The sequence below is a fragment of the Anopheles marshallii genome, chromosome 3, assembly GCF_943734725.1.
Source record: "Anopheles marshallii chromosome 3, idAnoMarsDA_429_01, whole genome shotgun sequence".
Classification (NCBI taxonomy): domain Eukaryota; kingdom Metazoa; phylum Arthropoda; class Insecta; order Diptera; family Culicidae; genus Anopheles; species Anopheles marshallii.
Window position 1 is genome coordinate 40,952,695 of NC_071327.1, and position 70,705 is coordinate 41,023,399.

Sequence of the window (70,705 nt, forward strand, 5' to 3'; positions counted from 1 at the left end):
GTGCGGGCTCCGAGAAAGTCAACAGGCAACAGGCCGGCAGATACCACGAATCATTCAACCATCATCCAGGGTCTATCCATTGCTACCTAGAATTCAAATGCCTTTGGGAACATGCAGCATTGCTTAGATTTTTTTTTGTTCCTGCGTTTTTCGCAGCCCTAAACGTCGACACTCGCGCACGATGGTTAAGCACACATCAACGGCAGAACAGTTCTATGGTCGTAGAACACACCGTCGCACCATGTCGGGTGTGCTTCGTTATGTCATGGCGCTGTCACCGTCGTGCGGGATGACAGATGCTTGAAGCATCTTTCTCGCGCTTCGTTCATTCGTTAGTTCTTATCGTCCCGTTGTGTATTCCCAGAAAGCGCACAACCAACAAAAAAAAACAATGTACATTTACACACATGACACATGACGGTATAATAAATCAGCAGCGCTCGCTAGCATACAGGCGAGTGCTTCACTACTTTGCGCCCTCTATTTGCTGCGATCGTACATGTGTGGGGGTATGGTTTCGCTGATCCCTAAAGGGATTTGGACAGCGGTGTCTAATTTGAAGTGACTTGTTTTGAAATAGCTTTTTTGAGTAATTTTCTGTCTTGTTAGTCATATCTTAGAACTGTATGCTTCCCATTCTTGTCTACCATTCTCATTCGGTTTCCATTTCCTTCTGTTCCCGTTTTTCTCAACCATTTTCCGAAGCGGCGTCTGGTATCTGGCTTTTCTAGCGGTGTGTCCTTTTCCCATAAAGGGCGCCAAATATTCGGGGTTTACTATCCACATCCGAAGGGCCGACATGAGGGCGGATGCATGCTACAGTTTGGACCCATTAGCGCGACACTGACAGTAACGACAAATGTTTATGGCAAGGCACTCACCCTCAGCATCCTAGGCCAAACGAATGACAGAGTATTTCGTTAACATCAAATCCGGACCATTCAACCCCCGAGGTGTTGTGCCCTCGAGAAATATTCGTAAGCAATTAGAAATGAGACAAATACTGCAACATATTAGCTGGCACTATCGTTTTACAAGCTGCCTAACCTTTCATTCTTGGCTAGATCGTTTCCTTTCTCACTTTACTGTTGGCCTTTGACTCCACTTTAAACCATGAAACGCTTTTCCACCGAACTGTCCATAACTCATTCTTTAAAACAGTTGTTTTATCGCTCAATTTGTGTGCCGTGTTTGTAAGCTTCATCGACTGCCAGAATGCCAGAAACCCAACGTTGCACCGGGTGCATTCCGCATGGGCGAGTGCATTAAAGACGGCACACATGTTGTGCTGCTATCGCGTGCGTCTTCAGCCCAACCAGCCGTGACATTTTGTTTAACTTTCCATGGCGTTCACCGTTTACTAAATCGTCTGACAGAGTGACAATACTGGCGACTTTTAAAACAACCATTTATATGTCGAGCAATGCGCACTCTGCCTGCTGGCTTAAAAGATTTACATTCATCCGCTTTCCATTACTTGAACGCAACATACCATCATCACCGTGGACCGGTGTCGGACGTCCGCAAGACTTTCACTCGAGCCCTCTCTGGCCCGTTTTCTATGCCCGCCACTCACCGCAAAGAGTAAACATTTGTACGCGCTACCGGTACGTAAAGCCGGTGGTGAAATGACATAAAACGACAGGCATTTCTGTCCCGACGACCTCCTGTCATTTATGTTACCAGATCAGAGTGATTCGCCAGGGACGTTTTATTCGTCCCGTTGGTCTTCCTACTCGCGTTCTTCAACGCACACACGGTTACTCGCTCACGCAAACAATTTCCCAATGCCCTGCACAACAAGGGGATTAGTAATTAGCCTGAAGTGGCGCATTCAACTCCCTTATTTCACATTATTATTACGTCTATCTTTCGTGACATTTTCTGTCAGTTTATTGTTGTTGACACACAAAGGGATCGTGTCTACCTGAATTTGTGGGTTCGTTCAGCCGTGAAATGGCGACGAAAGAGCCGTCGACAGTGACAGGGCCCTGCGCGGAGGATATAACACGATAAGATGAGGGACAGCAACGAAAGAAAAAAACATACTCTGAAAACGAAAGAGACAGGGAAAGACCAACCTAAACATAGCATGGTTTGTGAAGAGTGAGAAAAAAAGGAGATAAACCGTGTGGCATGATGCCAGTGCAAGAATAATCACAGCATTGGCTCAACAAGTAGCTTTGCCGTGCATGCCTTTCTTATTTTCATGTCTGCCGTTCATTTGGCATTGGATGGTGCAGGTTTTTTTTTGCTTATTCAAATCTCCTATTACATTCAAAAGTGTCTGGCTTCCGTTGGTAAGATTATCCAAAAGAATTTTGTATTTTTTCCCCTATTGTTCCACACATTTCCTTCTCAAACCCACCGACGGCTGAACAGTTTTACTAACTGCACACAAAGCACCGAAACGAAATGATTATTGCTTCATACCGAAATGGCACTTAAAGGCGGCAAATGGAATGTAGGGTCTTTCAAATGCTATTTAAGAACACAAATCGCACCGCATAGCAATGCGCAAGCGAATCAACAATTCAGATTGGAAAAATACGTCTTAACACGTTTTTTTCGCATGTGCATGTTTATTCCCAGTGAACTAGTTGCTTTTGTTATAAAATAACATGATAATAATAAAATAGTTTACACATAAATGATTTATTACTAATTTTAAAGAACTCCTTTTTTATAAGGTTCGCTAATAAGCAACGCAAATAAGTAACAGTAAGTTTAAAGCTAACCATACGGTATCTTATGATTATCAACAAATTATCACTCGTACTCTATGTACTAAGGTGCTTATCTACATGAATCGAGATATCAGGAGTTGTTCTGTCCTTTTAAATACGACGAAATCAACGTTGAAGACAGCTTTCATGAAGAGAAAAAACTTTCGAAGAAGATGAACTGGTGGAACCATATCTAAATACACTATCATGAATTGATGACACCGGACGACACGAATTGTTATTATAATCAATTAATGAGATAACTTCGCATAACGATTAGTATAACCAAGGGATTCTGTAACAATAAAACGGTCGTTTAATTGATACCATTCTGGTAAAAACCTATATGAAAAAGCAAGATGATGGATTCTTCTCTTATTGCATTGCGCACTAAATGTTACACAATCAGTAAGTTAATTGTATTGTTCAATAGCATAAGGTCTGACTGACCAATAGTTTAAGTGATAAGAGAAGATCGAATTGGTTTGATTCTTAGATGGCTTCAAAAGTTAAAGACAATAATTAGGGAATACGGCCTATATGCCGATTTTAATGAAATAGATATAAAAACTGGAAACAAAAACAAATCAATACAGAAACTGGATAAGACAGACGCTAAAAACGGTTAAAAGGGATGAGCATTATTCTGAGTTAACCTATATTATAAAATAAAATCCTCAGATCGTTACGGATGTTACTTACATGCGCCGCCAATAATTGTTATTTTTATAAAATAACACGTTAATAATAATATATCTAATAGATTGATTTGACTCTAATTTTTCATTTATGAAGTACGGCTAAGGCTATCGTGCTGGAATAAGTTAAATAAAATTCATTTTAAATTTTCCTGTAAATATTCATTTATTTTTATATGAATTCTTCGAGTGTAGAAGATATTTCATTCTATTTGCTGTACCAACTAAGGACAAACCATGAATTGTCTCATTATGCTTGCCGCCATTCACTGCATTTGGCATAACAATATGCTTTTCAGTTAAAAATGTTAAAACATGATGAAATAAACAAAAAATCAAAACCACTTACACTCTGGTCCAGGAAGGGTGGGAATACGGTGGTGTACATGGCTCGGTTGACTACGGGGCCAATTTTATGTTCAACCTCTTGGCAGCGCAGCCATTCCGCAACACATCTAAGGCTGCAAGTGATCATATTCCAGCATTGGTTCAGCAACACAAAAAGTTAACAGCGCACGGTAATAATTTATACGCGATATTGAACCATAAATCATTTAATTCTTCACGCTCAAACTCGACCGAATATAATGACGGGCGGAAAAACATGCACAAATAAATCTTGATTATTGTGAAGCCCCGCGAGAGATTGGCCCGTGGTCGGGAGTGCGTTGCGACGGGCGTATAGAGCGCGTTGGTGTGCATGCTCTCCTGGGAAGTCGTAAAAGCTGTCGTAAAAGTGGCCAACAAGCGCACCAGAAGCAGCAGCAGCAACAGCAGTCAGTGCAAAGGGATGAAATGCCAGAGCATAAACGTAATCAAGTTTTTTAAATGTTCTGAATGTCGGACCGGATGGTTAGCAATATCGCGGAATGCACATTTCGCTGCGTCTGGCAGGTACGGTGGCGGTGTGAGGATCCGGCAACACAGGGACAGCTGAAAATCTCGAGAGCAGAGACGATAAATCAAAGTGAAGGACAAAATTAAAACCACGGTGTCAGGCTCTCGAGGCAAATTTCGCCACAACGGCATCGTTTCGTGTACGTGTAATGGTAGGCTTCGGTTGATGCATCGTTGCGCCCGTTTTGCGCGGATAACGGCGGTGGCAACCATAGCAACGGGCAACGAAATCGAAACGACTCGGAACAGTAAGGTAGCACGCTTGAAAGGAGAAGACAAATCGCACCGAAAGTTAATTGCTGACAACCTACACCGCGAACTGTATCTCATCATACCGCCCAACGTTTGGATCGCTTGCAGCCGCTTTTCGTCACGGCACATTTTATCGCTTCCCCACCCCTTTTATCCACCTCTTTCACCCACTTATCCCATTCCCTTCATACACACATACACACACCACAAAAGCCGGTTTGCGCTTGAATTCGTCTGAAAAACGATCTCATCATTTCCAACGATGCCTGCTGTTGCTTCGATCGCTCTACGCTCTCTTTGTGGGTTTCTCGTACGCGCGAGAGATGCTGTTCTCCCATCCCCTGTTCGTTCCAACACGTGATCTGCCGTCAGACACAACACAACACAACAACGCAGGGGCGGGAAAACGAGCACTAAGGGGAAACACTCCAATTGGTGTGATTAATAGGAAACGCTAGCGACAGGTGGCGACATTAAACTGACAACGAATTATATACACAACGATTCTGTGACAGGGGCAAACAAACAAATAAATCTTGATATCATCCATTAAAATAATTCACGGGATAGCTTCATTAATAACTGCGTCGTGGCCATGTCGGAGTTTTGTTTTGGCCGTGCACACCCGTTTGCCTACGCACGCCGCACATTGCACGCCGCACTTTGGTTCATCGGTGGTCATACGCATCGGAGGGTCAAGCCGCACGGATGCTTATCATCGCGGGTTATGAAGGAAATGTTAAATTTATGACCGTCGCGATAATGATTATTTTGAATTTCACTCAATCCGACCAACCAGTGCCACCTCCAGTTGATTACTGGAACAGACACAGCGAGCAAGATGAATGAGGTCGTGATGAATGTTTGGTGAATAGTGGTGCATTTTCCTTCCTGCGTTGTACCTATCATTCTCATTCACGTTGTTATGGTCATAGGACAATCAGAAAAAGAAATTAAATAAGTGACAGTGTGAAACTTAAAAATGTATTTTACGGCGATCTCGTTTTAAAACGAATGTAAGTAATGACAGAAACTATTTTATTATTTTCAATACTTGATTTTGGCAAACTTGAACTGGGCTAAATTATTATTTTAATGTGTCTTAGTGTTAACGACATTAACACGAAATTACTGATAATAAATTCTATCCATATAAATTTTTGTTAAGCAAATCTGACTATCTGAGTAAATACAGCGAAAGAAATGACTGTCCCAGACATCCTGAGAAAAATATTATCAACCAAAAAGAAGACTATTTATAAAACCACATTCACGAGTATACCGAATTTCGTTCGTTGGGCACGATCATCGCACGCCTTGTGATGAGCGTATCACAAAGATCTTAAATCATTTTCTTTTGTTTACTTATTCATTTATTGAATCATTAATATACATCAATTAATTTATTTATTTATTTTTTATTATTATTATAAAACGAATAAGCAAGTTCGCTTTTGTTCGATCGAGCTTGCCCGGGATGAAACAAGTAATTCTTAGATGCACTTCAAATTAACAAAATATAATTTTTGGGAATAAAAAAAAAATGTGTCAAATCAATCGGATGTATAGTATTGCCATTTTCATGTGTGCACGTTCAATATTAAGTAAGTACGGATGGCTTTACATGGTTGTCTACATAGCGCTGTAAAAACACATGTTTCTGGCACTACTTTTCCTCCAAAACCATCAGAATTAAAAACATTTAAGATATGTTGAAGGAATATCCTTAATATTAGACATTTAATTTGTCGTAGCGGATTCGATGTGGAGCGGTACGGTGGTGTATTCCGGTATGCCGGTATTCACACAAAAGGACCGAACCAAAATCCATTCTGGACCAATCCCCTACATAGAGTATTAATTATCCAGTTAAGGGTAAGTAATGTCACAGCAAGCCAGGCACGTTGGACCTCTGGACCACTTAAAGTTGTTGTCGATAAAGAGCAAGAAGAAAGATTCGGTAACTTTATATTTATGACAAAATGACAGACGTTAAAAAGTTACAAAAAAGATTTTTTCCATAAAACAAAAAGAAATCAGTTTAAAGTGTACTACATATTTTTGTCAATTGTGTAAAGAATATCTGGTAAAAACATCAATTTTAAGGGTTCATAGATCTCCATCAAATTGTGGGTGCCGTAAACGCGTTTGAACAGTAAGAATTTCAATTTTCGTATGTGTGTACTCTTTAAGTGTATTCGTGTGCGTACTCGTGTACGTACGAGCGTACTCTTTGAACTGTATTTTGTGAATACTGAAATCTGTACTGTATTTTGTGAATGAATTTATCGGTACACTGCTTTGACATTTTTACTTGCTATTCTTGAAATCCTGATAGTAGAAAATGCAATGTTTTTTCAAGTATTTGTTCACACTGACTATACGTCTGAATACAAATATGATTTAAAATTTAACTGTGAGATTATTGCTCAGAACTATAAAATTCCGAAACTAAATATTTTTCTAGAAACTGTTGCACACGGTATTTTATCAAAAATTTAACAACAGTGTGCAGTTTAAAAAAAAACCCTTGTATTGCAGTTCGCATAGGTATTCAAAAATGTTAGCCGAATATTATATTACACTTCTTATGGCATCTCATTTTTATTCACTAATCGCCCCGATCGTACTGCTGCTTTTGAACCAGCGCCATTGTCACTAATAGGGCAATAGCCATTAAATCCGGGATACTCTGGGCAATTGCTTCCACTCCTACTCACATCGCATGGGAGACCTGCTGCACAAGTTAATAAACAGGTTCATAAACGCGCCTTACCCTCAACCGTAGAACATAAATTATAAATTGTGAAACAAATCAACACGCCGGATCTGCACGAACAAACAACACACAATATCGTTGTTGTTTTCATTACCGGTCGCCTGTACGTGGTGGTGAAGGGAGGAAAAAGAAGCTTCCCGGGGTGGAACCAAGATGGACAGCCTTTGCACTGTAATCAAGTTTAATAAATTATTTAAAGTGTATTTATATGTAAATGATGCATTAATATTTAATGATGCGTGGCTCGACAACTGCCATTATTCATGCATCTACGGGTGAATAATCCAATGCCGCACACGCACCGCATGGTGATTCATTTACTAATGAATGCACAAAAGTTTTGTGAAAAAGATGATTAATAATTTGAATTTTTTGATGAATTTACTAATATTAATTTACCCTCTGTCTGACAGCTCAAAGCCTAATTCTAAGTGCATGACGTTTAAAATATACACTTTATCTGCACCGTTTAGTTAGGTAGCCTATACAACCGTGCGCTTGTAACGGCTTTTATAGATCGTGGGCACGTAGAAATCTTTCACCAAAGTCCCAAAAAACACAGTCCCAAACATATATCATGGCGATCACATATATCGTACCGGTGGCAACAGCTGTGTCAAACCCAACAACCCTCGCCAGCATTTGCAGCACGATCGAAAGAGAGTCATCATAAGCACCAGCTTTCATCTGTATTCTTTTTTTAAGAGACGATTTTTAAATCTCACTTTCAATGTGGTGATGGTGTGGTGATGTTTTAGAGATGTCGTCGGATGGTACGGGTAGATTTACGAGTAGACATGAAAATCCTCACATGGAACGGACGACGAAACGTGCGTCTTTTAACTCTCAACTTTACGATCCCATTTTCAACACTGTGGTGTTTCAAATGACCTCCCGGAGTCGCTTTCGAAGATGCATAAAAGACCTACCAATGGCATTAACTGGTGCTAGTCGATGGGTTAGATAATTAAGTATTTGAAGAAGCTGTTGATGATCGCATTCACACTACATGTAGATATTTCGGAGCGACATAATACTTTCGGAATGTTTCAAAAGTTGATCAAATGGCATTAATTTACCACAACACTGTGTGTATTTTATTACCAACCCTCTTAAGGGAGACATTTTTTAGTAGATTGTTTGCCTGATGAAGGTGCATAAGTATTCGTTTTATATTCTCTTTGCTTAATATACTTATATACTTATATAGTCAAAATTTAAGCCAAGATTGTATTGTTACTTCACCTTTTCACTTAAGCTATTTTAATTTTTCGTTAACGCTTTTGTTCTCGGTGACAGAGATTGATGTTTTTGATTAAGTTAAAATGATTCCAAGCTATCGTATTTAGCCCCTTTGTAAAGTATCCAAACAGTTAATGCCGGCTTGAGATGCCACCGTTTCAGACGTGTTTATGAGCCTTTTCCTATCGTCTTAACGCTCATTACGTGACTTCTCAATTTCTGCCTCCCCGCAATCTTGCAACCGCTCGTTAATCAAGCAAGCACACGCACACATTCGGTTCCACACATGTGGGGGCCCAGCTCGGTAATGGATTAAGGCTCATTCTACGGTTTGTTTGATGAATATTTATTACTACACCATTGTGGTAGCGGCACTCAGTTTCTACCTTGCATGGTTGAATGCCACACTTCCAAAAACGTTCAGTCGTATAATTTGTAAACCCATGAGCCATGCTGTCAGGGCAACACAGAAAACACAAACAGCACGCAGCCAAGCTGCATCCGAAGATGTTCTGCTGAAAACTGATCACGATCGTGTCGGTGGTACCACTCGCTATCATTAACTTTATAACTTACGTCGCCCATGTTGACCGTCATCGATCAAATAAGCATTAACAGCGGATGCCAATGCGACCGACCTACGCGTCGAGCTGTCAACGATCGGACTGAAATATAGTTATTTGAGTTAAAAATAATTATTTATGAGCGCTGTGCACTCAACCATTTGTGGACGAGAAAATCGTTTCTCGCCTCCATCTTTCACCATCCGTTCGAATGCTGCATATAAGCGAGGAATGGGAAAACACGAGATTGACTGGCACAAAAGGACGCGTTCGTCGCGTGTGGTGATGCGCCTACCACGATGTCTATCATTCTACCTGTAGCTAGAAGCTGCAAGTGACGTCAAACTGTCAGCTATTTTGCCCGGTTGATGCGGTTTTCATACCGATGCAGTTAATCTACTGCTCGTTATTTTAGCGCTTGAGTGACACGCGAGCGTAGACGATGGCACTATTCCTCTTGTATGTGACATCTTTGCTTCATCGTCCATTCAAGACGCTCCCTCTCCAGCTACACTACATACAACTACAACCCAAACAGTGGGTAATGAAAGGGAAATCTTTTCTTTCACACACAAACAAATTGTACTTGAAGTTTCGTTATACCTTGAAGTTTACGTTATATATACTATGCAGTACTACTCACTAATCTGTATAATCACTTAGTATACAGAAAGGAACCAAATATAACTTATCCGCCTTTTAATAATATATTAATATATTATATTATTATATATAATATATTTCCGCCTTTATTAATATAAAACACTGTCCAGAAAATTAATTAATTAATTAATTAATCGTTATAGATGAATGAGAGACGATCATCTAACACAATCAAGTTCTGCTCACCATATCCATTTGCAATTTAGTTTGCTTGTACGTACTGTTTAGTTGCCCTGCAATTGGATATATCCTTATGCGGTGACAAGTGATGCATTATGCGCAACATTATTGCACCGAGCACGTACTGTTTTCGATATAACCAAACACGACCAAACAAACCATATAGTTTGGCGCTTATTCGCAATGTTTAGCGTTCAGCTGGCAGCTATAGTAAACGATGCCGACAAAATGCACCTATCTTATTTGCCAATCTCCACCTTAGTGTTATCGATCGAACAGTGCCGTTATCTTTCATTCGCATTACTTATCCCAAACGATTCCTTTCGTGATGATGACCATAATGCATCGGGCATGACATGGTGCGCTATTTTTGTTATATGTGGTTGAAAAGAAAAGAAGTAAATGCGGATAATAATACAGCACTGTTGGCTCAAACAAAAGGCCTTGTGGCAAAATGCAGCTCCACCTCCTCAGGAAAAAGGCAAGAAAAGTGGCCAGCCAGCCATGATGAATTCCATTTATTCGCAGCACATGTTCGTGTTTGTTGATGGATCGTGATGAAAAGTCATAATTTATTTAACATCAATCATTCACTCCCGATTCCGTTCTTGTCGATCTTTTGCAGCCATTCTCCATTTTGCTTCCAGGATTGCACTGCGTGCTTACTCATTTCCCTTGCGATTATTACGAGTGATTTATTTCATTAATTATCTTTTTACAACTCTCATTTTTGGCTCACACATATTTGTGATGTTCTTAACAGTTGTAGCAAGAATGTTGTAAAAAAAGAACTTAATAATTTTGATTTTGTAAACCCTAATTTACTATAATCAACATATCTATCATAGGAACGTGTCTTCGTGCTACGTTGAGCTAGCTAATCCGTTTATACAGCATCATTTATAAAGTCAATTTACGTTTCAATTACAATTTGCGATTTGAAGATTTCTTCTATAAAAGGGCATTTTAACAATTTTGAACTTTGTGATTTTGAAAGGACCTTTAAAAAAATATGTGTGAATAATTTATTGAAAAAAAACTAAACGTGTTACCACGTAAAAAAACCTAAACAAGAATAAAATCATGGGTCATTTTAAGGATTTGAAATCCGGATTGATTTTTGATTTTGATTTCTTCGAACCTAACATGATAGTAATAATCTTAGAAATTCTAAAATGATCATTTTTCTTTTTGCAATTTTTCTACGAAAAAATAGTTTATAAAACAAAGTGATCACTTCTACTTGCACACCAAAAAATTAGTCTAATTTATAAAAAAATATCATGAATTCACCTTCGTTCGTACTGTAATTAATCGTTATTTGTCGTTTCTGTATGAACGATATTGCTATGTCACTGATTTAAGTACGTTACCAGTGCCGATCTAACGTGTGGACGCGCATTGTTATGTTGCAAAAATACTGTTCTATGGTGATAAGGCAAATGTTGGCAAATGGTAATGGTAAATGGCAAACGCAACAACTATCATGGTAGATCTCCCTTGTGATCTTGAAACCCAGCTAAGGGTTGTAGCTCATAATAGACAACACAATGCTAGTTCCGCCAGATACATTGCGTTATCTTCTGACTTATTCGTGGCCTAACGAACAAATTTTGAATTCTTCGAAGTATAAACATTTTTGGATATCTAGTGAACCGGGAGTATAGAGAAGCAGCCTTGCATCGAGTTTACTTGAAACGAATGTCAGCACAACTTTCCCAACTGTGTTCAGACCAAGAATTAGAAGAATTAAAAGGACGTCAATATTTTTGATTTAATTTCCAGTATGACGGCTTTTACCGTATTATCAACACCGGTTGTGTTGAGTATTACAAATACAAGGCACAAGGCATTTCCTCCTCCAAGAAAACCAAAATGATGAATTTGAAAACAAAAAATGCCTCTTTTACTCTATTCCGATCAATTTCGATGTGTTCATTCTACTGCAGAGTGATTTACTGTTGTATACTACGCCTGACAATCTGACATTTTAAGTCAATCTTATTCAAGAAGTATCGGAAATCTGTCAAACGTCCTAATCCTAATTCATGCAGTAGTTTCAAACAAGTGGTCGATACAAGAAATCGTAAGTGTTGTTATTCTCATCGAATATTTCCCAGCAAAGGATCACTTAAAAGTTTGGAATTTCAAATAATAATGTTTCTCTTGTGATATAAGCTATCATAATAATAACAATTTAGCATACAACATAACTCTTACACTTTCATACAATGTACAGTGTCGAAAGTAATGCACATGTGTGATACGAGTAGTATTGTACGGGTTGGCAAGTAATAATTGTAATCGTTAGTTGTAAGAATATTGTAACGTTAGGGAATAAAGAGATTGACACTGAGACTAACTGACTAAGGGACTGGTCACAGCTTTGCCGCACCCGCATCTGCCTCATACCTTTGTATGAAATTTGATGTTCATGACAGCAGCTCTCATTTTGCCGTCCAGCAATATCAAACAAGTTTAATAACAACCGCATCCGGCAGATGCAGATGCGGCAGTGCTGACCAGTCCCTCAGTGAGTCAGTCGGAGACAGTAAACAAAAAAACATAGTCAAAGCAACATCAACTTCACGTCGTTATATAATGCTTCAGTGAAATTTTACAATTTTAAATGGTTCTTCACGTATCCAGCATAACACCACTAAAGGCCACACGACAATAAATAGAGAAATCGAATATAAATCGCAACATGTAAGGATTTTCAATGAAATGAATGATAATGAATTGTTTAAATCGATTCTGCGTAACTATTATGTTCCTAATTATATTCTCTTTGCTACTGCCCACTATTCTGCTAGACCATTCAGCGCCACCTCGCGTTCGGTACACGAAGCTCATCCGATACACCTGAACCAAGTTGACGGCCGCTTTCAGCTGTCGATGTTTGCCGTCTTATCCGATCAAGGCGGCTGGATCGTCCTTCGTGGCGGCTCACACATTCTCCTGTTCTGGAAAACTTCTTCTACTCTGATTTTCTACGCTTCCGTGAACCGGACTTCTGCTTAATCATCGGGTTTTTTCCTTGAGATATTTTTTCATAAAAAAAACTGTAATCAATTCATCATCTAACTGCGCCGATACCATCATGCCACCGGGCTGCCCCTGTAAAAAGAATGCCTATCGCTATTGCACGTTGCTCAACGCAACATTGTAAAAAAACTTCTTTCGTATTTAACGAGTGTTAAACACTTCGTAGCGAGTCCGTATTGTTATCTACGAGTGTGTGTACGAAGCTACCGTTACTTTCAAATATGTCGCAACCGTTCGATGGTAAAAGTGCGAGTGAACCGTTGCTGGGCAGTGCTTCTGCCGGCGGGGAGCAACGTCTGGAGGGGAATAGTGCAGACGAATCCAATCCGCTTGCCAATTCTACCACCGCGTTGGATGATCCCACACTCCTCCGCCCGTCTCACTTTGCAGCAGCAGCCAGAGCAGCAGTCACTCGCCAAACCCACTAACAACCAGGTGTTGATCCTAGGTGTTGAAGTGAACCTCACTAGTGATCCTAGTAAATTTCACTACGATGTGGGTACAGACATTACATTCGAAGCGTGGCACGCTTGGTATGAGGGTCTGTTCCAGCACTTTGCTTCACGGCTGGAAGATGCCGCGAGAGTTCGGTTGTTGATTCGTAAGCTTGGCACTGTGGAGCATGCTTGTTATTGCAGTTTTATCTTGCCGCGTGTTACCCGTGATCTCACCTTTACAGAAACTGTGATCAAGCTAAGAGCATTATTTGGTAAGACTGAATCAGTCCTGAGTAAGCGATGCAAATGCACAACCATAACAAAACAACGCTCGCAAGTACTATTGGCTTTTGCGTGTCGTGTGAATAGAGCGTGTGCAGATGCAGAATACACTTAGATGACAGAAGATCAGTTTAAGTATCTTGTTATGGTATGCGATTTAAAGGATGAGAGTGATCGTGAGCTACGGTTAAAGCTGTTATCGCTGATGGAGGATAAAATCAACAAAACGTACGAACAGCTTGCAACCGAATGCCAACGATTAGCACGTGTTAAGGCAGATTGTGCGATGATTGCTACCGAAGCAAGTGAAAAGGTGCTGGCAGTTAAATCGTGTGAAGAGCGTTCACATTACCATAAAGCCAAAGAAGGCAAACCTGAAGATTTCAAATCTAATGATCAGAGAAAGTCCATGAACTCCAGTCCAGTGACGAAATGTTGGTTATGTGGTGAGCAAGAATCATAAGTGTACCCGATGCCATAAATTTGGACACATGTAAGGTTTCTGTGGCAGTGCTAGCCGATGGTACAGAAATCGAAAACGCTGGCATGTAAGACAGTCTAATGTGTGTGAACCGCAACAGTGGTAACGTCCTGATAAACGATATTTTCGTCCGGATGATGGTGGATACCGGTCCCGATATTTGTATGATATCGTATGAGGAGTGGATCCGTGTTGGAAGACCTGTGAATGAAGCCTACTCATGTAAGGGCTAAAACGGCATCTGGAGACTCCTTGAATCTCTTAGGCAGTTTTATATGTAAAGCCAAGATATTAGACCAGAGTAAACAGCGTGTTATTTGTGTCGCGGAAGCTAGTTTGTTACTGTTAGGAGCTGATTTGATGGACATTTTTGACCTCTGGGATGTGCCATTGTCATCGATCTGCCAGCGTATTGCGAATACAGTAACGGATGCTGTGAAGCTGAAAGATGGATATCCCGCGTTATTTGCTGAAGGTCTAGGAAAATTTGTAAAGACACAAGTGCAGCTGCTGTTAAAAGAATGAGCTATTCCGTTTTTCCGCCCAAAAAGGCCAGTGGCATATCCTATGTTGCAAACAGTTGACGATGAACTTAAGAGATTAGAGAGAGAGGGGATCGTCACGCAGGTCGAATATTCCGAATGGGCTGCGCTAATAGTAGTTGTCCACAAGGCAAATGGGAAAATCCCCTATTGTGGTGATTACTCCACCGGTTTAAACAATGTGTTGATGGCTCATCAGTACCTGTTCGCGCGCTAGTCGCGGAACGATTTAATGCGAGAAATTTGCAATAGTTTTTTTTATATTACGCGAATTACACTTTATTTGCTTTCCTACGTTGTGTTCCTACTGGGTTCTTCCTTGCGACTGTTGTAACAGCTCGACGGCGCTGCTGCCTACCGTTTTCGCCTCGCTCTTTAATCATTTTCGCCTCCATCACTTATCGTGCCTATTTGTAAATCCTTTGTTTACCAACAGTTTCGTTCGGCGCGAACAGTACCCTTTACCTCTTTCTGAGGATATTTCCGCTTGCCTGCGAGGTTGTTCATTTAGTCAGATGCTTTCCTGCAACCTAAGGTTGATGAGAAGTGCAGTGCATTGCTGACAGTGAACACACATAGAGGCCTATACAGGATTATGAGACTACCACCGGGTATTAAAGCTGCACCAGGAGCTTTACAGCAGCTCATGAATACTATGTTGTCCGGAAAAAAAAGTTAAAGAGTTGCTGCCTGTTTAGACGACATTGTGGTCGGAGTTAAAGCTAATGCTGATATTTCTAAGAACCTTCAAGCTGTTCTAGTGCGACTTCAGGATTTTGGGTTTACCATTCAAGCCGAGAAATGCAGTTTTCATATAAGCAAAATAAAGTATCTAGATGGTTTGCTCGATAGAAAAGGGTTACGGCCAGACCCTGATAAGATCCTGGCCATCACGAAGCTGAAACCACCGACTGATGTCCCTGGAGTAAGATCTTGTCTGAGAGCTATAAATTATTACGAAAAGTTTGTGCGGAACGTTAAGATGTTAGGGCAACCCTTGGATGAACTGCTAAACCAAGAAAATGTGTTTCGCTGGACTCAGTGTCAGCATGTTTTTGAACAGTCCAAGAAAATCCTTGCTACAGATTTGCGACTAATGCACTATGATCCGCGGTTGAAAATCATAATATAGGCAGATGCTTCGTCCATCGGGATTAGAGCTATAATATCCCACAAGCTGCCGAATGGGAGTTTTAAGGTAGTCCAATATGCGCCACGTGCCCTGACAGCAATCGAACAAAAGTACAGCTATCCGGATTGCAAATCTTCGCAATCATCGTGTAGCCAATAGATTATAAAGATTTGCACTCACTTTACTCTTGTACGATTTTGATATAGAGTACGTGGCAACTGATAGATTTGGAAATGCTGATGTTTTGTCGCGATTGTCAGCAAGCATGACAAACCAGAGGAAGATTACATAATAGCAAGTATGGATTTGGAAGATGATGCCACAGCTATTGTACAAAGTGCTGCAAATTCTTTACAGTGAGAGAAACTCAGAAGGATCCAGTGCTTCGATCGTTGTCAAACTTCATCCAGAATGGTTGGCCGAAAAATGGAATGAAAGATCCCGAGATCAAATGTTACTTTGCGAGGCGCGAAAGCCTTGCAACGATCGATAACTGTATTGTATTTAGCAAACGCGTTGTTATAGCTCCATATCAACGAAACCGGGGTTTAAAAATCATGCATCGTGGGCACCCCGGAATTGAACGAATGAAAACTATTGCTTGGAGTTATGACTATGGTTAAGTCATGCAATTGGTATGCTTTTGCCGTTGAAAGTCCGCATCATAGTCCTCCGATACCTTGGCCTAAGTGCAGTGTTCCATGGCAAAGAGTGCACATAGACTTTGCTGGACCGATTGATTTTTTGCTGGTTATTGATTCTTACTCGAAATAGCCAGAAATGATTTCTACGACACCGATTACAGCTAAAGTTTCTGTAGAAATGATTCATAGACTTTGTACGCAGTTTGGTATGCCGAACACCATGGTCAGTGATAATAGACAATTCACGAGTTGGGAGTTTGTAGATTTTTACAATAGCAATAGATTGGAAGCGTATTGTACGAGGTTAGAACCACATCCGGTATTACACTCAAAGCTCATATAAATCAGTTACGACCTCGTGACACCGGAGAGCGTTGACGGACCGGACGGATAAGAGCGTTGTATTTGTGGCGAAACGGCCACAAACCAAGTTATAATACAGTGACTGTAGCCTTGTAGGTTAGGGGTTTTGAAGGCTATCATTTATTTTATTGGTATGGTATTATAGCACTGCGTATTATGGAATTAGTGTAGCTTTGTATTCGCGGTATAAACATTGATCGCATACGGCAGAGCTGTCCTTACTCGTGGGCAGTTGATCGCAGACTGACTGATGTGTGTGCAGAACTGCTTTGCACAGGAACGTGTGTGTGCGCAATGTATTCCTGAATACAATCCCGTGCTTGCGCAACTGCTTGCGCTGAAGCCTTGCAGGACGGGGAACTGAATTCTGGGAATTGCTGCTCGAATGGCTGTTGATGCGCTGATGGATTTCCTTCGAAGACGCTATGTTGTTGTTGTTGGCTTTGATGCCGTGCGTAGTAGTTGTGTGGCAGTGTTTGTGGCCGGTTCGCCACATATTATAACTGTGTTTTATGTTAATAATAAAACCCTAAATCAAAGAACACAAAAATAACCTTTGCTACTGGCATCCTAGAACCTAATTTTTACAATCATGGAACAGCGGAAAAGCTTCGTATTCTAATTAGTTTCCCCGTAAGAAAACTCTGTGATTGATTCACTCATGCTGTAGGATATCGCTTTCGTGCTAAGAAGTCATCAGCTAACCAACGCGAAATATTCCTTTTTCTAAATTATATTATAGAAGCTTTCAGCCAATATGGCTACATTTGCCGCTCGGTCGGAAGAATTGTTTTCGTACATTGTAGTCAAAGATGACCGTACAATGGCATCTGCAATGCACTCGCATTTAGACCTTAGGTCGCCTAAAGCCGACACCAGCAAGCGCGCATATTACTCATTATCAAGACCGGAACATTTGCAGCTAAATTCATTAGTCGCTCAGATATTTAAATTTCGAAATCCTTATGATTAGAAAAGATCATCGATATACACGTGAGCGAATGTATTGTAGATTTCCCTGCACGACGAGTTATTTTAAATAGTTAACAATATTAACATTAACGACCAAGTAACTAAACGTAAATGTAATCAATTAGAAACCTCGTTCGTTCATTTTATGTGTAAAGTCATGTATTAAGCAGCTACGATAGAGAAGGCTAAAAAATAAATTTGTAAAAATCGAAAAAGAAAGCGCCGATGCAAAAAATAATATTGAAAACTTTATGTTTTAACTAATATTTAAACGCTGTCTTCTTCTCTAAAGTTTGCTTTATTCCGGACGCATCCTTTATGACGCAGAGCAATCCTGACTGCTTGTTAAGCTTTGATCTTTTAAACGGTGTAATTCTTTCACAAAAAACTGTTTAATCAATTCATCAGTTAACTGAACAGAATTGTTGCCACCCGTGAATTTGAACAAGCCTATCACATACTCAAATTCACTCAAACGTATCTTAGGTCCTCTAACTTCTACCCCCGTCCAGCTGCATTGGGAAAGAAACTCCCTCTTGAAAACCAAATCCAACATTATACATAATCTACGATCAATATCGTTTTCTAGTGTAAGCAAATGCAAAAAGTTGCTTACAATGTCCGCCATGTATATGCTATTGTTTTTTAAATTTTCGTTGAACTCTTTTAAGCCTTCTATATTCTCTATTTTTGGGAACTTGAATCTTCGTTGTATAGTGTCACTTCCACTACAAACTGTATTAAATACGAAACGAACTTCTGCTGCTACGTTGCTAACTGATTTAGTCAAGCCAAAGAGGTTGCCCTCAACATCCTGCAATGTGATTATTCTGTCACTGACCGATGATGACGATTGCAATGATGATGGACATCCTTCGGCCTCTCCTACATTCACCATTGCAGATGTGGAAATACTTTCTACCATCGATATAGACCGACTCCGTTTTCGTGGATTGGAAGATTCTACTGGAAGAGATCGTCGTGGTGATGCTGATTATAAAAAATGAAACGAACAAAAATTATTGTCAATGACAAGTGCTTTTGTAATTTCGATGGATAATTTGGCTTTGAGGTACCGATAAGGCTTTGAGGTGACAAAATGAAGATGCTTTAAGATATTTTCGGCCTCGTATATGTGGAAAGACAATAGAGGAGATAATACTATAACGATAACTAATGGGTTGTTGCAATTGAAACACTATAATCAGTTTAACTATTCATTACATTAGAACGTCGCGTAAAGTAAAAGTTTAGGCGCAAAGTCTTGTTAGGACATCCACATAGATTTAGGCGTAGTAGTGGTCAAATTGAGGTAGAAGTAAATTGTAGTTTGATCTATGAAACTGATTCAGATTCATGAACCTGAATGAATATTTGGTTATCTGTCGAGTCATGTCGTGTCGTATTTTAGGCTTCCATTATCCGCCACTGCTCTGAGATTTCATGAATCTTTTGAGAGTCGATTTCTAATTTGAATGGCTACTCACTAAAAATTCATATCAATGACTCTTATCAAAAGATTCATTAAGCACAACACTAGTATATGCGTTTGACATACGACGACGCTGATGGGCGACAGAAAGCCTAATGATCCAAAGAAGCCAAAGGATACTTTTTTGGTGAATTTGTTAGTTGGCGTACAATCGGACAATAACTATGCATTGAAATGTTCAATGTTATATAAAAATATCAAAATCGCATGATAACAAATCCCCTAGCCCATATACTCTCAAAACATAATTCGGATATGATTTCTGAATCGGTTTTGTAACGCAACTTTGTCGTAAATTTGTTTTCTTTTATATTTTAAGCAATAATGTAAAAAGTATTGTGTTTGGCAACGAAGGCTGAAGAACAATATCAATTGAATTCATCAAATCTAGTGTACTCTATTCCAATATTTTACGCTTTCTTGATGCCTCTGATGTTTCCATTTGAATAAGTCGGGATTTGCCGTTATTTAACTTTTTCTGAAAAAAGCTTTTAATCAATTCATCAGTTACCCGAATAAAGCTATTTCCGCCTACGATTTTGAACAAACATATCACATGTTCAAATTCTTTGAAACATATCTTAGATCTTCCAATTCCTGCCCCTGTCCAGCTGCACAAGGTAAGAAAAGCCCTGTCGAAAACCAAATCCAACATAATACATAGTCTACGATCAATATCATTTACCAGCTTAAGCAAGTGTAGAAATTTGGTTACAATTTCCGCCATGTATATGCTATTGTTTCTTAACTTATCGTCGAACTCTTTAAAAGCTTCTTCATTCTCTATTCTCGAAAACTCTAAACTTCTTTGCACAGTGTCCGATCCACCACAAACTACATTAAATATGAGACGAACTTCTGCTGCTACGTTGGTAACTAATTTAGTTAAAGCATAGAGGTTGGCCTCAACATCGTCTAGCGTGGTAATTCTGTCACCGATCGATGAAAGCGATCGCAATGGTGATTGACATCCTTCGGTCTCATTTTGTTCTTCCATTTCAGATGTTGTTGCTATTGTTGCAGATTGCACGGTGTTTTGGAGCTCATGTTTCTTTTCAGATGAGGTAATGTGTTTGTCTACCAATACTGATGACGGTCCCGGGCTTCGACAGTAGTGGTGGTCTAATGGCGCAGGTAAAGTTAAATTTTTGGCTGATGCAGAGAAAAACGAAAAGTGCAAAAAAGATTGATAGCGAAAGGTGTTTTGCAATTTACAGGTTTTACAATACATGACAAAAATAACGAATTGGGTTTTAAACTTCGACACTTCGACAATAGTATGCCCGTTAATTCAATGAAGATTTTTTATAGTATTTCAAGAACCGCAATGCATGTTCCAAATTCAACCAAATATCCACTGATCAGGTCAGTATTAGTTAAGCCCGTATTAATATGTTATTTAATTGCATATATTATGTTATCAGGTCTTTTAATTTTAAATTCGACCGGTTATGTTTTGGGAGTTGCTTAAAATCTTAATGAAAAGAAAGTAGCGTTGTAATCCGAGCTATGCAACACGTGATTAAATTACAATTCACCTGGATTTTTTATCGGGTTTTAACCAACTTCACTTTTACCAGGTTAAAAAAAATATTATTTTCAATAGAAATCCTTTTCAAAATAAAAAATAGTAACATAATTAGTAAAATTGTAACATAATCGTGCATTAAAAACTTTTCTGAAATAAAATAAACACTACCGTTTTCAACGGTTTTGAGTTACATATTGCCTTCGTGTATTGTTTACCAATTTTTTAGAATTAATATTGTTTTGATCGTACTCTCACACGACATAACCGGTGCAAACCAACAAAATAAAAACCGGATCATGCCACCGCATACAGGACAAATTATTCAGCTACTAGTAATTAAACGGAAGGTCAGTTATGGTCCTTTTTACAAGTGTGATTCAATGCACATTATTTTAGAAGTGATTTCAAGTTCATTTCAATTCTTCTGCTGAATTATGTGCATAGAAGAAATTTACCAAAAGTAATGAGCCTCATTTGTTATTACAAGCTTTGCAGCGCGTTTCATGGCTAGAGGCAGTTTGTGGTGGCGATGTGAGGCGGGGCGGACGTCGGCATCGGCTCTGAATTCTTAGTGAGGAACTTTCCGCGAGCCTCTGTTTTGAGTTTTCGATACGGCGCAATGGAGGCGCCCAGTCACAACGCGTTTCTCGTGATCGACTATCTGGCCCGTTTTCGACGGCGTTCCATTGCCTGCCTACACCTGGCCCGCCTTGAGCCTTGTCTCCTTTTTCCTTCAACAAGAAAAAGGATGAATTATAAACGATCAAACGTTCAATGTGAGTTGATTATCTTCAAACAGATGATTTTTATGGGTGTTGTTGTTTCATAATCATAGAGGGCTTGAACGTCAGAAATCCGTATGGATAGCGAACTAGTGGTTGATGTTTGGATTTTTTCCATCATCGAATCGTTGACAAGACGCTGGTCCAAAATCCCATTCGGACAATTCTCCATATGCAGGACTGACTATCTAGCTACGAGTCAATAAAATCAAAGAAAGACAGAAATGACAGACACAGACCTCTTGAGATTGTGTGACTGATAAAGAAGAAGATCCTTTACACTAGAAGATAATACGGCTCTAGTTGCCCCGATATAGCAATATAGCGATGTTTATCTGCTTGTTTATCTTCTTTACAACATCTTCAAGAGGTTCTAGGCCTGCCATTTCTGGCTTACTTTGACTTTGTTTACCCGTAGCTGGATAGTACGGGGGATTGGTGCGGCTGGGATTTTGGTCCGGTTCGTTCGAGTGAAAACCTGCGCCGCTACCATCATGCCACCCGACCGCCCCAAATAATCCGTAATATAACGATGTTAAAGACTACCTATTCGTGCCGGGTGTACAAGAGAACATAATCTGAGATTAGAAAGGCTCAATATCAGCTGACACGTAGCTCCTATGCTTCGGATCTGACAGGTGACCCATCAAGCTAAAATTTATTCAGTCTTCTGGAGGAGGGGACGATCCCTCCCAGTTTGGATACAGTGCGCTCAACTATCTCTTAGTTGGTTGTGAGAGTGAAGAGGAAGGTGACTCGTCGTCGCAGAAAAGCCCAAACAAGGCTAAAACTTTCTCTCCAAAAGTGAAGAAACCTTTCCCTCCCCCAACCCATCGTCAGGCAAGTGTCTCTCATCAATCCATAAAAGTGAAATCCCAGCAAGATGATACGCTTCCCTCCGGTTCCATACTATTCCCAGCACCCAATTACCGACCCATGCGGTCTCAATATCAGACCTGACCGATTCATTGATTTCAGTACTGGGCATCCCAGAGCCTCTGAAAATCAAAATCACAATAGCGCGTCCTTTAATACAAAGCGCCCTAAAGCAATGGCTTGACTGAGTACGTTAGTACAATTGGACAACTAATGCTGCAATCGAAATGTAGAAGTTTTCTTGGAAAAATTGACCTTTTAAAAACCCTGGTCAGCAAGCACAATTTTAATTAACTTTTACTTCTGTCAACCGACTGGAACTAAACTCCGGTGAAGCAACTAGGGTTTCAGGACCTTTGACGCGTGAAAGTGCGATAGACCTGTCTCAATGTTCAGTGTTGCTTGCTCTGGATACTACGTGGAAGGTTGTTCAAGTTACCGACAGCAACGATCATTTGCCGATTTCGATAGTCATCACCATCTGGATGATGATGCTCCTGTCAAAGAACATCAACGGTGAACTAGTGCCAGCTTCGCTGTCATCTGTAAACTCCAATTATAACTCACTATTGGAATATCAATTCGTGGAATGTATAAATGAGTGTTCCCATGCAGCTCAAACAAGGGGACCCCATCAAACAAGGTCCTTTAGCAAAACTTTAGCAAACAAGCTTAAAAACAAAAAAAGGAGACTTTTGCCGGAAATATGTTGAAAGTCTCCCTCCTGCCACTTTGTCCTAAACGAACAGTTTAAAGCATTGGAACGAACATGCAGAAATCAGCTAAAAGCAAAAAAAGGAGACTTTTGGCAGAAATATGTTGAAAGTGTCCCTCCTGCCACTTTGTTTCGTTCGCTTGTGATATAAAGAAAAAAGGATGCGAAATAGAACAATCACCAACGAAAACGAACACTTTTCGGAAGATTGCTTCTTTCTATTTGCTGAAAAAGTCCATCCAGATTTCGTTCCTGCGCAAAAATTTGAACAACGTGCGCCTTGCAGTGATGCTTGCATTCACTCACCCTTCAGTGTGGTAGAGCTCTCACTAGCTCGACTTTCTTGCAAAAATTCTTCTCCAGGTCTGGACAATGTTACAAGCAAGTTTCATCAAAATATGCAAGACGTGGCGAAGAAATGATTATTGAGTATGTTTGACAAGATGTTGGAACTCAATGTCGTCCCGCTTAAGGAGAATGGAGCGAATTGGCAAAACGACATCAGGGCACGGGTCATATAGACCTACATCTTTGCTTTCATGTTTACGCAAACTATTCGAAACGATGATCCTTTTTGGAACTGATTGGAATCCAACGGACTGTTTCCCGTGCACAGTTTGGCTTGCGCAAAGGTATGGATACAAACGATTGCTTAGCGCTGCTTGTCACTGAAATAGAGTTGTCACATACCCACGAAGAGATTTGGCCTCTGTATTTATGGATATCAATGGGGCGTTTGACTCAGCATCTATAAACATACTGGGTCAAAAACTTCAATACACGGGTATAAGTCCAAGATTGAGCACCTACTTTTGCAACCTCCTTTCCGAAAAAGACAAAGAATTTCGATAATAGTCTGGTTCAAACAAGACGGTTTGCATGACTATTTACATGGGTGGGCAAATAACCTAGGTATTGAATTTCTCCAGAGAAAACTCAAATGCTTGTTTTTTCGTATCAATACAACACTCCGCAAAAAAAGGCTTGCCCACTTGTATAAACCTAAATTTTACATAATATTATATGGGAATAAGATCTCAATTGCCTTTTAAACTTTTAAATGCTTAGGCTTTTGGTTTGACAGTAAAAATGTGTGAAGGTCACATGTAGAACAATTAGCAATAACTTGTACCAAAAAAAAAACAGTTTCCTCGGAACAGTCACAGACTTCTGGTGGGCGTTAACTCATTCGATCTCCCACGGCTGTATCTTGTCACGACAACGATCTTTTTCGTCTTGGAATACGGATGTCTGCTTCCATTGGGCAGCCAAAGTCACATATTTTAAAACTTCAACGTATTCAATTTAATTATTTATGAATTGCGCTGGGCAATCTATAGTACACTCACACTCATACTACATAATCACTTCTAATCCTGTAGTGATTGTTAATTAAGCTAAAAGTCCTTGGTCTTCCTGTTAAAGTGCTGGTCTGAATGCGGTCCTACCTTTGCGACCGATCGTACCAGGTAAAAATGGGAACCTTCGAGGTGCATCAACGATTCCGAGGTGCATCAACGCTACTTCCGGGGTACCGTAAGGAAGCAACCTTGGTCCGCTCCTCTTTGTGATCTACTTCAACGACGTGTCGCAAGTGCTTCTACCACCTGCTGTATGCCGATGACGCGAAGCTGGTTTTCCCGATCCGCACACAAGCAGACCAATCGCTTCTTCAGACGACTCTGTGCGTGTTCCAGTCCTGGTGCTCCACGAATGGCTTAGAGCTTTGCGCTGACAAATGTGTTGTAAAAACATTCGCCAGAATACGCAGCCCACTGTTATTCGAGTACCCCACTAACGGATCTGTCCTTGTACGCCAAAGCTGTGTCAGGAACGTTGGAGTGCTCCTTGATGCTAAGTTGAGCTTCCACGACCAGCTAGAGCACATCGCCATCACTAAGGGCAACCAGCTAATTGGCCTGCTGAAGAAGTTAGCGCGCGACATTACTGATCCGATCTGTACTAAAGCGATCTACTGTTTCTTAGTACGTACGGTGATGGATTATGCATCTGTGGTGTGCTGGCCTACGGCTGCGCGTCCGCTGGCCCGTCTGGAGTCCATCCAGCGCAAGTTTACGCGGTTTGCTCTGCGCACCTGGAGCTTTCAAGTTGACTACGTATGACGCTGAGCGTTACTTGGCCTGGAGTCGCTGAAACAGCGAAACTGTAACGCGCAGAGATTATTTGTCGCAGGGCTACTTGACCATCGGATTGACTCGCCGGCACTGCTGTACGGCCTCAACATCTACGTTCCGGCGAGATCAGTCCGTGTAAGGCTGTTACTTGACGTAGAGGAATGTCGTAGTCGTTTTGGCTCCTCTGATCAATTTTTGACCATGTGCAGTGAATTCAACGTTGTTTGTGATCGTTTCGAACCTGACTTGCCGCGTCTCTTATTCTTAAATTGTAGACGTTATGTGCGACCAACTACGTGTTAACTATACATGTATATTTAAGCTTCAAAGGGGCCATATGAGGCACATTGAATGAATGAAATAAATTAACAAATTGATGTAACGCTATTAGCGCTACAAGGAAAAATCGTAATATTAATTGTAATTAATACCAAGCTTGACACTATGTCTTAACGACCTTAGTTCATTTTAACAATAATTAATCCTCTATTCTGAAATTCTTAACATTAGAACTCTCAAGTGATTTAAGCGTTTTTCATTGATGATCACTTTATAAACAATTTCGATGTCCTGGATAATGCATTAAGACGTTTTTGAGTGCATACTACAGAAAAGATATGTAAAAATCATGCATCAGCTATGGTAGAATTGTTTTACTGCAAAAAAATAATGTAATGAATAAGAAGCGTTCCAGACAAAATGACTGGGCCTGTTCAAGTGTTAATAATTACGTCTTCTTTTATTAAATAATGCAATATTCGATACGATAGGCCGATAGACCGATCCAAAATCCCATCCGGACCAAACCTCCATACGCAGGACTGACTTTGGGGCTACAAGTAAATAAAATATCAAAGAAGCAATAGTTGGCAAGACTAGACCTCTTGAGGTTGTTGTGTCGATTAAGAAGAAGATTCTAGGCATCCGACAAGCTAAAACTTATTTAACAATGTTTCATGGGATATACTGTCCAAGGTCCAGCTTTCAAATATACATAATTCCAAATACTAAAAAACGTTCGTGGTCTCCTTTGAAAGCTTCGGTAATATTAAATTATTTAAAAAATCTTCAACCGGCAGCGATCGACAGCAATCTGTAAAGCTTGCTTAAACCATCCATCAGAGGACATTGATGCATTCGTAATCATTCATAAGTACTGGTACTTTACCAAATTACCTAATCTGTTGCAACGTGTAGCAAGTAAGTGATTATATGTTTCTGGAAAATATCAAAATGTATGAGAAGCTCAATAGAGTTGCAAGCTTCAAATGTACGACATTGAATGATATTTTTAAATGTTCTTATGATTAATGGAATTTTTCTAGATAATCAAAAGCTAGCTGCAGCCAATCCTGATTTTTTATTTTGTTTTATATGTGCTTAAAACAAATCTACTAGATAAAGGCACATGTCTCACGCATACCCATTGCTATGATGCGTGATTATGGCTCGCATTTCTAAACAATTTTTCTAGCAGTTTTGAACATAACATGTTTATAATATGTTTATGGATGTTTATAATAATAACTTGTCTAAACAAGTGATCGACATCGAGAGGAGCAAATCTTCACTGGCCATTTTGAGAAATACTGAAGATGCCACAAATAAAATCTTTGCCATTTATTGCCCATTTACGCTGAGCGACAGCTGGAGCAGCTATGACTTAGTTGGTGCTCATGCTATGAGCAAAATCTATTTTAAGTCAACGGCACGAAATATAAAACGTACCAGAAATTACCTACCCATCTAGGGAGAAGAATTGTTTCATCTTCTTCCGCAGGGTTGCTTATTATTGCTCTAGCTCATCAAAGCTAGCCATAACTGAGTACGCAATCGTATTTTCACACGTACGCGTTTAGAACGCTCACTCTTAGCCAGTAATTATTTCGGGAGCATACATTTTCGACCCGTCAAATATCAAATGATCGAAATTTACGATTTATTGAGTAACGCCTTCCACTGTTCTAACCAGTCGCGCACGCGCTCCACATTAGCATCTAGGTCCTGCTTTGTATCGCTAGTTAGCTCGAAAACTATGTCTTTCCGATAGGCGTCCCTAGCTTCATCCAGTGGAATCTGGAAGATTTCGCACTCCATGTTCGATTTAATCTTGCGATCGTTGTACTCACGCGCCTGCAACCGATCGTAAAGCAAAGCGGTTGAACAACGTACGACAAACACGGCCGCAAACCAGCGCTCCGGGAAAAAGTCAGAACTGTGGTATTCTACCACACAACCGCCCTGTTTCATCAGCGGTTCTAGATAGTCCAGCAATCGGTCCTCATCCAATACCGGACATTCGAATTCCTCGTCGTACTCCTCAACAAATTTGTTTACACTCACGATTTCGCTTACGTTTTGCCACTGGAAGCCGAGCGTTTTGGTTAGCTGCTGACATAGTTCCGATTTTCCTGTGCCTGGGGTACCTGCCAAAATAGAGACCCATAAAATATCGTATCTGCCTGATGGGTATCCAGGGACGGAAACGCATTACATACCCGTTACCAAAATGTTTGGCAGTACCATCATCCAAGAGGGCTTACCGTTTAGACGCTTCCTTCACTTATATTACGCGCAGCACCAAGCAACTACAGCACATTTCACAAGTGCCAAACTGTTCCTCCGTTGATTTTCGGTCGTTTTGTAAGCAACAAGCCAATAAATGCGGTTAAACTTAATGCAGCACAATACACCTTTCCCTGAATTTGCAAGGACTTTGAATCCGTATTCTGAACAGGCGGAAAATAACCCAAGCAACTGGTCTAGCATTTGACATTTTACCGCGTGTGCGAGCTGTCACGGAAGGTACAGGGGTTTCAGATAGCGTTTTCGTTTGCCCATCGCCAATTGAAGCAGCAAAAACCTTTTTGGGGGAATTTGACGAAAAATGTATCCTTATATTATTTCATATGATAGCAACTGCAATATGAACCGAAACAATCATTATATGGGATCCATTATCACTGCTTGTGTTAATGTTGATTGAGTCGAATCGGTGATTTTTCAACTGCCTACAAATTTCCTTTCGTTTCGTTATGTGTGACTGTCGTCTGTCACGCGTTGCACGCACAGAAATGTTAGTTGAGATCTATCTTCCTCAATCAGCAGTCAAAGTAGAACAAACAAACGCATTCAATCGTAAACACGTTGTAGCAAAGATCCATGCCCTTACGGTGCTGTTCTCAACAACTGTTTAAGTTCCTATCGCTGATAGTAATACATTTTAGTAGTTTAGTTTTAGCTGTTTAGCTTTTAGAATGCAACCATTCAATTGATTATCGTTCTTTTATGCAGAGGTAAATTTGTTGAAAAATGTAGATACACAATTATTTACACGTGTGCTGGTATCTCGTATCGCATATCTGACTTTCAAGTTTGTCGATAATGCATGAAACACATTCCTCGAAAAAGATACCACATAGTAGCAATTCTAAATACCTACTGGCTATCTGTGTCTTCATCTAGCCGATAAGTTCAACACTTGGAGAGCATGGCAAAGCTGGGGATTTAACCCAAAAAGGAGTTTATCGTTCAAGCATACAGACTACATTATAAAAATGATCCAAGAAGACAGAATCTTAAGAAATATTCACCATTACCACACTCTACTTTGTATGCTGTATTTTCAAACGTTGTAAAATAACAAGCAAGAAAAATAACGTACTTTTTCGGAACAGCATACCGGGAAAAGGCCTTTATCCTCGTGTCTGTAGTGTTTTATCAGACAGCTTAACATAACACGTGCGAGTTCAAATAAAATTGGATAAATTGTTTGCTGCCTAGGTTTAAATCAATACTTCAAAATACAAACGGATATTAGATGCGATGTTCTGTACTTCAAACCAGACAAATAGGCATTCTTCTTTGCAAAATAGGTTATTTGAATAATATATGGTTTCGATGCTTTAGCCCTATCTACATTCCAAAGTTCATAAATCGCTAACACTGTTTCCTAATCACCGTTTTTTCTTCAAACATATACACTACTCTTCATACGGTTAGCAATTACCATCGAGTTTCAATTGGTTTAACATCTGTTCAAACACGCGCTGATTATGAAATCCTACACGTACATCACTCTATCTCGCTGTCCCACAGTGCTTGAGGCTTTGAATTGTTTAATTTCTTTCATTATGCAGCGTTCTGAATCATGTTGCGTTAGGTTTATAGATAATTTATTGTAGCATACTGTTGAAGACTGTATTAGTAATGAACTAAATAATGCTTCGGTAGTGAAGTGGCCCATACGATACCGATTGAATCTACCACGCAACACTAAGATAGCTATTTGGCAATGGAATAGTATCGTTTCCGTTTTCCAAAACATAATTCCGTGGATACAAGAACTAAACATGAGCGAATAACAAAGCACAACGGTAACAAATATAATGAACAAAAGTACATTTGGTCAGCTTTGAACACTACGAATGGGTGAAATATACTTCGTGTTCGTAAAATGCGAGATTTTTGGAATTTCTTTGATTTTGCATAACCGAATCATGATAAATTATTTCAGTTATTTTTTGTTAACAAATGACGCAGGGAAATGTGTTATATGATTGTTACAATAATTACAAGAAATGTATATAAAATAACATATTAAAAATGCATTACGCTCACTTACGAACTTATCAAAGTTACAATATCCAGTCATGTTTTCAAATCGATAAACAAACCGCAGCTTGCTTAAAACAGTAGAAACTGTTTAAAAAGAATTTGTCGATAGTTTTCAGTTTTCCGATATTTATTGAATGTATCTCTTGCATGCTAAACTGTGCTAATAGTTTGTTAAAGGTTTTGTTTTTTAATGTTCTTCCTACATATCGTATGCAATCTTTAGCATTATGTCCTCCACACTTAACATTTTCTCATCTAAGCCTAGAAATACACAAATACACAAGTAGCAGGAAGAGTGTAGCTCGAGAACAGCCACATAACGGAAAAGTAAGAATGGTTAGCAGGGATGTAAAAATAAAATTAAAGTCGCGCAGTTACCGCCTTAGTGTCCCTCAGAAGACATTTAACATGTTCTGCTTATTTTGTCTGTTGGCTGGTAATGTTTTGTTTTATAACCGTAACTAAATTCACTGGCGCAACTGCTCTGATTTTCCCTCGCGTTGTATTAATGCAAGTTCAATTGTAAATGTATTGTATTGATGTCGTTGCCGAGGCGTCAGCCTTGCCCGAAAGGAATTGCTCTTCATTAGACCTTTCGAACGAATCCGCAATTAATTGCCTCAATGTTGCTGTTCGACGAAAGTCACTTACGCCGGTAGCTGTAGCTTTTTGCCTTTAAGAACCTTCGTAATGTAGAGATAGAAGAAGTCGCAGTACAGAATCGTCTGGATAGCGCCGGCAAAGATGGCAATCAAGTCGTAGTGGCCCTCCGCATAATATCGGTAGATCCAGTTCAGCAGGTACAGTGCACGATAAGAACCGAGGGCAAACAAATAGTGGCTAGTGATACTTTCCGCCTCGCCTGTTTTGCTGACCAGGAACAGCTGCGGCAGAATGGCCACCGCTTCCAGATAGATGGAGAATGTCCACAGGATCTCCAACGGTGTGAAGGCATTATTGATCAATAGGGCCAGCAGAAAGCACGGTACCAGCAGGAACTCGATGCGGAAGGAGTCGTGATTGTGGTCGTAGGTAGCTTTAAACTTGACGTACATCAAATAAATCGTTGCCACGGATGTACTGATGAAGACCAGCTTCATGAAGGTGTTGTAAACGCTGATGAACGTTGTCACCAGGTCCAGGTAGCGGCTAATGTAGACAATGGCGAAAAGAATTTGCGATTTGCCCGATATTCCAGCGCATGATCTGGTTTTCCAAATTTTTATCAGCAGTAAAATGATCGCAAGCAAATGCGACAAATCACCGGCCAGTCTGAAAATATTCATTTTCGCAAATTACTCCACTTCTTTGTTACGGTTTTTCGGGATGCGACAGTATATCTGTATATCCGGTCTTTGATGAAATATAGGTGGGAACCGCTTTTGCTCCAACTCGTACGCTTTTGCACCAGTCTTGGAGCAGTTTACTTCTGGTTCTATAGAAGAAACAATCTCAGAATGATTCTAACACTGCACTACACCAGACGGTGGCGGCCGAAGAAGATGAGATGACACGAAAATATACACGCAGGCTAAACAAGACTTGGGTTCGTTCTGCACACGTAGTCGAGTTGCCGGTAGCTTTGTCGAAATCAGTCCTTCCGTAGCTTCCGCTTGTTTGCAGTTGAGCCTGACCCGAATGGATCGAGCTGAAAAGTTGCCGGAAAGTAGAACTTTTTCACTGCTTTTGCGGACTTTTTACTGAAATTATCGAAGCAACCGGACACCGACCGACTGACGTGTAAACACTTCTTCTTATTGTTGTTTTTCTTTATTCTTAAAATGGCGTTGATAGTTTTGACATCTGTCAGCGTTGCCAAGGTATATAGCGAACGAAACAGTTGGCACATTGGGATGCGCACATATGATTTTGAATTTTTACCAACCGGTATGACTCGAGGACAGTCTCTATTTTAAAATAATTAAGTAGCTGTCCTCAGAAATGTCGACCTATACAGTCTACATTTTGATAAATTGGTCTTTATTAGGTTGTTATCAATTCATTCGAGTAATCTCTTTCAATATAGAAAATGAGCTAACACGTGGTTGCCGTAACAAACTTTTCTTTGCATTTCGATACAGTCTATCAACTTTCTTTAAAAATACATGGAGCATGGAGTTAAGATTTTTTCAGCAGGGGTTTTTATTTCCAAATTTAAATTTTAATGTATATCAAACATTTGTATCAATTGAAAAATATGCGCAGGGATACGTAGCAAACGTATCGCGCGCCACCAATCAGCAACCAACAATGGAACGTTACATCAATTCACAGATTTAAGCTTCCTTAGAACTATACACGTATAAGAATACAAAACATTGGAGAACTCTCTACAACGTATGGACCCCTGTACTGTAATAAACTAGCAGATCGTACTAACCGTCACGATACGTTCTCGATGCTTCAGAGTGGCAATACGCAATGCCAGCAGTACAAACAGCACTGTCTGCACGCCACCCGCTATGAATGCCAACGGATCGTACAGTCCATACTGACTGTACCGATCGATCCAATGGAGTATGTAAAGTGCACGATACGAGCCGAGCAGGAGCAGATAACACTTGAACCATGGTTCCACATGGAACGTTTTGCAGATTAAATCCATCTGCGGTAGTATGGCAACAGCTTCGAGAAAAATTGAAAACGACCACAATATCTCGAACGCTTCCATGCGATAATTCACAAAGAGGGCGGTCACGAAGCAGGGCAAAATAAGGACCTCATTGTAAAAGGTGTCATTTTCGCGGTCGTATGTTTTGCGGTAGATGCTGTGCATTAGCAGCACCGTTATGAGCGTTGCGCTGATGAAGAGTGTCTTCATCAGCACATTGTAGACGCTGTAGGTTTCCGGAAACGTGACGAGATCGGCATAACGCGTCGCAAACACAGTGACGTACAGAATCTGTGTTTTCCCCGATACGCCAAAGCATGACTTGGTGCGCCAAATGTTGAACAGCAGATAGAGTATTGCGAACGCGTGGAATGAATCCGCCAGCAACCGGTATCCAGTAAGCTGTGGAATATGCGGACATACATACATGAAGCGGACCGCATTCAATAGGCAATTCGCACCCTGTACTCACCATTATGATCACCTGCTTCTATTAACGCACTACACTGTCCAATTGTATCGCTTGGCAATATAAACTTTGTAATAATCACTCGTTTGCTACTTTGCTATCCACAATATGAACGTAAAATGAAAGCAGAATGGCGATAGCAGAAAAATCATTCCACAAATGACAACATACAGCGCCGCACTACACGGACTGCTTCGATGTATATATTTGCTGTGCAAGTGTGCAGCAGCGATTCTTCTCGGGAGATGTCTACCGACAGCATGCTTCTGCAATTCACACACTTGTGCAATCTCGGGGGAAATCCCTGTTTTGCGATGCGAGCTGCATGTTGGTATTAGTTTCGCTGCTCAAACCGGTATGGCGGTATTCCCTTCCAGTATTTGGAGCATGGGAGCAATCATAGAAACAAAATCTAGCAGTTTGTGCGCTAAGCAACAAGTTCCACTAGTATTGACGACGAGGAATTACCTATTGTAGTAGGAAAACACAATTCCTTCAAGAAAGTTCATTAGAGTACATTCCTTTCAGAAAGTTTTGAATGTTTGGTGCATCGAGACCATTGCGCATGCATCTCTCCATACAACAGAGACAAACATATGCATTATTGTAGAACAGATAAGTTCTGCTGTAGTGGCCGACGATTTTGATCGATTGTACGTGATATCATCATGATAGCTGTCAAGGTCATCATTGCAACAGGAATACATAGGGGAAAGGTGCCTTAGTTGGACAACACGCAAACGTGTTGAAGCATTGACATAGTTTGTATTTTATTTATCTTTCTAACTATCACACCAAATCCGGTCTATCGTAAAGAAATCAAACCTTTCAAAATGGTTTGCCCATATCCTAGCGCAATTCTGTTTGGAAGAAAAGCCACACTGTTCAGTTATACTGAGTAAGCCTTTTGTCGAGTTACACGATACTTCCAGGTTTGGTCTGGATAGTTAATATCCCACATTTCTGTTACTGTTTGCCGCAATTTGTTTAGCAGGTGGTCGTTCCAATTTCCATTTGTATTCTTTACTGGGTTCGACACATATCATCGCTTGCCATTAGATATGTAGTGCTATATAAATTTCTCTCGCTTCTTTGCTCTGCAGTCTTTACTGATTTCATAACCAAGTAGTTACAATAATTGTATCTATTCTAAGCCTTTCTTTTTTCCAGTGTGATAAAACAAAATCTGCGATACAACGATGAACTAGCATCGAACACACATGCACCACATGTAAGTGTTTTGCAATTTTACATCTTTACAATACTTCATCTACACGTATAGCAAAAGCTAGCATGAAGAACAAATTATAAACCTAAATGCTAAGCAAATTAAAACAATTAATAAAAAGATCTACTTTCACGAAACTTTCACTCAGCTGTTTCTTTCTTTCAGATCGTTGTCTGAAACTAACATAAACGTTCAGTCTGAAATTGCTTGTTAGGACTGGACAATGTATAGGCTGCTATCAATTGCATGCTTTGCTACATGCAGAATCCGTACCGGAAACTGTGTGTGCGACCAATGGGTCCAATTTGCTTTGGATTAGTTGCTATTTCAAACCAGCTACGACAATTTTAGGACATGTTCCAGCGTAAAATCAGTCGGATTGCATTGCACGATTGCGTAAGCTCAACAGAAGTGGTACAATTAAACCGGTATATTCTACAGAAAAAACGTTGAAATATTCACTAATGCCATAGCGCCAACAGCCTTTCTCCGAAATCATGTCGTGCGATTCAGCGATATAGAGCTAACTTTCAATTTTCATTTGATTTCCACGAACGTTTCAGGTTAGATAGGTAGAAGCTAAGTGACCGGAATCTTACAATTTCCTTTTAGCCGGTTTGGTTAGCATTTGTTTCATACTAAACGAGGACAATCCAATACCGAGTGCTGCTAGAAGGGCCGCTGATCTTGTTGTGTAGCGATCCGCGGACTTGGTAGCAACTTCGTTAACCTGTAAAAAAGAAAGAAATCGATACAACGTAAGCCAATTAGTTAAAAAGAACATTTGCAGTACATTCCGCAAGACGTAATATTAGCAGAACCTTCGCATTGTGTCCCTATTCCTGAATCGCTAACACAAATGAACAACCGGACTCTATAAATAGTGTGTGAATGTCAAGGTAATATATTTTTGCAAGTCTTGCCTATTTTTATTCCTAACACGCAACATGAACAGCGCACATGGACAAGCAATGCCGGCGCAGAATAGAGCGCAAACGACGCCATTGATAAACATCTGTCTAGGGAGCAATAGTTGATCATCGAAAAGACCGATAAGACATGCTGTTTGTATACAGAAATAAACGTGAACTTTATTCATGACGCTATACCATTCATCGTATTTCACTATGTAAAACCGTGCTACGCGCACATTGTTCAATTGTATTGGGGCTTTTACGCGTTAGCGCTTAATTATCTACTGGATCAATATCGAGAGAATGTCTTCTTCTTTATCGGCACAGCAACATCAAGAGGTCTAGGCCTGCCATTTCTAGATTTCTTTGACTTTATTTACCCGTAGCGGGATAGGCAGTCCTGCGTACGAAATAGAAGAATGCACATAGAAAAAAAATAGAAACGCCTTTTTGAAACAAAACCAGAATTCCTTATGTCCTTTAGGCGTGCACTATGTTTGGATTGTGGTCATTACTGATATGCATCACGTGATTTAGAAAGTGGAAACACTTTTAACTCAGCACAGATAATACACACAGCAAAACGGTCAAATTGAAGTAGCAGTATTTAAAAAAAAAAAACAAATAAAATAATTGACCGATTGTTTCTGCGCTTCGCTTTTCTAACTTACCTGTCCATAGTTCAGACGAACGGCATATCGGATGGCCTGAGTCGTTTTCATGCTTTGTCTTCCCGCACTGTTGCTGGTTTTTCGAGATAGGTTTATTCAGGGAAAATCCCTAAACGTCAGCAACACCTAAAACCGAACGAAAGTTTTTATTAATGAAAGCATAAAAGTACAATAAATCAACCGAAACGAGTTAAAGTCTTTAGTAATCGGAACTTCCTGGTCAGGAAGCTTTCCCATACGACAAAGCAATGACACAAATATCCCGTCTACTACGATCGAGAATACATGTTCTTTGTTTGGTCGTCTGAATTTTAAATTTGTCGTAGGACTAAAACTAAACATTATTCAGGGCACTGATCTGTATTTGAAGACAAACTGTTCGAAAGATTACAGTTTGGTAACACTTCGGGTGAATTTTATGTAATGCTTTTTCTCTGCGACCAGGGTCAGGAGAAATCCCTTTTAATGCCCATATTGCAACTATAACTTTCAATAACTATACCCTGATCCTAACTATACACAACTCTAATGTAATTACGAGCAAATGCAAACTATATTTATTAAGTTTTCACAGCAAATATTGTAACATAAAAAACGTACTAACTTCGTGCAACCTTCACGGGGTCGGAAATAAAATCAGAAGAACATCCTGCTCGATGAATGCGAGTCCATGTCATTGCGAATATTTTTGACAAGCTTTTGTGATTCCAGGAAAACTATCGCTCGGTTTGACAACTGAAAACGCTTTGTCAAGGTGACTATAGGTGGAATAAATTTTATATTTGATGCAAAATGCATTTAGATCTTGCATTGAAAAACTATTTCAATATCCAATTTTATTTCCACAAAAATATCCTTTCCTTCCATCGCCTTCAATTTGTTCAATTATAACCAAATCAATATTGTGGATAGCTGTCAATGGAAGTATGGTGGTCCAGCCTTCCATGTTGGATAGTGCGAAATGTCTATTGATACCGCATTGTATTTACGCAATTGATTGTTTTTCGCATATTGGTGTTGGCTCACGATTTCAGTCCTATCAAAGAAGTAATGTTGTCCCCAGGCGTAAAAGAACGCATCGGCGTTGTGTTCGAGGTAGTAAAGACCTCCTTTCATTGGGGTTTCATTCCAACGTTGCTGTATTTAGGTAAGTATGCAATCCTTTACATAACACACCTGTTTCATCGTGGCTGACCGTGATTTTGCTTGCTTGAGCGTGTTCTCAATGATGTGATTTATGTTTCAGGATTTCGCAAAGGATCGGAGCCCGGCATGCCGCCACTAACAATAGCAAATTTATTATGGTAATCTAATAGCAGCTCAGCATGAGTGAAATATTCCGACTGTGTATCTATTAAATGGGAATAAATCACCTTTTGTTCTGAGCTAAACAAAAATAAAAGCCGTGTTCAATCGTACGTGTGTTTTGCAGGGTATGCGAGTAACATCTTCAATCGATTTTGCATTAAACATGTGGAAGCTGTTCTTGAACCCTATGTTCAAAACATAACCCGAACTGTGAACTATTGTATAAATTCAGTTTTCTCAACTCAACAGTTTTCGGATTTCCAATTGACTGTTTGATAAAATAACAGTAGTGATAGAGTTCTTACTTCTTCTTTGGCGAGATATATCACAATACGGTTCCTGTTTTCATAGGGAAGTTGAAGGAAAGGAAACATTCTAATCCGATCCCAACATCAAAAAAATATTCTATTAAAACAATAAGCTTTCTATTTTCTTGGTATCACCGTTGCTTGCAGTACCTTTTGCTCTCGGGAATTGCATATGTACGATGAAACTATTTCTTTGTGCACCAGAATCACCTTTGCATGGAAAAGCCATTTCATTGTAGTGCATGGAAATGATATCCAGATCGGATTCTGAGTTTTGACCCTTTGTCAGATCAACCCGAATTCAATCTAGAATGTAGGATCTTTTGGATGCCGACTTTATATGCACATTGTGAAACTTAAACGGACAACCCACTCCGAAAACCCCACACGCTTTTCGCTTTAGCAGGTGTGATTGTATGTATGTATGAAAAATTTACTAGAGTCTTTGAAACGTTGGAGTTTCTTTCATCTCTTTGGCAGGTGTGATTGTAGGCAGAGCGAGAAAGTATGTGTGTTTCCTGTTTTAGCTGTCCGTTCGAGTTTGGGTATTAATAGAGGCATGTTGGTATTTAAAATTTAAGCCCGGTTACGGATCCTTGATGATTTGCCATTTCATAATCTGGAATTAAGATCCAAAACAAATATCCATGTGCAAATCTTTCGCGACCAGAATGGACCAAATATCCTATCAATTGCGAACCCTGCAATAAACGATGATCGTTCTGTGTCAAAATGAACGTATTATGTATTGATCTTGAGTAAATTTTCCAAATTTCGCATACTGTTTCTCCAAAGTACGCGTACAGTTTCTTCAAATTATAAACTTACTAATAACCTGCAATTTATGTCAATGTTATCAAATTCATAATTCAAATTGAGGTCATGAAGATTGTAGAAAAAGTTCTGCAGTTCAGGTGGCAGCTGTCAAATCGAACAGAATGGAATCTGCTATACATCTTGACACATTCCATGTGTGCAATTCCACCTGTTGTGCTGTTGTGCTCTGCAGGAAATAAACAATTATCCTGAAAAACCGAAGAAATCATCATGTTGCACAAATTGCAAACTGCGGCAATGTGGTATGTATTGTACATAGATACACAATCACTGGATGTGTTTTCGTGATATTCAATGTTTGGTAAACTTAATGATACTATCAAGCGATTGTTATGTAATCGTGCGATATTTGTTTCGAGCCGATAGTTTTAACATCCCGCATTCTAAATTACTATATCTATTATTTTTTGCTTGTTTGAAGTTCGCGGCGCTTCGGCTCAAACGCTGGCCCAAAAGTGCTGCATCGCCAGATCAATAAACTGCTCATAGCCAATCGTGGAGAAATAGCGTGCCGTGTGATGCGAACAGCCAACCGGCTCGGCATACGTACGGTTGCTGTGTTCTCCGATGCGGACGAAAAATCTCTCCACGTGAAACAAGCCAGCGAAGCTTACAACATTGGCCCTGCTGCCTCTCAACAGTCCTACCTTCGAGGAGATAAAATTTTGGCTATTGCCAAGAAAGCAGGCTGCCAAGCGATTCATCCCGGTTATGGATTTCTTTCGGAGAATGTAGAGTTCGCTGAACTGTGCCAACAGGAAGGAGTAACATTTATCGGTCCACCAGCAAGTGCCATCCGTGATATGGGCATTAAGAGCACTTCCAAGCACATAATGTCCGCTGCAGGAGTACCGATCATCAATGGATATCACGGAGAAGATCAGTCAGACGAGATGCTTATGCAAGAGGCACAGAAGATAGGGTTTCCGCTTATGATCAAGGCGGTACGTGGCGGTGGAGGCAAAGGAATGCGCATTGCTGAAACTGAGGCCGATTTTATGCCCATGTTACAATCTGCCCGGACAGAATCGGAGAAGGCTTTCGGTGATAGTGCAATGCTGTTGGAACGCTATGTACGATCGCCAAGACACGTGGAGGTGCAGGTCTTTGCCGACCATTACGGCAATGCAGTTTACCTGTACGAACGAGATTGTTCAGTGCAACGGCGACATCAGAAGATTATTGAAGAAGCACCCGCACCGGGACTATCTGAGGTGTTACGGAAACAGTTCGGCGAAGCAGCAGTTCGTGCCGCTAAAGCAGTAAACTATGTTGGTGCCGGAACGGTAGAATTCATTCTAGATAAAGAAGATCTATCGTTCCATTTCATGGAAATGAATACACGCTTGCAAGTTGAGCATCCTATCACGGAAATGATTACCGGGACGGATTTGGTGGAATGGCAGATAAAGGTAGCTGCAGGCGAGCCTCTTCCGGTTTTGCAGGAAGATATCGTTAAGCGCGGGCACGCTTTCGAAGCTCGTATCTACGCCGAAGATCCAGCCGGTGGCTTTTTGCCAGGTGCCGGTCCTCTGGACTACCTATCGACTCCAGAACCGTCGACTACAACGCGAGTCGAAACTGGCGTACGTCAGGGCGATGAGGTATCAATCCATTACGATCCAATGATAGCAAAGTTGGTTGTTTGGGGTGAAAATCGTGCCAGCAGTTTGCAGCTCTTGATCGAACAGTTGAACAATTATCAGATAGCTGGTTTGCAGACTAACATAAACTTTTTGATCGATCTTGCACGGCACCAACATTTCCAAGCTGCGGAAGTACATACGGGATTCATCGAACAGCACATGGACACGCTGTTTCCGAAAAAAGTACTACCTTCCGAAAAGGTAGTACAGATGGCATTAGCCCACACACTAAACGAACGCGTACAATCTGGTGCCAGTTTGGGAAAGAAAACTGCTAGTCCCTTCGATGTGGAATACGGTTTCCGACCGAACTATGGTGTGGCAAGGCCGTTGAAAATCAAAATCGGCGATGTAGAACATATGGTGGAAATAATGACGAACGCTGAAAGCAACTACTCCGTTCGTGTGGATGCAGGCGAACGGATGAAGGTTACGGTGCGCCGCAAACCCTATATGAATCGTTTCCTGCTAGAAACAAACATAGATGGACACGTTTCGTGCTTTAACGCAGTTATTTCGGGTGAAAATATCTCTCTTTTTGATGAGGTACGTACTAATGGTACAGAGTGTCGGATTACGTTTATGCTAATAGAAATATTCTCACAATTTCGTTCCAGAATGGCATGGTGGGAGGAGAAATTGTTCAGCCACGCTTTCTCGTTACTGAAAGTTCGATGGGTGGTGTCGATGCTTCGAGTGTAATCGCCCCAATGCCTGGTGTGCTCGATAAACTGCTCGTCAAGCCAGGGGACAGTGTGAAGGTCGGAACGCCTGTTGCAGTGTTGATCGCAATGAAAATGGAACACGTCTTGAAGGCGGCAAAGGATGGTGTGGTTAAAGCGATCCCGAACGCAGAAGGTAGCAATGTTCGCAAAGGCTCTACCTTGATTTCATTCGAATAATAGGTCAAACCTACTTGAAAAAAAACGAAGGCGAAATTCTGCATTTAATCTGTTCTGAACAGTCTGACACTAAGTGCATTTATTAGATAGTAAGCAGAAGATCGGTAGATCGGTGAAATACAAATCATTGGGGGAAGATAGAATAACGCACATTCTACCATATAGCGTTTAACGCTCTGTTATAGAAGTAATAATTGTAACTATGCACAGGAACAATATTTTAACAATCACACATCGAAGCTATTGCTACAGAAAAAAAGTTATCCAAATTTGGAGAAGTTTGAAATTTAAAATTTCCACGTGGTGTAACAGGTCTGCGTGTAACGCATCGCTAGTAAGACGATTATGAATCAAAATTTGTAAAATAGTTCTTCCGTAATAGTTCCGTGTTCGTCTTCAAGGGAATAAGAAAATAACTTTTAAATACACACAAAACGTATACTAATTTTTCAAATAGCTTTGATAAGTTAACATTCCAGAATTAAAGATGAATAAAATGTGCCAAAAGAAAGGAAAGATATTTGTAGCTATACTAGTTTACTTATAATCGAAATTATGCATCTGTTTTATCTCTTCACCGCATTGGAAACAATAATGCACAATGGAACTGTGAAATAATGTATTGTTTTTACAGCCTTTATGTAAGTTATTGGACTTCATATTACCATATTGGACGTAATATTTTACATTACATGCTGACAGAACAGCTGGATTTATCATGTATTTATTTATAGTCGCACAAATGTTGGAAAAGAATAGAAAATGTTACCGTGTATTTGTTGAAGAAAAATTTATTTCGCCTATTATTTTATAATGTTTTGTAATCCATATTCACTACATACAATTCACCTATACTTTCTTCAACGCAATAGGATTAATTAGATTCAGTTTCGGTCCATCCCTTTCGTTCCATCGGTAAAGCACTCCAACGTGTACCAACAAAGAAGGGTTCATAGTTTAAGATTAGATTACAATTATTTACATCAATTGTTTCATGAGCACAATCGTTCGTGAGAAAGCCAAAGAGGTGTCGAGAACCAAGGGTATGCACGTAGAGGAAACTGATTATGTAATCTGGAGAGTAAAAGTGGGAGAACTCCGACGTCGATAGCACGAGGACGCCCTATGAAGAATGTGTTCTCACTCGCGTTTGGCTCCAAAAGTCTCTTTTTCTCTTGTACCGCTATGCGCTGAGCAGAGTGCGCAACGGTTGGTTGAAATGCGCAACGACGACTACCTTTGCTCGTTTCACTTGTAGTTTAGTGAACAATTGGGTGCGTCCAGGCGCAAGTGTCTCTAGTGACCGTTCTACTTTGTGTTGATCATTGCCCCCAAAAACAGTCGGACGTCGTTCTTCAGTGCGAGACTGTTCGGAATCCGTTTTGGAAAAGCTGTAGAGTGTTTTTTTGCTTAAAGATACTGCACACGGGGCCGTAGCAAAATGTCTGAATCGAATTTTAAAAGTCTAGAAGCCACTCTAAACAAACATATTCCTCCGGAAGAGCTACGTGAAGTGAAGCGAGTGCTGTACGGAAGGCCAGACGAGTAAGTAAAGTTTTGCTGCTTGGAATGAGGTGACAATGAACATTGTAAATGATGAGTTTTTTTCTTTCGATTTATTCCGGCGCTTGATACCAGCTTGCAAAATTTTTATGCAGCGTGGTAGATAAAAATAGATAAATTGTTTCTAAGAGAGATTCATGGTGTTTTCTCAAATGTGAACCTGAACTTGAATGTTTTTCCGCTCTAAACTTGCAGCACTCACGATCACAAATGTACGTATTTGCAGCTAGCAAGAGCAGGACAAATAATTCGGTTATAATCTGCATAGTATGACAACAAGCAGCAGATAACAGTACTACAATGATACTACAATGGATTGCTGAATTATTTTGCGATAAGCTTTAAGATAACCAGTTGCTGTGACGGTAGATTGTGTTATTACCTTTTGGGAAGAAATATTTACAACAAGCGTGACGAGCTCCTACAGTGAGCATGAAATTGGGTCGTTCAGGCTATCCCAGCTGCGATAAATGTAACTGTTCGGCGATAAATATGTTCCTCAAAAGTAACTACAAAAAAGCTGGCAAGCATTCATGAATGTTTCATATAGTTTCAATTAAGCTGAGCATTAAAACGAGGCAAACGATTAATCGGTTTTTCAACAATTGATTCGATTCAACGATCGCCGGATATGACCAATTCGCAGGAAGGTCGAACCTGATGGTGAACGGACAAGAAAGTGTCGGTTGAAGACGGCCAAATTTGGGCGTCATAAAACTATGGGCTGGCTATTTTAGTTTATTAACCGAGTTTATGAGTCTGAGTTTTAGTGAAATAACCGAGAATTAAAAATTCTTTTCTTGGCTAATTATGGTGATCAGGAGTCACAAGACGAGTACCTGCTGGAATTTTTCCGTCTTTATTAAAAAGATCAGATCAGGTTTCAGTTTTCATGATCAAAATCAGGTTTTAGCCATCATGCTGGAAGAGAACACTAGAGATGGTTTGCTGGTTGCAGATAAACATAGAACTCTCCCAATGTCCACCAGATGATATTTTTTCATGCGAACTTTTTAGAGTAAGCTTTATACGGAGGAAAGCCAGAGAGACAGCCAATCATTAAGGCCACAAACAGATTGTATCGACGTTTTTTAAGGTTCCAGTTTAGAGACGGTTGATACATTTTTGTAGAAGATATTATCTGCTTCACAGTTTTCAGTTAGGACTTACTAATGATCATAATACGCCTTGGGAATGTTTTACAGCAATGAGCTACAATTTACCGAGGAAACTATTTCACTGGCCAAAGATGTTGACATCGAGCTGAAAGGTTACGTTTTTGGAGCGCGGAAGGAGGATCTACGGCGGCCGAGAATTGTGCGGGTGGCAGCAGTACAAAACACGGTAGACATTCCGACCACGGCACCGATTCATGTACAGCGCGATGCGTTGCATGAGAAGATTTCGAACATTCTGCGTGTCGCCGTCACTGCCGGAGTCAACATCGTATGCCTTCAGGAAGCATGGAGTAAGTTTGTTCGAAAGAAAATTAACATTTCGTCTCAACATTTTTTGTATGTTTTTTCTACAGCCATGCCATTTGCATTTTGCACGCGCGAAAAGTTTCCCTGGTGCGAATTTGCCGAAGATGTAGAAAATGGACCAACCACCAAGATGTTGAAAGAGTTAGCCAAACAGTACAACATGGTGATCATTTCGCCCATCCTGGAACGTGATGCAAATCATCACGATACGATTTGGAACACGGCAGTAGTCATTTCCAATAATGGATCGTACGTTGGCAAACATCGGAAGAACCATATACCACGTGTGGGCGATTTCAATGAGTCAACCTATTATTTCGAGGGCGATACGGGACATCCAGTGTTTGAAACTCAGTTTGGACGCATTGGCATCAACATTTGCTACGGACGCCATCATCCACAGAACTGGATGATGTTCGGCGTGAATGGAGCAGAGATTGTATTCAACCCATCGGCCACTGTAAGATGTGGTAAGCTGTGTGAAATCAGGACCCCATGCTAAGAAATTCGATTCCACTTGCTATCATTACAGGTAGGCGGATTAAGTGAACCACTGTGGGGAATTGAAGCACGGAATGCGGCCATCGCAAACAGCTTCTTCACCGTGGCAATCAATCGAGTCGGTACGGAAGTGTTTCCGAACGAGTTCACCTCCGGCAACGGGCTGCCTGCACACAAAGACTTTGGTCCATTTTATGGTTCGTCTTACGTGGCTGCACCGGACGGTTCTCGGACGCCTGGTCTGTCCCGTGATAAGAGTGGTTTGTTGGTGGTCGAGATGGATTTGAACCTCTGTCGACAGATAAAAGATTTCTGGGGTTTCCAAATGACTCAGCGTTTACCACTGTACGCGGAAAGCTTAGCAAGAGCAATTAAGCCCGACTACAAACCACAGATAGTGCGAGAAAACTGAACAGATTTACTGCAACTGATGCAAATGTTTAATTTGTTGTTGTTTGTACACAATTGTTGGTAGTTTCGGGTTACCTGAATAAAGCAGGAAGATTGGAAGGGTTGGTCATGTTTTTCGAAGCTAGGTAACGGGTTAGAGGTAGCACCATAGATTCTCTGTATAGAACACAATACAATTTTCCATGTGTTACAATTGTTTTATAATAAATTTAAACGGGAATCGATCAAAAATTTGCTCTTTTCCTTAAATTGTAGTTAAAAACTGCTCGTTTCTTACCGTTTCCGCGTTATGTCAGTTAGATAAAGCGGAATTCAAATGAAATTCAAATTATTCCGGAACGTTAAACACGATTAGATTGAATGATAAATAATTAAAGGAACGAAACGAATGAAATCAATTTTTAGAAATAAAAAAACGAACAACAATTAATGGAAGGAGTGTACTAAATACAAGGAAGAAAAGGAATCAAACGAAGAAAGCGAAAACAATGAAAGGAACAATTGAAAAACAAAATATAGGAAGGAAAGCAACAACCGGAACGAACCTATACGCTGTTGTTTATTGTTTTTATAGAGGCTTTGAGCAGGGCAAACCTGTACGCTGCATTGAACAGCTTATCCTTCAAATCATAGAAATACCATACGTTCCTTACGGGTTCATTCCGCTCTTCAAAAGGAATTTTCGGATCTAACTTCTTTTGTTTACCAAGTCAGTGGATGTGTGGAGGCGCCCAGTGGTTTAAAGGTAGCTAGGATCGTAGAGATGACTCCATGTCCATGTAAGTGAAAGAAAGCTAAAAATCATGGATCAAGCGCTTCTGGGAACTTACGTTCTTTTGAAGGTAGTAAGGTAGAAGGTAGTCAAAGAAGTTACACAATTTGAACCTAATTTTGATTGTTGGATCGTGGTACGGTCAATTATCGTCCACTGTAGCAAAATCAAAACAAATTGCAAAACTATACCGCTGTTTGGGGGTACACAACAATAAAACGAAACACCCGCTTCAATAAAGAATCGCTTTCAATTACCGAAGGTTTTGTTTTGTATTTACTATGCTCTTCCTTCAATACATCTTTACGTGCTTGCTGTTGAGAGTGTGTACACAATAGGAGTGACAGTTTTGTTGCATCGCTTTGCCCTTATCCATACTATATGATTGGCTCGTTTCTAAAACTAATCAACAAACAACATCACTTCGTTTTCACTGTTACGTGCTTCCCGTGTTCTTTGTGTTTGTATGTATTTAGCGTACCATACACTTATACATACTGTTTTGACCAATTTTAGCGCGTTTTTGTCTTTTTTTACACTTTTTATGTTTGTTTTACGACGTTTGCCGACTGTTAGCATGTTTGTTTCCGTTCTTCTTTGCTCCTGCCTTGCAACACCCATTAAGCAATACACAATTCGGTTTAACGTTTTTGTCTTTGGCTGGTATGATTCGTGTGATTAGCACAGCAACACATTAGGGAAGATCTAACTGTTTTAAGTAATTAATAGTGTGTTAGAAACTAACGTGAATTTTTTTTTGTACGATCATTCCACAAAAACAACATCCTCGCATACATTGTCGATTGGTGAATACATAATTTGCCACAAATTTTCTCTAGGTGGTTCTCGTTTGTCTATTCGTTATCTGGCATCCGGTTCCAGAAAAGATTCGGGAGAGTGCTCTTTTGATGCTTTACGACTGACACTTTTTAATGAAATTTTTAACCGTTCTACATCCTCGACAACTCTAGTTGAGTTAGTAACTTCATTCCTCTATGTCAGCGATACTGTGAGATAGCTCTGGTCTTAGGACGAATTATCAACGGTTTGAATTATACATTGGAATAAAAATACAGCATTCAATCTTCACGTGCCCATTCCCTTCGATACGCCTTTGGTGACACAAATTGTTTCTGCATATTGTCCCGATTGTTCACGTTTTACATGCACACACACACACATTACACATTCTCTCAGTAATCCCGCTGGCTTGCAATTAAATTAAACAGTTGGATTAATCATATAGCCCACAAGCCACCGTTTGCACCATACACACACACACACATATTGGTTGTAGAAGTGTTTTTTTTTTCATTTAGCATAGCGGCTTTAAACGTTTATTATTGAACCAGGGTAAGACTGGTAGCGTATAATGCGGATGATACATTAGATACAGCTTTAGAATATTACGTTGCGAGCTTGGACACGTCTTTTTTTGTTTTAATGAAACTTGGAAAGAAGTTGGTAATTATTAGCGATCGAAAATTTGTAACTGTGTGTTTATGGGAGGAGGCTTGGCTTCTGGCCTGACCTTTTCATTGATTGTGTGTTTTTAATGTTTGATTTTTGGTTTTGTTTAACGCACTGTACAATGTTGAAACGCATGATTTATGTGGCTTACTACTTGAATACTAGAGAAAAACGTATGTACTTTTGTCTGTATTCTCTCCCTCTGCATTACCAAGTTAACAAACTATATTTTGTAGTCTATTGTTCTTTGAGTTGAAAGTAGTAATGGTTGGCAAATTGCTTGATGGGTTTTAATACAGCAAGGCTATATGAAGATACAGTGTCCTACATTTCAAATTCATTCTCTTTGTTTAAGGATTTAGTTTTATAAAACGGGTCGGAAAATACGGACTTTCATGTTATGAATTTTGCTAAATGCTGCATTAAATATATCTATATCGCAACTAGAAACGATTGAACTGTTTGCTTTGTTACTATTCAAATGTTTCTGTTGTTTTGTTTGCTGATTAGAAGTTGTATTAGGAGAAAATTGGCTCGAACTGGTCTGTTCGGGTATAGTTTTGTTGCACGCGTTACTTTCTCAAAAACATCCTCTTTCGTTTTGGGGGGTTTGAATTTTGTTCTTTCATAGGTACGGAAGTTGCTTATGACACATTTATGGTGGCATTAATTTTTATGCTTGAAGAACTTTTGCAAATGTAAGCTTTTTATGTTCATGACGCTGCCTAATGTGCTTACGCAAATTTATTAAGTTGCGTCAAGTCAACACATAAATCATAAACTTGTATTACACATAAAGCTGATAAATAAACATAAACAACACCTAATTCATCGAAAATATTTGCAGTTAGTTTTAATTCACTTTCGGTTATTGCACATAATAAAAACCACGAATGAAAATATGTGCGATGCTATTAATCATCAACCAAAGATTTCTAAATTCTATCACCCCAATAGGAATACGTTTTCATGAATCCAACCATCTAGCTAATGTGTGCCTGTTTTATGTCACCACCCACTACCATTTATCGCTCAAACGTGTATAAAAAACGTGGGACTTTTATGTTTCTTCTATTTCATTTCATAGCATAACACTCACGCACAACTGCCCTTTGATTTTGGGCAGTGAATTTGCTTTAATTAAATTCCTACAAACGATTTGCAAAACATGTACAGAGAAGTCAAACAGGTTAAATAAGCTCTTTCAGTTGTGTCTCTCTGGCCTATCTGGTCTATCCGGTGCACCATTGCCGTCTTTCATTGTTGGTGGATTAAATAACTGAAAGAATTGAACATGAATGCAACGCGCTTCGCATCTATGTAGTAATACGCTCTTCGTGCAAACAACGAATGTCCTCTAATATATAATTATGTATAATGTAAAACAATTCCTGGCGTTATATCACTACTTCTTGGTTTGATGGCTTTCATTTCATTTGTTTCCAACAAGCATCGGGATGCAATGCACGAACCCACGTGATGTGTTCAGTGTTGTTCCGAATTGCTCAACCCTCACCCCCACTTTTTGTTTAGGGTTTGTTTGCACAACTATCTTTTGATAAAGCACCTTAGAATAACGTACAAGCTTTTCTTTTCATTCACTCCCTATTCGAGAGAAAAAGCACGAAGTATCGAAACTGCAGCATGTTTCAAATAATATTTACTTTACATAAAGTTAACCAATGATAGTTTATTGAGATAATGTCAATGGTAAATAAAATCATACAACTAATAACAAATGTATCATTCGGAAAGGAATAAAAAATATTTGGTAACCGAAATAGTCTATCCAATCAAACAACATGAATAACGGGTTCAATTCAGACAATGGGGACAAATTACCATCTAGTACGCATAATGCAATCGAAATATAACAGTTTCCAACAAGTTTCGATTTCTAGCTTCGAGCTCCATCGATCGAAATTAAAGTTTCCTACTGCACCCAGCTGGCTGGGGCCCAAAGCGGCTCGGATTCACATTTGTTGGCAAAGTTGACCAATTTCTCGAATGCCTCCGATAGATCATCATTCACGATCTCATCGTCACAGAAGTGTCCGTACAGAAAGTTTATGCGTTCGTCCGATTTGATCATTTCCATGAACTCTTCATCCTGCAAATACAAAGGAAGATTATTACAGTTCAAATCAGGTTTTGTACGATCATGGAAAGCTGCTATGGCTTCTTAAGCTTACCGTAAATCCTCTTGAATTGTTTTCATCAAACGTTGAGCGTGCACGTGCTTTCGTGCGAGATTTTTTCAACTCCTCGTACGCCGGAGGTCTGATGTGTACAATGTACGGTTTGAGCTGCGCCGTCCTTAAGGACTTCAGGGCCTGATAATGTGGTCCAATAACACACACGCATCCACCATTTACGATGGTTTTCACACTTTCGGCCGCTGTACCGTACAGATGTCCTTTATATTCGCCGTGTTCGATAAACTTTCCAGCGGCAATGTCGGCTTCCATCTTTTCGCGCGTCACGAACAGATACTCCCTGCCGGCGACTTCTCCGGGACGCATTGGGCGCGTAGTGTCTGCAAATGAAGGATTGCGATCAATATACCGTGGCTTAAGCTATCGCGCACACAACTCACATGGAACTGGGCTTTTGTATTTTTCCGGATCTCTTGCAACCAGTCGACGCTTCAGCTCGTTTCGTCCAACACCGGGCGCACCGATTAAGATGATTGGTCGAAAGACACCGGGACGCGGGTACAGCTTTGCCACCTCCTCATAGGTGGCGATCATTTCCCGATCAAAGTCATCGTTCTCAGCTGTATCGTACATAATCTTTTTAGTCTTTGGCCCACCACAGGGATGGTTTGGGTTTGGTGAACCGGGTGGAGTAGAGCAGATGGAGGCACATGAACCTTCTTAGGGTGGTAACACAGATGCGAGGTAGAAGAAGATGGGATGAGCAGTTGTAGCAATGCGGGATGACGGGCACAAACGGGCAATAATGTATGATATTGCAATGAGGGGAAAACAAGAGCAGTGGAATGACATTTTTGAGTATAATGAATGTTACAAACAAGGTTGTTACAACAATGCAAATCTTGCGCACATGCACTTCTTTGTGTTTCGAAAGCTTATTCTACTGTTTGCTCACTTTTTGCATCACCATTTGGTTCCTTCTGTGTTCTTTCGTGCAGTATGCGACGCTCCTGCAGTGCGCGACTTGGTATCAACCCGGCCCGGGTGGTTTTTTCGCCTTCTTTACGCGCTTGCCACCAGTAGGAATCGTCCTGTCGGAATGATAATAATGTTTTCACAACAGTTTGTCAATAGTGCCGACTGCTTAACCCACTTCAACACGTACTCACCTGTGATACAATATGAAGAATGTCACCCCTCTGGAACCCTAGACCGGCTTCTTTGCAAGGGATATAGGGGTCGTTTTCTGGTTCATAGTCAAAGTAAGCTCTTACGCGGACCTTACTTTCACGTTGATCCAGCTTCCCATCTGAAGGAACTAGCTTGAACGTTATTGTGCCTTCCGAGTTTTGCTGGTGGGATATTGTAAAAATTTATACTTGTTCCTGTCCTGAATGACTCTTCATACTCACCAGAATCGATAGAACATCGCTTGGTGTTTTGCGCTCAACGTTAATATTATTTACTTCGATCACCTCATCGCCAACGTGAATAAGGCCCGAACGATCAGCTGCCCCTCCGTGCATAATTCGTGCGATAATAATTTTGCCCGTTTCCTCATCTGTTTTAATGGTAGCACCCTGAAATAAATAGCATCGTTTGGAATACCGCCAGTGTTATTAAAACTCAAACTACCATAAAATCAACCGATTTCTTTACATCGAGTTCGCACAAACGAATCGAACAAATGGTAAAAGTAGTTTAGCATATATAAGAAAACTTATTGCCAAGAAGCTAAACGATGTTAAAATAAACTAGCTGAGCAAATAGTATATTAAAAATTTATAATTCATCTATTGGTAACATTATTGTCATTATTATCACGGTCAAAAAATACTTTATCGGTTACCTCCATCGCAAATTATTATTAGTAACAATAAACAGAAACATATTTCAGCAACTCAATAGTCAAACCAAAGTTCAATCGCTTAACCAAACCCGTTGCGAACCCAAATCCACTTTTAGAAAAATAAAACCATTGACATAATTTAAACTCCTTTCAAAGGTTAAGAAAACTATGATCAAGAACTTAAAAATAACAATAAATACTTACAACAATTGGTTCCGCACTTTGTGCTCCAGCACACTGAATGCAGTGAAAAATGAGTTGCGAATAATATTTTGTATAAAATTTGGTGTACTTTTTCACAAATTATCGCTACAGTGTGAAATGCGGTTCGGTCATAAAATTGAAGATGTATGAGTTTGTTAAAAAAACACAAAAGGTGGCTAATTGTCGACTTACAACCGCGATGCGATGCCAAGGATGCGAACGATAGCCTGTCATAGTTTAAGACACAGTCATTGGAAAAACGCATGAAACAGAGGGCAGCCGACCGTAGTAGTTTTATAAGCTTGAGATCCAGTTTAATAATCGAGACGGTGCAAACGAATGTTTGTGATAAATACCGATCACACAGAGGTAATATAATTTTAGTTATTATTTGCGCTACAAAGCAAACTAAACCATTCGATTTAATTACCATTAAGTAATGCGAACGCAAAGACACATATTCGTACAGGTGTTATACTGTATCGATGGAGGTATGATAAATGTATGAATTTTTGGTTTAACAAAAAGGTTTTTAGTGTATTATTGCGTGTATTAGTATGAAAGCGGTCTGTAATTTGGGATATGTGCAATACATCTATCGTATAACTATTAAATAACATGCCTGTACCAACACTAAATATTATACTAAAAATATATTAAAAATCGTAACACATAATGGGGAGAGAAAAAAAATGGAACAACACATCAGCTTGAACAGAATACAACAAATATAGAAAAAAAAATACATTTATTGAAAATGCATATGCTATGAACTCTAGTTACATACTGTGTTGCAATGTTGTTTTTTACATATACGTTAAAACATATTCGAGAAAAATAGATTAATTACTTGTTAAAGAATTAATAGAAATACTTGACGTAAAAATAACATGTTAAAAAAGAGTTGTAAATATTAGGAATAGACAAAATTTCTCTAAATGCATTGCAAAGTTGTTTGAGGAAGTATTTTTATAAATTATTACTTTTTACTATAGTAAATATATATAGTTTTTCATTTCACCGAGCTCTTTTCATAAATAAGGCCATTGTAATAAAGCTTAACTGCTGGTGTTATTACGAGTAGCCAAACTCCACAGTCAAACACAAATGGATGCTGATTATATGACTTACAATGGGCATAGTTTAAAAATGAAGATAATACATGAAGCACATGCTTCTGTTTCCCACCACTTGAAGCGAATGTTGATGAGCAAACCCTGAGCAAGCCATGGCAAAATGGGCAAACATCATCCGTCTAGGTGTCTCTAGGCAAAGTCAGCCACTATCTCATCAGTAAGAATAAGAAACAAACTGTAGTCTATGGTTTCAATGAATGTCGTCTCATTTTACAACCAAGGACAAGAGTAAACTGACATTGTTGTGAGTAAGACTTGTGTGCTTACTTAGAAAAGGTAAAGGTTGAATTCAGTGCTTCAAGCAACAATTGATTCAGCGATGCAATGTGCAACATATAACGGATAACATATACGGAAATTTGCTTTTCCGTAAAAAGGCAAATTACAAGCAAACACTTACGTAGCTTTGGTACAGAGTTTCCATAATAATAACGTAATGTAACAAAAGTAGAAATTACATGCAGATCATACGTTTGACTATGTTATTGTAATCTTGCGCTTATCTATATAAGTCAATCAATTTATATAACTATATGTATTATTACAAATAAAAAAAATCTTACAAATACAAAATATACAAATATTAATTATACATTATACATATATACATTATGCATTATACAAATTATAAATACAAATACCCATAACATTTGTTCATTTGTACCAATAACATATAATAATAAATGTGTTTATTGCTTGATGCATTTCAACAACAACTTCGGCATATCAGCTAAATTGACTTACCAGGGGCTCGTTACTTTTTACAAGTTGAACGATTTTGATGGTTTCTTCGTCTTCATCAACCTCCACAGGTATATCCGGAAGATGTGGATAGAAGTCTTTTTGCGCGATTGCATCATGTGCAAAAAGAATACTCTTTAAGAAATGATAATAAAAGAATATTTGGTATGGGTAAAATATTCGAAGTTCGAAACAATTGATATGACGACTGAAACAATATTGAACAGGTATTGAAGAAAATTGAGATATTGAACAAAATAATTTTCATTTTTGCTTTCCAAATAAACGACTAATCTTATTCTATTCAAACATCAACTTCGCTGAGTAATGTAAGTAATATGTCATACGATACACAAATTGCAATCAGCGAGCATCTCTTATTCAAGGACAAAAGAAACTGAGGATCAATCTGGTTGTGGACCATTGTACCGATTTGATATGAATAAATGAAACTCGGATGATTCCATAGCTCGATCAAACAAACGGATTCACATCGACAATGTGTTGCAAAAGCTATCCTAAAGCTTTCAACTGCTTAGGTCAGTAATAAATTGGGTCCGGATGTATACTATGCCAATCGATTGAGTGTCATTTATTATCCAGACAGGTTTAATGGAAGCATCGCCCAACCGCAACTGCTCACAAATCGCGTGATGTCAGTGAAAACCCCTAAACTGATTTGAACGGTTGGCCTTCAGTTTCATCAAAAGGACAATCGCACTTAAAATTAGAAATATTGTAAAACATGCGACATAAGCATGAGCGTTTGTGAACGGTTGCGATTATCTAAGCAAATATTGTTCAATAAAAACTAGTGAGTATGGCAACTAGGGTGTTTTTTCCAGGCAAAAGTTGGGTTTTCAGCTAAATTGGGTAAATAAGGGTCAATCCGATTGCATAATCGGTGTTCAACGAACCAAGAGCACATTTGGTCGTGGTTCAAATCTTAAATGGACCGTGCCTCTCACATATGAACCTAATAAGAATAAACTATTTACTACCCAATTATGATTCACTTCACTACAGAGATTTTTTATCGATTTTCCTCATAAAGAATTTAAAAAAATAGAATTTGACGTAAGATATGAACAGCCAATTATACTATAAGTGTTACTATTAACGACCTATCTGTACGACCTGGCCATTCTTTCGTTCTATTTCTATATGAATGGCAGTGTATTAACAAAGCAATTTAATTATATTCCATGCTTCATTCAAACTTACCTGCAAATGCGGTGTTTGTAGTAGATGGAAAACCTCTTTACATAATGGAGAAATGTGACATCTTGGTGCTAGCAGTTCCAAAACTTCCATCAGAATCTATGAGTTTTTAATGGCGAAAAGAAAATAGTAAAATATATAAATACAATAGTTAAAATAAGCCCATCCTATTAACATAAGACATGGTTTTGTAATAGACAAGCTAACGCAAATATATCACTAACCTGAACTGAAGCAGACAGCAGTGGCGCTATCCTGTCGTCCTTGTTGATTTTGGCCACCTTGCTATGTACATTCACAAGTGCGTTTAGTTCCTTCGACTGAAGTAAATTTTGCAAAAATCCAAGATCTTTTTCGTCGGTCAAGCTTTCAGCTTCTTTAAGCGATGTAATCAGCTTAGATATCACTGCAGTAAGAAGAAAAATATTATACATTATTTACAAAAACAACGAAATGCCTTTATGTGACGGTGTACGTATACAATATTATTTTTATTGTGTTGAGTTATGATCAATGTAAGCTATATAGCCCATATGAACAGTGATGTTTATTTCTTTGTCTGATTAAAACAAAAAATAAACACAGTTGAGACAACAGAGTCGGCTTATGTAAATATTAGAAGTAAACTAATCAATATGTCCATCTAAGCAATAGTGAGATGTAAATAAAAACACAAATCATATCTTGAAATAAACAAACTATCGAACTTCTCGAGAGCCATTTGCCACAGGCAAAAGTGATTATTGAGAGGGAATATATGAAAAATAACGCTTTCATTAACAGAAATCGATGTGTTTATCTTTGGATTCTTTTTGGGTTTTAATTATTGTCCAGTAAAATTAATTCGATTCAAGTCTTTCATTGTGTTGAAGAAATTTTTCAAGTGGCTTTCTTCTAAATGCATCATCTATGCGTTTGCTATGGATTTGCCTGCACTGTATGTGTAGATTGGACAAGAAAAGTATCAATGCTCTACATTCCATCATATCGAACCAAGCAAATGTTATGCTGGATGATTTCTTTTTTATTAAGTGTTATCAATTGTCATGAGTTGTGATTCTAACATAACTCAAATTGGACTTCGTTTTTTCACAATGCTCTTACCGGGATCATAGCTTCCGTCCGACGCCATGGCAATTGCGGTCATTATGTACAACACCTACTCTACAGATATTAAGTATGTACACGAATACACTACACAATCAAAGAAAACACTGTATTTTAAGTTGGCTTATTTCAAACACAGACACACGCGTTAACGATTCTTTATTCACTGGTTGTTTGGTTGTCATACAAAGTCATGTCGCTGAATTCTGTTACACCACTGTTAGAGATTAAACATAATTATATTTATCGTACAATAATTTTGTAACTTATTTTAAGACTTTAGAGCTTCGTTATCCTACAAGATGCTGATAGGCTATGACCCACTATGAACCAACTTTGAAGAGTTTATCATGACATTTAATTTTTAAGATGTAATCATTAATATAAAGCAATTTTTAACATTCTTCAGCTCAAATACTAAACATAGTAAAATTTCGCTTTACAACAATCACCCAGCATTTCCCAGGCTATTTCTACACTAAATTGACATATCGCTAGTAGTCGTACGCTTAGTAACTGCTCACTAATCTACTTAACAACTGGTATAATGGTACGATGGTACAGGATGAAGGATATGTACCATTAAATTTCAAAGGTTCAACATATCATAGCGTGTATATTGCGAAAGAAGATCACGTATGAAAGAACACATTTTATTTTTATACCATATAAACATGAAGCTGCTCTAAATATAGCACCTCATCAGTGTCTGACCACCGATCAGTTTTCTCGGCATCCTACGAAAGGTAGGAAATGTTTTGCCAGACCGTCTGTTTTCGAAAGAAAGAGTCAGCTGAATTTATCCATCATGCTGACCTCGGACCTGTAAGTGAGCCGACACGCTGGGGATAGATTCAGCCGACGTGGTATTTATTTATTGGACACACTTTGCTTCGTGGTCAGCGAAAGATTCGTTAATACTGATGACATTGTACTTTATCATTATGTTGTCGGTATTTGGTTTCGATGTGAGCAATATTTTCATTGTTAGTTCGCGACACAAGTTAATTAACAACATTGGGCAGATTGGGCATCTGAGCAAAAGTATTTTCATCAAATATGATCAATTAAAAAAAAAACTTTCTCCCATCACCACATATTTAGCACACTTGGCTTGGCTCACACATTGCCAGGAGTAGGCCGAATAGTCTATGATACACGATCAAATATTGACAAATCACGGTGACACGGTGTACCGGGTTTGCCAAACTTTTACCAACAAAAAGATAATAAAAAAGGGACCGGAAAGAATTTTCTACTTAGAAATTAACTCGGCGTTAGGTGCCGCGGGAAAAAAGTGGCATTATAAATAGCCAACATGTTGGAGCTCCCGTCTACAAAATGCTCATAAACAGTCACAACCTCTGCCAGCGGATAGTGAAACTACATTACTTTACTTGATCGCAAATAGATTAAACGTTTGAACTTTAAATAAGCGTGTGCGGGAAGTATGAATTGCCGCTATAGACATTATATGTGAGTTGAAACAACTCTCAACAATTGAAGATATCTTAATAGGTAGAAGCTTTTATAAGTAACAATGCAGATCATTTATATTAGACGAACAAAATATTCCAAAACTATTTTCATATTTCCAAAACCTGACATTTTTTCGTGCATTATTTACTATATAAAATTGTTATAACCAATAGTATTAAAAATTTAGTGCAAGGAGTTTAAAATAACACATCCTTATAAGTATACCGAAAAGCAATAAGCTCGTATGGACTTTCAACTCCTTTGTTTTGCAAAGATCACAAATTCATAAATATTCAAACGTCTAATAAAACTACCTTCTTAAAAACGTATTAATATTTCTGTATCAAAGTATTGTGCGAATCGTTTATGTATCGCAATATTTCCTGTAACACGGCTAAAATGAGGACAAGTAGAAAACAGACAGCCCCCAAACACATAGACCACCGATGGCGGCATTTAGGTTTGAAAATAAATCACTAACACACACGCTCAGTGCGATGTTCGAACATTCTTCCCTTGGTTTGAAGTTTGGTCGTTTGCATGTGTGCGTGCTGTGTTTTTCTTTTCAGTTTTCCCTATTGTCAGACAGTACGTTATTGATGAATTTTCCTTCCACTTTTCATCCAGGCCCACGGTGGCGATTAATGCTTCCTTTTCTACCATATATTCACCAACGGGCACCGCACAGCATAAGGTGCTTTTTACGTTCGTTTTCACTTGCATAACTTCACTGGTTAACGGACGGTTCCATTTTGTTGGGGAAAAATAACTACAGGATAGCATTTCACCGCACAGCGAATGAATACAAAGTTTTATGTTTATATCACAACACATTATTATAGGGTCACTAGTTAATTAAAAAGCACTTGATTTTCGTCACAGCTGCTCCGTATTCACTGCAAAGACCTATCTAGCAATGCACAGCTACGCACATCGACCATCACAAAGAAATAGCAGCAACAACAAAAAAATCAATCGAGTTTCCATTCGCTTTACGTACAAATCGATATTCACATGTAGCATTCTTTAGCCGAATGACATTGTCAGAGGCAATGTGTATCGCTGAGGGAGTTACAATTGTTAACAACATAAACTTCACAAAACGGTGTAAGCAGTTTTGAATGAAACGCGGAAGAAAACTGGACACTGCATAACATTTCATGCTTGCGATGAAACATTATAAGTATCGCAATACGGAACCATACATAGAAACAATGTTTCTTCTGAGTTGAGCAAATTTGTCGGTGCATACACAGATTCATTTTTAGCACATATTTTGTTGGTACTGTTTTCATTTCATTTCGTATGTAGCATATCACTAACGAATGTGAATTGCACTACTACACCACCACAAGCGAACGTCGCTCAACTCCTGTATGGGCACAACAGGATATTTTAGAACTCAATCATTTCCCCCGACCCAGAACGCCGTTCACTATACTGGTCACATCTAATGTCTCTGCCTATCACATGAATGGAAGAAATTGTGGTACCTAGACACAAAATCACCGTGCCACAGTTGCCACCGCACATTCGCACCCCAACATCAATGAAACGCTTCTAATGTGCTGCGACTGAATGGCCCCGATGTGTACCCATAGCGAAGGAAATTTGACAGAACACCCTCGTGTGTCGTATGCTTTCGTTTATTTCTTTTTTTTTGGCCGAGCGATATTGTATCGAATCTGCTTAGTGGACTAAAAATGGTCTACGGCGGGGTGGTTAAGAACGCCGCATCCATAATATGAAAACAACGCGTTTCGGCAGTGTCTGCGACTGCGCCAAAGTAGGCGGCACAGTGGTTACACACACTATGCACACTGGTTCTCTGAGATGGTGGATGGACGGTTCTGAAAAGAAAATGCGGTAATTATTCCTTAATACTTGAACAACTTGTTTGTTTGAAATATTATTTACTTATCTTGTTGAATTCACACGCTACATAATGCGATAACCTTTTTTAAGTTCCTTAGTCCCTAGCCTAGGTCACTAGGCTATCAAACAATATGTTTCATTTATGTTAATATAAAGCAATTTAATGTTTTTCTTTTAAAAATTAATCGGATTTTTGTTTGCTGGAGCAAAACTATGAAAAGTTAAAAAAATCAAGCTGAAGATACAAGCTCTAATTTAATTTAGACTTAGTAATATGATATATGAATTGAATTTTAACTGTTTCATTTTTGCTTGTTTTTTTCTCGCGTGATTTTATGTTAAAAATATATCTATATTTCTTGGCACTATCTGGTAAGTATTACTACTCGCACGACATTGAATAGCCATAGCCATGATGAGCATCATCGTGAAGGATTCGGAAGACTCCTGAGCAAGATGCTTAGCTGTTTTTTTTTATTATAGAGGCTTTGAGCCAGAAATGGCTACATTCACCTCTTTACGTTTATATTTGATATTCAAAAGGTGATGAGAAGGAACAAATTACTTAGTGGAATTTACATGTTAAATGACAAACAGTCTCATAATCTCCGCAGTAGATGCATTATGGTGGATCAGTTTTTGCCCATCTATGACTCTGCGTGAGATGGCCTATACATGGTCTCGACAGGACGGTTTGATCTCAGTTACAAAAAAAAATTACCTACTACATTTTATGTTTACATTAACAATCGTAAATAAATACTATCCTATCCTATTCGTCCAGGTAAGTAACCCATAAGTTTTAAATGCATTTGTGCTTACATGAACGACATACAGAACTCATTAAATGTTTACCACATAGCGATCCATGGGGCATTATAAGGGTTTTTGGATCTTCCGTGTCCTATGGCAGCAAATACATTAGCGCTATCCGTAAAGATAACATTAGGTTTGGAATGGTCCGCTTTTTCATCTACTACCATGATCAATGCAGTTGCCTCCACCGAAAAGATTCAGGTTTGATCCGGAAGCTTTATTGCACAAATGGATTTCGATGAGTATAAACCAAAACCCGCAGAATCAATCCATATCGATCCGTCAGTATAGATGTGATGATGTTGGTTATACTTTTGTACAATTAGTTCTTTGAAGAATTTGTTTGGAAACCTTTTCCACCGATCCGCCGATCCGAAATCCACTCATTTAACAGTTCTTCGAGCGTCGCAAAATATGTTACAGATCAACGATTATTTCTAAAAGCATGTTGACTTGGGCTTATTAGTGTTCTTTATTCAAGTTCTTTAATTATCCTTCTGTTACCATTCTCTTTCTGTTCTGTTGTTGTGTTGTAACCAGCACTAGGTATAAAATCTTACTTACTTACTTACTTACTTACTTACTTATCCGGCGCTACAGCCGGTCTTGGCCTGCTGCAGTAGTCGTTTAAACCGCTCACAATCGAGCGCCTTCATCTATCAATCCATTATCCCCGCCTTTCTGGCGGACGTAACAACGGCATCACTCCATCTCAAATTGGGCCTACCACGCCCCCTCTGTCCATGTGGACGACCAAAACGGACTTTAAGGGCTGGGTCGTCAGGTGTCATTCTCATGAAGTAACCAGCCCACCAGAGCATGACGAGTCTAATCGACATAGAATCTGTCGATGTATCGGCTCCTTCATTGTCCTTCCACACATACGGGGCCAAAAATCATTCTGAGCATCTTCCTCTCGAGCCCTTCTAAGAGGGTTTCGTCAGTTTTGGACAATGTCCAAGTCTCAGAGGCGTATGTGAGAACTGGAACTATATAGGTTCTATATAGTCACATCTTCGTTCGTTGCAACATGTGTTTTGAGTGGCGAAATTTCCTCAGACCGAGTATGACCGGTTGGCAACCAGCACCCTAGCGCGTATTTAAACATCAATGTTATTGTCGGTTCTGAATTTGACCCAATATAGGTGAAATTTTGAACGACTTCGAAAGATGTCATGTCATCTAGCGTATGTCAGGATCTGGATTGACTTATAGAAGATGGTCCCCGAAGTTTCCAACTCCGAGTCGCGAATGACCATATCCAGCGCTAGGTTGACGAGTAGACAAGCTAGCCCATCTCCTCGACACAGAACCTTGGTGGTAGCAAAGGGCCCAGAAAGTTTTCCTTCCGCCATCACCTGACATATGATGTTGGATATTGGCATTCGTATTACTCTGATAAGTTTGATCGGTGTTCCAAAAGAACCATTGTGTCGTAAAATTTTTCCCTGGCTGTGCTGTTGTATGCGTCCTTGAAGTCGATGAAGAGATGGAAGGAGTGTATAAAATCTGGTATTCTTAAAAGCCTGGGCCGGCCCGGTAGCAGCGGCGCTGGTCTTCGGACCTAACTAACGGACCGGACATAAATCCCATCCGGCCAATCCCCCGTAGCAAGGACTGACTATCCGGCAACGTGGTAAAATAAGCCAATACGGCCAATGAGACCGTTCTAACGAACAAAAAACAGTCTGTTTACTTACATCGAAATAGAAATCTCATCTCAACGTTACTCTCGTATGAAAATATTAAAATAAAATTTGATTTGAAATTAAGTTGATTAACTTTTATAGCTAAACCTATTATAACGTGTTTTCTGGTCAATTGCTGTTTTTTTTGTGCAATGTTAGTATAACGGTCCCTTAATTCACACACCTCCAATGTTTTCCTTTCATCAGTGTCTTCCAATCCAACGACGTTTTTACCAATTGATGTTTACATTACTTTTGGAAGTACAGTCAATACCCGAGATACGCGGATAATCCGTTCCAGAGCAATCCGCGTATCTCGAATAACCGCGTAACTCGAGATTCCTCTAAAACATCGTTTATATGTCGTATGAAGGGATCGAATACTTATTCCCACGTTGAGAAGCACATTCAAAATAGATATTTATACGTTTAATTCTAGAATTACAGCACAATGTTTTGTAAATTTATTTTTATAATGAGGAAATGTAACGTAGTTCTGAGATTATTAGAAATTAAAAATTGAATTTTGAACGCAAATCTCCGCGACATGTCACATTTTTAAAACCTGCGTATCTTCGAATCCGCGTAAGCCGAGAACCGCGTAACTCGGGTATTGACTGTATAAATAATAATTATTAATAATTATTAATAGTTTTAAAAAATTTTAACATTACCAAACACGATAAAAACTTCTTTGAGATAAATAACCCAGGAAAGATAAGGTTTTGATAAACTGCGATTCGACCTGACGTAACTATAATTACAAACAGCCGTGACTGTATTTTCTTCGAGGTATACCATGATTTGCTGTTTACAATCATTATCCCCTCTGCTTTTAATTATTTAAAAAATTTTCACCTCTAAAAATAATTACATATACGTCGCCAGTCTGGTCAGGTTGCGCCAGCTGCCATAAAAAACCGTCAAAGAATTCAAAACAAATATCTTATACTATAGTATATATATATAAGCTGTACTATAGTTCCTCCTTGGTACCGCACATCCTTATTATACGAATAATGTAAGTGACCTCTCATTTTTCAACACCTTAATAATGCAGTCTAAGCTCTTAGGCAGTTAATGTCGTATTCCCCATCAATACCAGATTGAAAATAACACAATCAAAAATAACCAAGTTGAAACGACTTAATTTAGGTTAGTTAGGATAATGTAAATAGGTAGGTATAAATGATAGTACTTTAGATATAAGCTTAGTCTAATATCGTATTTTTTTCTCGAACTTGTTGTAGGGCTTTTTTGTAAAATTTTTCCCACACATGATTTTCAGAACGCCTTACAGATAAACTAATATACATTAAACATCGCAATGCGAGCGAAGATATTTAATTTACGAGGAAAGACACAAAGGTCGAACCCGTTCTTTGTATTCCATGTAAAATGCAATTGTAAAAAAGCATTCAATGTCTAACTATATATCACTTACTACTACTACTACTGTTTGCGATCGAATAAATTTTTCTTTACAAAATTCAAAAATAAAACTATCAGCTACACCAAAAATGCAAACAATTTTAAAGAGCAAACAACAGAATGAAAAATTTAATGTGTGTTTAAATGTTCAATCAGTTTGAGTTTCTTCAGTACACGCGTACAGGGCACTCACGAGTGCCCTAGCAATACAATTTTACGCAGGCATGTCAAACTCATTACAACCAAAGCGTGATTCACTCGTTTTTAAAATTTGATTGTGCGTAGAACTGAAAGATCACGTCTATTCGTAAAAAAAATTCGTTTCGATAAAAGTTTCTTCTTCGTCTATTCGTATTGTGATTGTTGAATTACCCTCCATTCTATATTGTTGTATCCATTATTTAAAAAAAAGGCTTACACCAGCCTATTCAATCATGGACTGCACGGATTACCAAATAGACATTAGAAAACGGGCGTTAACTTCTTCTTTATCGGCACAACAACCTCCAGTGGTCTAAGGATTGACATTCCTGGATTTCTTTGACTTTATTTACCCGTAGCTGGATAGTCAGTCCTGCGTACGGGGGATTGGTCCGGTTGGGATTTAGGTCCAGTCCGTTGGTGTGAAGACCGGCACCGCTACCATCATGCCACCGGGTCGGGCGTTAACTTAATCATTCAAACATGTAGCAAGTTAATAATTAATTTCCTAGGTTTATATTTTAAAAACATCTTTTCATTTTACAATCCAGTAACTTCTTGTGTAGATACCTATCTAGCAGGATATTTAAAAAAAATAGTTTTATTCGTAAGATTAGTCTAAATGTGTAACAACTATTTATTTTAAACGAAAAGAGACATATATATTGTCTTCGCTTTTATGAATCCAAAACCTATGAAAATTTATATGTGTTTCATATGATTGCAACATTCTCTTTTCGCCTTTTGCAAATGAATGTCACCCCTACCAACGGAAGTTATGAAAGAAGATTTTTTCAGCATAATGACGGGTAAAGCCTGTCTAGATACTTAATGACATTCCTTCAGAACCCCTTTTCTTCGACATTTGTCTTTCCTGTCTTTCGCTTGTAATGCAAAAATAGAAATTGTAGACCATGACAATTTCTATGTCTCAGTTGTGTTCTGTTCGTGAAAGTATTAACAAATAGGTGAAGGTTTCGGGTGAAGCTTCCAGTGAACATTAGGCAAAATGGTATAGACACGTGGCATAGCAAATAAAACTGAGAAGAAAACTAATTTTGGATTGTGCGTAAATTTCAGCATCGCCATATGATTATAATAGCTGCCAGCTTTGTGCTGCTCATGGTTGTGCCCAGCACAAATGGGCTTCCTTTGTGGGATTTTTTTACCGGTGCAGACACTACTGAAGATAGCGCAGGAATGGATACGACTACAATGGAGCTAATCGAACCGCGGCAGGATGTCTCAAAACCCTTACTACGATACGACACTATGATGCCAATATTGCAAGTCATCCTAACACCGATTGGACGTATGGTTTGGCCACGTGTTGAACAATGGGTTTCCGGACTGTTCGGTGCGTATCTGGATAGTGCAAACAGAGCTATCGATACCATTTCACAGTATGCAACAGAGAACATATCCTTCCAGACTGGGTAAGCATGAGAAGGAACCAAACAAGATATATTGTTTCTAACAATTTGTATTCATTTCAACGTTTCTAGCGATGTGTACTACACGAAAGGCGACATGATCGATGGACACGGACACCAGTCTTTAATTATTACTCTACCATCCGGAAGAACCATCACAGTTCTAACGTTCAAAACCAAAAGAAAATTCAACGTATTTGACGAATTTCCCCAACTGTCTGATACACAAAACGAGGTGAGAGAGTTAAATTGACCGAATACAGTTTCCAGAAAAACGGAAAATTTAATTTAAGCTTAAAATTTATTATTTATGGTCTCCTTTTCTGTAATATTTATTTTGCAAATGTACAAATAAATAAAAACTATAAATTGAACTAAACTGTATTGATCTTTCATATTACGTTGTGATTACTGCTTTCCTTGAAATCATCCAATTCCTTCCTAAGAACACTATTTTTTGCGTTGTTATGTGATGATACAATTTTGATATAGAAGGGTCCATTTCCACACTCGAGTTACGCGAATTCGAGTTACGCGAATTCGAGATACGCGAATCCCAAAAAATTGACAATTCATGGAATTGAAGTTTGTATTTGTCAAATTTCAAATTTTCCAAAAATAAGTTACATTTTGATATTAAAAACATAAATTTTGGTAAAAATTTACTCTAATTGTCAAAATAAATGTAAAAATATCAGTTGTTAATGTTACGTGTAACTTGGGAAAAGACTGTATTTAAAAATACAAACATTTTACGATTTAAATAAGAGCTCTTGAGAAATTTTCACTCTCTTCAGTCAACGTATGGCTGATAATATGGTAAAGAGGCGTTATAAATGTAATAATATAAAAAATAAGAATAAAATAAAAAAAAATAATAGGAGCAAATTGTTTCCAATACAAGGTCGAACTCTTACATTCATTTAAGATGAATGAAATGTGCAACTCAATATTGCAATCAATAATTGCTTAAAACAATAAATAAATGGTCGTGTTATAGGTCTGCTGGCGCTAGTAGAGTAATAGGTTATCATAGTGTTAGGAAAAAAAAGCACGTACCCGAGGGAGCTTCGCGTGCGGTAAGAAAGAAGGTTACCGCATTTGGCAACTGCAATTATGATTCGTAATGATTAGTCGAGCAATTTAGATGTATCTTCACGTCGCTTGTTTTGGCCGCTCCTCGTTTTGAATACAGCCGCGTCGTCGCCATCGTATGAGCATTTGAAGACGTCTCACGAACACCAGACCACACATATCTGCTCGCATCCATATACCTGGTGCCATCGCACCGAAGCCATAATGAAATTGACCTCCTTTCCCTAATGGTAATTCTCGTGCAGGTGCGTTTTCTGCATGTGGCTGTGCGGTCAGCCAGCGGTGTGTTCGTAAGAAAGACGTGTGCGCGATCTGCAGCGGTCGGTCCGGTATGGCATGGTTTGAGAGATTACTTGAGCAAAGAGTGGAATTTGAATGACGAGTGGCCACAGCCCCGAAGCCTTGCAGAAGGTTATGTACACGCGGACCCCCGGTTGTAATGAAAGGCTTTGCTTTACTCATAGCGGCAATGTGCTCGCCACCGGCTGAAGCACCCAGTAGTGATTGCAATATCTTTTTTTATTATTGTTGGCTTGGTTTTTACCACTATCTCACTTGTTTGCGTTACGCATGGATTCGGGAGAGCTGTCAATGTCGCTCCGTACCGCAGATCAATGTCATTAGAATTTTGTGACCAAAACGGGGCTGATTGATTTCAGCCAATCGAATAAAAAAGTTATTACAAAGATATTACTATTAAACTAGGTGCACTTTCCATGGTTAACGGTTACCTTCCGTTTCAAATTCAGGTGTTCAGGGCTAACAGCTGCAATAACCCAGCGCGAAAGCAACGAGTAACGGAGCGTTCAATTCGTAAAAAATGTGCCATCAAGGGTGCACCGAATGACAGAACAGATCCTTTCCGTTGAACAATGTCGCAAACATGCGCAGTACGGTTCGAACAGTCAAACTAAAAGTTTGTGAGTGTTTTGATATTCACCGCAGTTGTTTGTGATGACACGTTAACGGTACCAGACCGGCATCGTTCGCATTGTCGCATATAAAACGAAAGAATCAAGCGCTTCAAATTGCTAGCTCGTGAGAAAGTAATTACTTTCGTTTTCATTTCTTATATATTGTGATATTCCGCTGCGTTAACAAAATCATCGGTGCTCGTCACATATCGGTGGGATCCCAACGTTTATCGCACAGTCGATACCGGCAGGGTCGGGTGTTATCCAAGGGAGGAGAGCGCTTCACAAAGAATTCGATAAATATTGACATTGGAAGAAAAAAATGCCTAATTTAAGACCGAACATTGCGTAAACATTGGTGAATTCTTCAGAACGATGTCGTACGGTGGCGTAAAGTGAAGACAGAAAGAATGTGTGTATTACATTAGTCTGTTAAACATTGGCTACTGATTTGTAGTATGGTCGCATCCGGGAGAACCCAACGTACTGACCCAAGTTTAACAAAGCAAAGCATAGAATCGAACATTGTGGCCGCCGTTGCGATGTGTGAAATGATGGTGGTTTCCAAAGCGTGGTATGTAAATAAAATCAAACAACATAGCACAGGTTGCATATCGCTTGCTGCAAGACGGTCAGGTTTTCTAACATCGCACATATGAAACACCTTAATTCCATAACCGAATATACGTTGAAACTATGCCGGTGTTAGTTCTTATCATACGGAAAAGCACATTGTATTGCAATGCCTTATGCAACATGGCAAGTGTTTAGTATTGGGTCATAATGAAATTAGTATCACTGTGTGTATCACCTGGAAAGATGTTAGGTTTTTCAGTATTTATAGGTTGCATAAGAGTTATACATTGTCCACAAAAAGATTTCGTATGTATTAAAAGCACTATCAAGCATTATTAAGTCCGTAAGAAAAGATCAATAATATTTGGGAAAGTGCAATAATTAAACAAGTTGTATTTTATAAAAGCAGTTGTATTTTATAAAAAGCAAGCGAACATAACGTTAACGTTGTTGTTTGCTCCAATTTCACGTTTTCTTTTTCATTGAAAGACTTGTACCACTGTGATTTTAAGAAGAGTCATTCAAATCTTAATTTCACTATTCCTATATTCATACGTCTTTATAGATTCATCACCTCTTCAGTGGTTCATGCTGAAATAAGAATTTTAGTTCAGTTGAAATAACTGTTAGTAATGTTAGCATTCGATTGAATACCAACAGAGCAAAATTTACTTGCCACTATTCTAGTTTATAAATCGTAGATCATATGGAGATAACGTAATCGTAGCTAATTTAGATGCTTTTATAATAAGTAGGGCTTCGGTGGTGCGTGTGATAGCCGTTAAGACCAGTACTAAACCTGAGCTGCAGTCAAGCATTTTAAAATAATCTACGTTATCTACTAATTCTAATCTAAAATGACAGAAAAGACAAGATAAAACGAATTAATTAGTCTGCGCAATTGAATGTTAACAATTCATGGTTCATTTCGTGGATGTGGGCATTTACAAAAACTTTAAAATGCCTAAAATCAAGATTTCTTTGCGGTTCTTCAATCTTTGAGGTGTCATTAGTCTTCGGCATAGAGATTCAAAGCCATCCATCGGTTCAAAGATTAATTTGTATTTATGAATCTGATTCAGATTTACACTACAATAGAATTTAACAAAACAAATTACCTTCGGAAAACCTAAATTTTGCCGTCAATACACTTTCACAAATAAACGAAACATGAAATATGCTCCAGCCAACATAATTTAATCTCGGTGGAAAGAACTGCAGAAAAGAATGAAATCGAAAGCACTGGCTGGAAAAGTTAAGATACAAAAAGCTGCTGCGTGCCCTTGTTAGCACGCGACCAGACGGACAAACGAAATGTCTTGAATGATCAGTGACTGTCTAGTGGGGACTAGGTAGCATAAAAGCAGCATAAAACTAGATATGGCACCGTCCGGTTCGGCATAAAATACATTATAATGATATGAGTAAAAAAGTGAATGAAGAAGCACACCCATAAAAAACACCATAGAAACAGAAAGCAACACACTGAAAAGCGACAGGGATATGCTGCAAAACAAGTGGGATAGCCGGAGTGTGTTCGGAGCATCGTAAGCAAAAAGAAACAAGCTGCCAAGAGTGGAAACGTACGTTTCAACCTGGTGTGTATCGTTGCGACCAGCCACGGAACGGCACGGTCGAACGTCGACAAAGTGAGCAGGAGCAACAACGCGAAAGGCTTCCAACTTCAAGTACACGAAGCAGCGGCAGCGGTAACAGTTATTACAAACTTCAATTACCATCGTCGTCCTCGGGGCCAGATGCTTGCCAGTCAGATGGGGCCAGATAGATGCTTGCCAGCTGTAGTGTAGAGTGGTGGTGCACGTTTGATCGTCCGTTGATCGCGATCGTGCGTTTGGCACAGCGAATGTGTGATAGGTGAGCTTTCGTTGGGGTTGCCGTGCAGCGTGGTTCTAGATGCGTGAACGGTTCAGTGGGTTCGTCGCTTGTGTACTTTTAACGTTTTAATCCCATACACCGTTGTAGACGCAAATTGTGTAAGCGTTGCGCGGCACAAGTGCCACAAGTGATTTTTTCTTTCCCAAACAACTTATACTGCAAAAGTAAACCTCCCCTAAACCTTAATCGTTATTAGCTTTTGGTATGAATTTGAAGAGAATTGGGAAACGATTTGCATGAAAGTGAAACGCACGAATAAAATGCCTTCATGTGACCGGGATGGCAACGTCCCGTTGTTGCTACACTATTAAATACACCTCAGCTGGGAAGAGTGATCTGGTGGAAACACACAACATTTAGCCGGGCTTTGTGCCATTAATTGTGAATTTAACAATAGTAATGCCAAGCTGAAATATTCCGTTGCCCTGGTATTAAATAGGAAATGATCGTGCAGGAATAAAAGAAGGATTAAATATTGAGCGATAAATACTGGAGAAGGATTAAATTAAATATTAAAATGATATTAAATACTGCCCGATTATAAAACGATAAACATCAAATTTCTAACATTGAGAAGCATTGTGAAGTCTGCCTTTTAAACATGGTGAGATGTGTATACGTTTAGTTTCGGCTGTATGTATGTGTGCGTGTGTTTTTTTACCTCAATGTTTGTGTAAGACGTATGTAAAAAAAACTGCTAAACAATAGTGTAATTAAAAGCTGCACGGTTACAGCAGAGGTGTAACCCAGTACCGTGCAACGATTTCGGTTACATATATGTAGTTCACACTTCTTCATCTACAGCTCGCCAACAATTCGAGTAGCGAGTACGCGATTCCAGCGATGCATGTGTTGGAGTAGTCGTTAGAGGCTCTGCAGTGCATGCAGAAGAGATAACATACACGTGCGACAAGAGAAGGAAGTAAAAGTGATAGAGTGAAATTGTGTGGTGCCAGCGAGTGCAGTGCAAAACTAGTTTTTACTCCATTTGCCGCGTTATTAGACGCCGTACAAACGCTGCACGATTGGCACCCGGACGGAAGTTTGAAAGTGAAAGAGTGTGGTTTTGCAGAAGCGGGAATTTGGAAGAACTTGGCGCACTGATCGACGCCTACCTTGCACTATAACAACATGTTAGCATCCAAAGGAAAACCTTTCTCGTTCGATCAGACTGAGCTTAATCCATCCCGGAATAAGCCGTCTATACGAAGAACGGTAATGGAAGTGATAGTGTTCTTGTTAACGTCTGTAGGATATATAATGCAGGTGAGTAGCGGACAGAGTGTATAAATATTTTAATTTTACAATGTAGTACTTTTACATCTTTGAGCAGGATATGTTGAATATAGATATGTTGGATATTTTTTGTGGGTTTAACTAGTTTTTAGACTTATACGTTAGTTGGCCCTTACTAAAAAATGATAAAAAAATAACTGAAAAAGATGTTAAAGATGTTGAATTATTGCTGTCAGAACAAAAAGAACAATTATTGTTTAGAAAAAAAAGTCCGCTTCTGCTTTTAATTAATTATAGAAGCACAAAGACTACACAAATGCAAAATACAAATCGTTGTCTAACGCCTTGTGTAAGTGTTTAGAAATGACCTGCAATACCATTTTTGGTGTACGAATAGTACGTTCGAGAACATGGAGATTCATTCACCTGTAGACCGGTTACACGGATCAAGCCCCTACGGTGCTGCTAGTTCAGTAGGCATTGCATCGCAGTATTTCCTACAGTTAT

General features: G+C 39.2%; 11 protein-coding genes across 11 annotated transcripts in view; 5 read left to right on the forward strand and 6 right to left on the reverse strand.

Annotated features, from left to right (window-relative positions):
- Positions 1-19,790: 19,790 nt before the first annotated feature.
- LOC128712602 (uncharacterized) lies at positions 19,791-27,178 on the reverse strand. Its single transcript, XM_053807491.1, has 3 exons — positions 27,175-27,178; positions 20,455-20,545; positions 19,791-20,397 (listed from the first exon to the last, which is right to left on the reverse strand). The coding sequence occupies exons 1-3, from the start codon at positions 27,176-27,178 to the stop codon at positions 19,791-19,793; spliced, it is 702 nt and encodes a 233-aa protein (XP_053663466.1).
- Positions 27,179-27,364: 186 nt separating this feature from the next.
- Positions 27,365-27,961, reverse strand: LOC128714315 (adenylate kinase isoenzyme 6 homolog). The gene is made up of 2 exons (XM_053809191.1): positions 27,931-27,961; positions 27,365-27,858 (listed from the first exon to the last, which is right to left on the reverse strand). The coding sequence occupies exons 1-2, from the start codon at positions 27,959-27,961 to the stop codon at positions 27,365-27,367; spliced, it is 525 nt and encodes a 174-aa protein (XP_053665166.1).
- Positions 27,962-30,696: 2,735 nt separating this feature from the next.
- Positions 30,697-31,364, reverse strand: LOC128715831 (ER lumen protein-retaining receptor). The gene has a single exon (XM_053810749.1). It carries the CDS (start codon positions 31,333-31,335, stop codon positions 30,697-30,699), a length of 639 nt encoding a protein of 212 aa, XP_053666724.1. The 5' UTR covers positions 31,336-31,364.
- Positions 31,365-32,411: 1,047 nt separating this feature from the next.
- Positions 32,412-33,089, reverse strand: LOC128712603 (ER lumen protein-retaining receptor-like). The gene has a single exon (XM_053807492.1). The coding sequence runs from the start codon at positions 33,087-33,089 to the stop codon at positions 32,412-32,414; it is 678 nt and encodes a 225-aa protein (XP_053663467.1).
- Positions 33,090-34,952: 1,863 nt separating this feature from the next.
- On the reverse strand, positions 34,953-35,993 carry LOC128714905 (uncharacterized). Its single transcript, XM_053809786.1, has 2 exons — positions 35,943-35,993; positions 34,953-35,087 (listed from the first exon to the last, which is right to left on the reverse strand). Exons 1-2 carry the CDS (start codon positions 35,991-35,993, stop codon positions 34,953-34,955), a joined length of 186 nt encoding a protein of 61 aa, XP_053665761.1.
- A 999-nt stretch (positions 35,994-36,992) lies between these two features.
- LOC128713241 (mitochondrial import receptor subunit TOM7 homolog) lies at positions 36,993-37,250 on the forward strand. The gene is made up of 2 exons (XM_053808100.1): positions 36,993-37,089; positions 37,189-37,250. The coding sequence occupies exons 1-2, from the start codon at positions 36,993-36,995 to the stop codon at positions 37,248-37,250; spliced, it is 159 nt and encodes a 52-aa protein (XP_053664075.1).
- Positions 37,251-38,605: 1,355 nt separating this feature from the next.
- On the forward strand, positions 38,606-40,943 carry LOC128713745 (methylcrotonoyl-CoA carboxylase subunit alpha, mitochondrial). Its single transcript, XM_053808612.1, has 3 exons — positions 38,606-38,637; positions 38,817-40,587; positions 40,659-40,943. The coding sequence occupies exons 1-3, from the start codon at positions 38,606-38,608 to the stop codon at positions 40,941-40,943; spliced, it is 2,088 nt and encodes a 695-aa protein (XP_053664587.1).
- Positions 40,944-42,384: 1,441 nt separating this feature from the next.
- LOC128711605 (beta-ureidopropionase) lies at positions 42,385-44,903 on the forward strand. The gene is made up of 4 exons (XM_053806485.1): positions 42,385-42,488; positions 43,712-43,974; positions 44,038-44,450; positions 44,523-44,903. Exons 1-4 carry the CDS (start codon positions 42,385-42,387, stop codon positions 44,901-44,903), a joined length of 1,161 nt encoding a protein of 386 aa, XP_053662460.1.
- A 4,174-nt stretch (positions 44,904-49,077) lies between these two features.
- On the reverse strand, positions 49,078-55,598 carry LOC128711319 (MAGUK p55 subfamily member 7). Its single transcript, XM_053806187.1, has 11 exons — positions 55,556-55,598; positions 54,676-54,857; positions 54,455-54,550; positions 53,234-53,365; positions 51,354-51,386; positions 50,713-50,880; positions 50,470-50,652; positions 50,256-50,391; positions 49,741-50,019; positions 49,337-49,680; positions 49,078-49,254 (listed from the first exon to the last, which is right to left on the reverse strand). Exons 1-11 carry the CDS (start codon positions 55,596-55,598, stop codon positions 49,078-49,080), a joined length of 1,773 nt encoding a protein of 590 aa, XP_053662162.1.
- An 8,539-nt stretch (positions 55,599-64,137) lies between these two features.
- LOC128712604 (uncharacterized) lies at positions 64,138-64,734 on the forward strand. Its single transcript, XM_053807494.1, has 2 exons — positions 64,138-64,484; positions 64,554-64,734. Exons 1-2 carry the CDS (start codon positions 64,138-64,140, stop codon positions 64,732-64,734), a joined length of 528 nt encoding a protein of 175 aa, XP_053663469.1.
- Positions 64,735-68,852: 4,118 nt separating this feature from the next.
- The window catches only part of LOC128711458 (short-chain dehydrogenase/reductase family 16C member 6), an 8,308-nt gene continuing 6,455 nt past the window's right edge, over positions 68,853-70,705 (forward strand). The window contains 4 exon segments of the mRNA XM_053806335.1: positions 68,853-68,901; positions 68,904-68,934; positions 69,966-70,046; positions 70,048-70,228. Coding sequence (XP_053662310.1) covers positions 68,853-68,901; positions 68,904-68,934; positions 69,966-70,046; positions 70,048-70,228 — 342 coding nt within the window.

Excerpts from the sequence above, each read along its gene's own strand:
- LOC128712602 (XM_053807491.1), bottom strand. Across the intron at positions 20,398-20,454 it reads GTAGACAAACACATTACCTC|ATCTGAAATGGAAGAACAAA; the intron begins ATCTGAAAAGAA and ends AATAGCAACAAC.
- LOC128714315 (XM_053809191.1), bottom strand. The coding sequence starts at position 27,961 with ATGATGGTACTGCCAAACATTTTGGTAACGG. Across the intron at positions 27,859-27,930 it reads GCCAAACATTTTGGTAACGG|GTACCCCAGGCACAGGAAAA; the intron begins GTATGTAATGCG and ends CTATTTTGGCAG.
- LOC128715831 (XM_053810749.1), bottom strand. The coding sequence starts at position 31,335 with ATGAATATTTTCAGACTGGCCGGTGATTTGTCGCATTTGCTTGCGATC.
- LOC128712603 (XM_053807492.1), bottom strand. The coding sequence starts at position 33,089 with ATGTATGTATGTCCGCATATTCCACAGCTTACTGGATACCGGTTGCTG.
- LOC128714905 (XM_053809786.1), bottom strand. The coding sequence starts at position 35,993 with ATGAAAACGACTCAGGCCATCCGATATGCCGTTCGTCTGAACTATGGA. Across the intron at positions 35,088-35,942 it reads TTCGTCTGAACTATGGACAG|GTTAACGAAGTTGCTACCAA; the intron begins GTAAGTTAGAAA and ends TCTTTTTTACAG.
- LOC128713241 (XM_053808100.1), top strand. The coding sequence starts at position 36,993 with ATGTTGTCCCCAGGCGTAAAAGAACGCATCGGCGTTGTGTTCGAGGTA. Across the intron at positions 37,090-37,188 it reads TCCAACGTTGCTGTATTTAG|GATTTCGCAAAGGATCGGAG; the intron begins GTAAGTATGCAA and ends TTTATGTTTCAG.
- LOC128713745 (XM_053808612.1), top strand. The coding sequence starts at position 38,606 with ATGTTGCACAAATTGCAAACTGCGGCAATGTG. Across the intron at positions 38,638-38,816 it reads TTGCAAACTGCGGCAATGTG|TTCGCGGCGCTTCGGCTCAA; the intron begins GTATGTATTGTA and ends GCTTGTTTGAAG. Across the intron at positions 40,588-40,658 it reads ATATCTCTCTTTTTGATGAG|AATGGCATGGTGGGAGGAGA; the intron begins GTACGTACTAAT and ends ATTTCGTTCCAG.
- LOC128711605 (XM_053806485.1), top strand. The coding sequence starts at position 42,385 with ATGTCTGAATCGAATTTTAAAAGTCTAGAAGCCACTCTAAACAAACAT. Across the intron at positions 42,489-43,711 it reads CTGTACGGAAGGCCAGACGA|CAATGAGCTACAATTTACCG; the intron begins GTAAGTAAAGTT and ends AATGTTTTACAG. Across the intron at positions 44,451-44,522 it reads TATTCAACCCATCGGCCACT|GTAGGCGGATTAAGTGAACC; the intron begins GTAAGATGTGGT and ends CTATCATTACAG.
- LOC128711319 (XM_053806187.1), bottom strand. The coding sequence starts at position 55,598 with ATGACCGCAATTGCCATGGCGTCGGACGGAAGCTATGATCCCG. Across the intron at positions 53,366-54,454 it reads TACAAACACCGCATTTGCAG|AGTATTCTTTTTGCACATGA; the intron begins GTAAGTTTGAAT and ends CATTTCTTAAAG. Across the intron at positions 51,387-53,233 it reads TAAAAAGTAACGAGCCCCTG|TGTGCTGGAGCACAAAGTGC; the intron begins GTAAGTCAATTT and ends CACTGCATTCAG.
- LOC128712604 (XM_053807494.1), top strand. The coding sequence starts at position 64,138 with ATGATTATAATAGCTGCCAGCTTTGTGCTGCTCATGGTTGTGCCCAGC. Across the intron at positions 64,485-64,553 it reads AACATATCCTTCCAGACTGG|CGATGTGTACTACACGAAAG; the intron begins GTAAGCATGAGA and ends CAACGTTTCTAG.